Here is a 72,089-nt window from a genome sequence, read left to right as displayed (position 1 = left end):
TTGTGAACATGCAGACTTCTCCTTGTGGTGCAAATTTTCTGCATCGGGGGTCCACGCACACCTCACCCGGTGGTGCAAGTCGAACGTCAGGGTCCCACCCGCTTCGACTAGTGGAGACGTTGACTCCATGATGGGAGTCGCAGGTAACTACCCCGCAATGCGACCGAACTGCACTTTGGCTGATGGACCACCCCTCTCTGGGCATTGTGGTCCTTGTCGTGAACAATGATCACTCCCCCCCCAGGGTGCACCCGGGCCATGCCAGGCTAGGCATTCAGTCCCCCAACCGTCCGTGAGGGACCGCATCAAGGTTCCGTGACCAGGCCACTTCGCGAAGAGCATCTCACCTATCGCCCGGGAAGTCGATCTGTCGTGCTGATGTGGAGGGCCCACATTCCCGCCGAGTCAGAATGCACTTCCCCTAGGAGTAATCTAGGTCAGGACCATCGTCCCTGCACGAGCTGAGTTGTCACCAATTCTTGAGTCGAGACGACCGTCTACCCCACCCCAGCACTATCGTCACCGTGGATTGCACCGTTGGCTTCCGGACTAGGATCCCTACTTATCCCAAGCCGGGCTCCCTTCTACCGCACCGCTCAACTAGCACCTTCCTATCTGGAAAAGTATGATGGATATTATGTGGCCATCAAGCCAATCACACTACCATGTTTATTTAAGTCCATTGAATAAAATATTTACATTCATTATTATTCTGGGTGATGTTTATAATGAAGTCCATGAATACGTGCAATGACTTGGTAAATTATAATGAGATCATAATACAGTGATCACGGGTCTTTAAACATGTATTCTAAATATTCCTACTCGAGGATAGTCGAGACAGGCATCAAATTATCCAGATAGAATAGCACTAGCTGATCCTACTTATTCGATACGTATAACTGATCCTGTGGCTATTAGTGTGGCAACACTAAGGACATATAGTAGGTGCTCTTTGGAGAAATAGTTCACTAATTTGATTCGTATGAATCCCTGTATGGTATTATACCTAAACGTCAATTAGGTTGATTCAGGTCGCGGTTGTATAAGTGATCCACGGATCTGAGACACCAAGGACATCTCGTGAGTGGACAGCTACATTTTGACTATGACTTACGAGCCTCTAATCATGGGATTCAAATAAGTTATAGATAGGATGTAGTAAGAAGCTTACGGAGATGATTGAGTGGTCAAGATGGGATCATCCGCCCTCGGTATAAGAGGAGATTGACTCAAGCAAGATGATGCAGAAAAATCCCTGGCCAGGGTAGTGAGGATAATGGAGAAGGCATTCTCCAATGATCCCCGTTACGCATCAGTACTAATCGAATGATGGATGAGGGTTTAATGATAAACTATACTCTAAGTCGTTTGAGAGTCTCACGTGGATGATGGATTATACATATACGGTAACCGATGACAGTAAAGGTTCCATGAGAGAGTTGGAGAGTACTCGATATCTTCTAGAGCACGAGGTGTAGTTTGGCACCCCACGGGCTGGAAACTTAACCTAACGATTGGGTTAAATTGATCCTTATTTAACTAATCTATATGTTGATATAGTTAATTAATAAGGTTGGTCAATAAATGTTATTGGGCCATTAAAGTTATTAACTAGAATGATACATGGGCCTAGGGAGTCACACGCACAAGGTCATAAGGGCATTGGTGGATATATTTTACTTTTTGGGTTTTTGAGAAAAACCTTAAATGAAATATAAAGAGGGAATGGGGTCTTATTTGAAGCACCCATACAAGCCTGATTTGAGAGCCTCTCCCCTTCTCCACTCTTTTCTCCACTCATCCAAGGAAGATTGTCTTCATGGTGAGGAGATCTTCTAGATTTTCAATAAGAGTTAAAGAAGAAGACCTGGTGATCCAAGCACCAAGTGATCGCGTGGATACTTCTAGAGGCCGGACGCGTGAACGGCTTCAAAACGATCTCGGAGCGACAAAGTCAAGGGTGGAACGAGTTTCATTTTATAGATCGATTGATAATCGATTGACCACGCTTCCACATCCATGGAACGTGTTTTTCCATGGACAAACCAAAGCATAGAACCCAAAAAAGTGCCGCCCGTTGAAGTGCCCATTGGTGTTGATCCAGCCCTGCTAACACTAGCATTGACGCTTATCTCTCTTCAGCTTGCTTCCCAACTGTCCGCTCCAACCTGAGGGCTGTCGAACCATGCCGGTCCCTTCTCCAGCACCTTCCACTTTTTGACTCCGCTCGTGACCGCATCAAACGCTATTCAGGGCAGAGATTCATTGGCGCACATTAGCCGACGAGGTACATTGTCATCCTTCTTGCCCGTTACATTATCTTCTGCAGTATAATTTTGATTACCTCCCTCGCGCTCCATTTTGAGTGTCTTACCGGTATGGGCCGAGCCCGCCCCTCATGTGTGGGTCCCTACGGATTGATTTCATTCGTCGTCGTAGTCGCCTTCGTCCCCCTCCAACAAGGCTTGAGAGGCCATCATTCCCGTCATCTGGTGACCCTGTCAAAACGCAGAGCTCGGTACCTTCCACGAGTTGGGGCCTACAAGTACCACATGTAGGACGCACTTACATTGCATCATAGTTACATCTACTCGTTAGGGTATCTATCTGTCGAACGACAACACCGTCGACGTCCGACACCACTATCTAGGTACTGAGCCATCGTCCTCGGTACCAAACGAACGACGTCCCAGACGACGTTTGACATCAGATTGTCAGACTGCACGGGATTCCAAGGTCTATCGTTTCAGAAAGAGGCAATGTATTCACCAGTTTGTTTGGGAAAGAACTACATAAAATCCAAGGCAATTCTCTCAAACTGACAGACATACCAAAGTTACCAATAGAATCGTGGAGAGCTACTTGAGATGCTTCTCATCAGAACAACCCAAATTATGGTCTAAATTGATGCCTTGTGCTGAGTATAGCCATAACATGTCATATCATTCAGCTATATGAAAGTTTCCTTCCAAAGTGGTATATGGTAGAGATCCTCCACCTCTTCTGCAATATGGCAGTCTGTCCACACCACTAGATTCACTAGATACTCTTCTTCAAGATTGAGACCAAATCCTGTCAGTAGTAAAATTGCATTTGATTAAGGCCCAACAGAGCATGAAATCTCAAGCAGACAAGCATAGACGTGATGTCCTCTTCCAAGAAGGAGATTTGGTGTACTTGAGAATAAGACCCTATCATATGAAATCTCTTGCCCAAAGGACATGTGAAAAGCTCTCTCCAAGATATTTTGGTCCGTATAAAATTTTACAAAATTTTTTTCCACTTGCATATAAATTAGACCTTCCTAAGAATGCCAAGCTACACCCTGTTTTCATATTTCACAACTTAAAAAGGCTATTGGTGATCATCAATCTATGTTGGATATTCTTTCTAACTATATGAAACATTGGAATGGCAGGTTTATCCTAATTGTATCTTATCTTACCGATTCAATCGAGATGGTTTGTAAGTACTCGTTAAATGGAAGAACTTACCCAATTATGAAGCAACATGGGAAGACATCCACATCATTGAATTCCAATTTCCCAGTTTTCCAAATTGGAGACCAATTAGTCTTCAGCCAGGGTAGTAATGATAAGTCCTCGGTGGAGACTTATGAAAGTAAAAGAAGACGTAGAGCTTCAGACACACGTGCAAACTGATGATCCACATGTGATTTTTGAATAAGGAGCGGGAAGCACTATAATAGGTTCGGGCTCTCCATCGAAATGAAGAAATCAGTTCAAGAAGTGTGGTCATATGGGAGGAGAACCTATACCGCGGGAGCTGAGGAATCGATCCAATCTTCAGCTAGATCTAGATCTATAATCCAATTACAAAAGTGGGAAAAGGTCGATCTGGCATGCAACTACGTCATTCTTGTAGAGACTACCACACTCCACTCATGATCTGGTTTTCTGTTCTCTTCCATCATTATTTTACTGTTTGGAACTCTTCTGAACTCTTGGATCTGGAATCATAATTGTTCATCGATATCTTGGATCTGGTTTTTGTTCAGTATAAAAACTAGCCAGTACCTTAACAAAATGATTCTGTCTTTTATGGTATTTCAAAATAATTTTAATCAATTGCAGTGGTACACATGCACACCACGTGTACCTCCACAACTTTTGATTGTTCATGTTACCTTTTTCACTATTTTTCTTCTTAATTCATGAATCAATTTTTTTGCAATCCATATCCTTCCTATTTATGTATTGGTCCATAGTTCCCCTGAGAATAACAAGATCAAACCGTCGGTCAATGATTGCCACATTATGGCATCATGATTTGCGATGCCATAATTGCTTCTTCTTACAGTGATTAACCCAGCTAATCAGCACAAACCGTTCCAATTGGTCACTATTCAATGAATCAAATGGCAACATTAATAATTAATGTTTTATGGCAAGAATACATTTATAATTAATTATAAAATAATTATAATTTATAAAATAATAAATATGTATTTTGACTTATAAAATTTATCTCTCTATAAATATAAGGTCAAATGAAAAAAACCTTACTTCAAATCAGAAAATTAAATTCCTTAAGAATATGATGCCAAAAAAATGCTTAAAATATCATTAAATCTAAAAAAAATCAAAATATAAGTATAAAAATACATTTGATCATTTTAAGGTTTATAACTTGCACTTACAATGATTTTAATGCATAAACATGTGTAAGTCAATAGAGATAACCCAATAATTTAAGTACTATCAGACACCCAACAATAGACCTCTTGAAATATAGAAATCATTTATTAAAATATTAAATCTCTTAAACTTCTAACAAAAATAAGCATGAAACCGATTTCTCATTGTATGGGTTTTGTTGATATAATATGTGAATGAGATTCCTTTTAGAAATTGCCTTTTGACTTTTTGTAACCACTATGTCATATATACCTATCAAAAAATATGATACATTCATTTTATGTAAAACTTACTTATTTGCCATGTTTATCTGAAAATAATATTACCTAAAATAGTTGGCAGCCTAAGATATTGAATGAGATAAAGGGGACTCTACGAAAAATTGAAGAAGTTTGATATTTTCTTGTCGATAAAATATAAGAATCATCTTAAAATTTTAAAATGAAAGATATTTATTTTCACTAAAAATACTAAAGCGATTCAATTATACTAAGATAATTCAATGATAAAACTAAGAAATAAACAGATAACATAACTATCCAGTCTAAAACATATTGTAAAACCTTGCAGAAGGTCATCATCTCAGTATTGTGCAACCACCTATACTATATTTTAAGACATGAGTTTCTGGTGGGTTTGGACCCAATTGGATTGTCGGAGATGATATTCGTGTGATTTATTTTCCATCATTTATCATGTATTTTTTATACATTATTTCTGAAACACTATTAAGATGATTTAAAACATGGCTAACCATAAAACCTTAGTTGTTCATCCTAATTAGGATGGGTGTTTTGGGAAATTATCAGAAATTTGATTTTTTAACATTTACACTTCTAAGTGTAAGAACTTCATTCTATTATCTTCCTTGAACTATATATCCCCTGAGTTGAAGGTTAAAAATCCCTTCTAGACTACTTTAATATATTTGTACAATTGTTGCTGCATGCAAGTGATGAATGTTTAAATCCTATGTTTAGGGACTCCTAGGTCATCTTAAACCCTATCCTTATAAAAAAATTACCTTTGGATTTTACTCTTAATTATGAGTAGCATGTGATCTTTCTTTTTTTTCGACTCAAATCTCCATCCTTTTTCCTAGGTTATCATCACCGATGACATTAAAATCATCATCACTGGCCCCCACTCTAACACTTGTCGGATTATATCCACCATCATCTTTGGCATAATCAGTGGTGTCATCTCTTTCATCCAGCCCACTTCCCTTATATACACCATTATTGATCGTTACTCAGCATTGTCGAAGTGCCGACAAAGGTATTTATTTTTAATTAATTGGTATATTTTGATTATAAATTTCAATAAAATTTCTAAAATTACATTATAAACTTAGGATTAATATTTAAGACTTAACAAAAATTATTTTGACTTGTTTGCTTTTCTTAAACTGAATTTAATTACAAAAATAAATATAATATTTTAAAAAATTGAAACTAAAGGTATAATTCACTTATTTAACACTTGGCCTCTGTGGATTCAACCCTCGCCCACCTTGTGCTTGAAAGGAAAAACATAGACCAGAACCCTTAAACAACATATTTGACCCCAATTTATGGTTCATCAATAACCTATTAAATTATCTATTAGAGACCTAATCTTTTACATCTTGCAATTGACAAAGAATTGGCCGTATAACATAGTGAGAGATTGAATCATTAATGGAGAGGAGCAAAGGGGTGAATGAAGAAGAAAAATAGTGTCCCGGTCGAATCGTTAATGGAGAGGAGCAAAGGGGTGAATGAAGAAGAAGGGTGTGGCCCTGAATAATTTTGGGTGATGTAAATTTTGTTCAAGGCCTTCTCGTATAATATAATCTGTCACAATTTTTCATAAAACACTAAAATTTAAGTATATCTTCCAATGTCCAAAAGACCATTTGCATGTTAGACTCTATGCCCATGTGTTGCGTGGTAAAACTTGGGGCTAAAAACAGTGCTCGGATTACATGTGCCACCAGCCTCAATGCTTGGGCAAGAATGTTGAGTAGCCTTCACATGTGTAGCAGAAGTCTCTTTGGACAGCTTAAGATTGTTTGGAGGATAAGGTGAGAGGGTACATCTAGGCCCTTAGCATCATATCAGAACATTGTATTATAATATGCATAATTACCTCAGAAGCAATGCGGGTGATACAAAAGTAACGAGGCAAGACACAACTCGCACCTTTGGGTAGTGGTGCTCTTGTGCCTTGAGGCCTGCACCCTCATGCACTCCCCTACAGGCACCACAATGATAGGGGGGCCTTAGAGGCGGGCATCGTACACCATTGATCCATGGCCCTGGGTGCATCCATCGGTGGAGTGTACCATGGGCCTCGACATCCACTCATAGTAACCCTATGCTCAATGCCCAAGCTTGACGCTCCACGTGCGATCAACACCCATGCTGTCACCTCTACCATGTTGGTCCACATTGGCATCATTGTGCTTGACGCTTGTAGCCTTGGCCCTTGCGTGCCGCAACAGTATTCTTAGGGGTGCTCGTGCCTTACAACCACCTTGGCGTTCCTACCTTGCATTAGTGACTTTTCTGGACACGTCTCAGCCCCCTTCAGGGAGTACCAACGTCCCGTGCCCACAACTCCTGTGGCCTGTGCAGCCTGTGTGTGCGGCGTGTGGCACCCGCATGTATATCTTGCATGTGCAACCTGCCTTGATCTGTTGTGCTTGTGCATAAGCAAATAAAAGCACGAGCACCATGTGGACCTTGGCTTCAAAGATTATGGATGAGTGACACTACTTTTGGTGCATGTGGTGTCCATGTTATGAACTCGGTCCCCTATCATGAGTTTAGGGTTGTGGCTCACCCTACATAGTTAGCACGCATGCCTCTGCGTAAGAATGCCTCATACTTTGGGGCCTTATGTCAGTCTAGTCAAAGACTCTAATGAACCAATAACCCTTATTGTTCTTATAAATTAAATATCTAAATCATCATATAGATTAATTAATGAAAGATCAACCTAACACAAAGGGTAGGTTGATTTCCAGACCATGGGTTCCCAATATCTACCTCGTGCACTAGAAGATTCCAAGGAGTGTGTCGACTCAATCATGGAACCTGTTAGTAAAAAGTAATCCTGTATGTATAGTCCCTCATCGGTTTGATGCTCCTAGGATATGTAGGTTTATCTAGATAGGTTATGACTAAGTGGCTTCTCAAATTCTTTTGATAATTCATCATGTCTACGTGATGGCATATCTATCTACTTTTAGTAAGGTTGAGAAGATTTGATGTGGCAGTTTGTATTCAAGTAAGGGATAGTCCTTTACTTCTGTCCTCAGTTTGTCCTTTCCCAATATCTGATGAAAGCCTAACCTGAGTTCAAAAGCCCCCCAAGAAAATGCTTGATAATGGCATACACACATGTATCAAAGAAGAAAAGAAAATTTGGCCATGCTCTGATATCCTTGGCCCTCCTAGTCTTCTTGGATGAGATAGACTTGCACCTATTCTTCTTAAGACCACATGAATCACTTCACTTGGCCTCTCTAGGTATTGTGAGAGGTTACAAAAACCTCTAGATAGACCACACAGGTCACTTGGCTGGCCACCTTAGCCAAGTCTAGAGAGTTCTCACAACTCTCTTAACTTATGTAATTAAAATGACATAAAAATAATGATGAATAAATGATTGTGATAATAAAATGATGCTTCTACTTTATCCTAATTCTATATCCTATAAAGTCAACATTTGACTTTGACATACGTGTGAACTGCGTTCAATCATCAACTCACTTGTAAAATCACATAATCACAACCAACTATTTAATCCCTCCTTAATTTTCAAAATTCAATCACTTACCGATAGTCCAGCTAATCTCAATATATCGGTCTAATATGACTTCGTACAAATCTCGATAACACTTCTAAATTGGTCCAAAAAATTCTTCTAGATTTAGCCCACTAAGATTCTTTAAATAATCTGCCCACTAATATTTCCACACGAACCCAATAAGATGAGCACACTGAGAACTCTAAATCAATCCACAGAAACATCTCTGTCATTTTCCTCCCAGATTAAGTCACAAAACGAAATGGTTTTTAGTGCATCCACATAATTGCCTTAGTTTTTTCATCAGTCATAAACGCCTTAGCTTTATGATTGTTCTCTATCTTACCAGGTCATAAGTTCCATGGGGGCATTTTTACAGACTCTGAAGGACCCTCTCATGCCCTCATGATAATTCCATGGATTCCCATCATCAATAATAACTAATATAAAATGTCTAACATATATAATACTTCAAATTGTGTGAGAAGGAGTCAACCGATAAACTATCATTGTTTCTATCAAACCTACCCATAAAAGTACGAGGAAAAAATCCTAAATGATTTTTTTGGGAAACTTCATTGAAATTTTAATAATTTGTGTTTATGTTCAGGCACCCATTCAATCTTTATTTGTCTATAAAAAATATGTATTTGAATAATTCATAGTTGGCCCAAGAGGAAAATCCAAATTTTGTTCATAACATTTGATTAGTCAAATGGATTGACCTGATCCAAATCACTGGTATTTGATCCAAAAAACTTTTGGGGCCAAAGTATGAAGCTTTGACCCATTGAGCTTACTTTGAAAGTTAGATAGGCCAATGCATTTTTATTGATTTAAAGGGTATAAATGTGAATACAATGTACTTGGAATTTATAAATGTACATTAATCTAGATGTAATTTTATGTAGATGTAGATGGAATTTATAGATGTACATCCCTTTTCTTGAAAGCAGCTACTAGACATGGTCGTTCGGTTCGCTCTGTGAGAACCTTTGCGAATTGTGTGATCTGTTCAGTTATCCGAACAGAACAGAACAGAACAAATCGCACAGAACTTTGCACAGACCCCTGTGCAGTTTGTTTTGTGCGAATTGTGCAAATAATTTTTAATGTTTTTTTTAAAAAAAAATTGATTCTTCCCTCTCTGACTCAAACTCCCCATCTCTCAGTCTCTCACTCTCTCTTTGGCCCATGGCCGCCATCCTCGATCGCCTGTAGCCGAATACCTTAATCCCATATCTCTGTCAAACTCCCCGTCTCTTGGTCTCTCACTCTCTCTTTGGCCCATGGCCGCCATCCTCGATCGCCTGTAGCAGAATACCCTAATCCCATATCTCTGTCAAACTCCCCGTCTCTCGGTCTCTCAAACTCTCACTCTCTCTTTGGCCCATCGGCACCCGACAAACTCGCTGCTCTAGCGCGGATTCGGCTGAGGAGAATAGGAAGCAGACTCTTTTCGAAATTCGGACTGCTAAGTTTTAGGTAAGTTTTCTTTTTTATTTTTATTTCGGTTCGTGTTGATTTTGCTTGCTTTTTTCATATAACTTCCATTTCTCTACGTTGATTTCACTCTCTCTCTTTGTCCGTGTCAATTTTTGATTGCATTGATCATTGCTTGGAAACAAATATTCTTTTGACAAGGATATTCTGTCACAAAGTATTTCTGGAAGTAATTGATCTGTTCTTGATTCTATTTTAGTGTTGTTCCAAAGTAATTTTCGAAGATAATCCTCTGTCAACCTGCACATCAAACTATCCCTCTCCATCTCTACAGACGACCATCTCTGTCTCTAAGCAATCTATCCCTCTCCATCTCTATTGATGACCATCTCTCTCTCTAACTCCCCATTTCTCTCATCATACAGATAAATTTTTCACTTAATCCTCGGTCCACCTGCACATCACATCTATCCCTCTCTATCTCTACAGACGACCATCTCTCTCTCTATGCAATCTATCGCTCTCCATCTCTATAGATGACCATCTCTCTCTCTCTAAATTCCCTCTCCCTCTCAGCACTCCATATCAATTTTTCTCTTAATTATCTGTCCACCTGCACATCATACCTATCCCTCTCCATCTCTACACACGACCATCTCTCTCTCTAAGCAATCTATCCCTCTTCATCTCTATTAACAACCATCTCTCTCTCTCTCTCTCTCTCTCTCTCTCTCTCTCTCTCTCTCTCTCTCTCTCTCTCTCTCTCTCTCTCTCTCTCTCTAACTTCCCTCTCCCTCTCAGCACTCCAGATGAATTTTACTCTTAATTCTCTGTCCACCTGCACATCACACCTATCCCTCCTTGTCTCTACAGACAACCATCTTTCTCTCTCTAAGCAATCTATCCCTCTCCATCTCTACTGACGACCATCTCTCTCTCTCACTTCCCACTTTTTCTCATCACTACAGATGAATTTTTCTCTTAATTCTCTGTCCACCTGCACATCAAACTATCCCTATCCATCTCTACAGATGACCATCTCTCTTTCTCTAAGCAATCTATCCCTCTCCATCTCTACTTACAACCATCTCTCTCTCTCTAACTTCCCTCTCTCTCACATCACTCTAGATGATTTTTTTTAGAGCGAGAGAGAGTAAGAGAGAGAGAGAGAAATGTCAAGTTCGATCTGATCAATGATCCAGAATTGATGGACTCTAGATCAACAGGGTTGAATGCTGGAACGGCAGTGGGGGTTGAGGATTGGTGTCCTACTATGCCTTATTATACAGAAGACGCCTTAATGAGTGAGTTTTTTTATTAGGCTGGACAAAAGTTTGTGTGGGTCAACTCCTGATGTTTTCCACATTTCTCTATTAATGTGGACACTGATAGAGTCAAATGACTTAGACTGTCCTGAACTCTGAAACCAAAGTTCATATCAACACTGATCACGTCGCTCAAATGTTCTTTTGAAAACAATATAAATTGGTAACTTTAGGGTAATGTTTTCCCTACATGGTTGGTTTTATTTAATGATGTTGAGTGGGACTGGAACTTTACAAATTCAGAACATTATGAGGACCATTATACAACCATGGTTTGATAGTCCATGTAGAAATCATATTGAAAACTTGACAAGAGACAAAAACTGTGGATGAACAGTTGAAAATACCAAAGCTTGAGCCAACATTCCGAACCTACTATACCATCAATAAATTTAATTATGCATTCAGTAAATAACTAGGTACTGAATACTTTCTTTGACATGATTTAAAAAATAACAACACCGGCTGTCCTTTGCACACAGAATGATAGGATCATAAAGATGTATCTGGCTAGAATGGCATTCTAAAGATCAAATCATATTTTTTCCAACAGAAATATTACCCTGATGTTTTCATTGTATTCCCATGGAATGGCTGGCATACCCTTGATTAAAATTTTAAACCATGGTATTTATGTTTGATCCATGAAACATGGTTTTCCTGAATAAACAAGTTTTTGTTGTACTACATAAAAATGGATCAGTTAATATTTGGAAACTGCATTTTAAACTATGTAATGTCATCTTCCTTAAAGAAAATATGGCTGAGCCATGATATAATTTACATGTAAAAGATGCGAATGTTTTCAGAATGAAATGCATTAATCCATAGTTGAGTTTTGAAGAGATGGCCAATCACTAAACCCTTGTGACTTTGGAATGAAACATTTACTCTATTTTGATTTTTTCTCTTGAGTTAAAAAGATATGTTTAATTTCAAATTTGATTTAGTTATTTCATATCTATTGATCTTTGTGTGAAATTGTATGTTTCTGTTGATTTCTCTCATTCTTTGTCTCTCTATTGATCTATCTTTCTCGTTGTTGATTTTCATCTCTCACGCTGTCTAACTGTTGATCAGCAGGAAGCCATATCTGGAAATTGGTAATCTTTTCTGTCTTTCGATACAAAGCTCTACACGGTGTTCTCTGCCTTCTCCATAACGATAAGAGCAATTCCTACATTTACCTCGGATGTATTTTATAAGGCGTGTAGATATGTGAAAAATGGGGCATGCATCGTAGAATTTTTTTCTGTTAATTATCATATATTTCATCTTCTTTGTTTCTTTATCTAACCGGATGATGACGAATCTAAATTCCAGCATTATAGTTGTCTTCTGTTTCATATATATTAATTTACGAATCGGCTTGAACACTTCTACTTTATAAGTGCACATCAAACTTTGACGGAAATTAGTTTGGTATTGGCTAAATGAGTTAAGAAATTTACATTTGCAATTGTAATTTAGAATGCATAGAACACCTTGATCGCATGCTTCTAGTTCCTCCGAGAGCTCTGCATCGTCCGAGGGGAGTGTTGGCCACAACCAAAAGAAGAGAAAGATAAAGAACGAATGTGTCGCATGGATACACTTCACAAAGGTGGTGCCTAAGGTTTTCACATGCAATCTATGTGCGACTCATACTAGGGGTCATGTAGTGACAGTAGAGCAGAACAAGTATAGTTGCAGTATGGTCCTATGGCGACATTTGCTAAATGTGCACCGTAAAGAGTATAACGAATTGAAGGGTCAAGAAGGGAGCTCTTCTAACCCGCCATTAGTGGTGAACATCTTTGACCGACAAAGTACATACAAATTGTACTTCACTGGTCGCACGTCGGAGACGACAAAAGAAGAGCTTGTGCATTTCATCTATCAGTCAGCCTCACCCTGGAACATTGTATAAAAAAATACTTCATACGACTATTGGGATACATCGCATAGGAGGAAATATCCATCCCGTAGACAAGGGATGTGAAGGAAAAAGCTTTCAAGCTTTACATTGACTTAAAGATCGGTATTCGTGACCAATTGGAGAGTGTTGATAGAGTGGCCATCACTCTAGATTGTTGGACTTCTGTCAATCGAATCTCATTAATTGGACCCACTGTTCATTGGATAGATACAGAATGGAAAATGTGTGAATGTGTCCTCACTATACACCAGTTGGAGGGCTCGCACAGTGGGGAGTGCTTGAGCGAGATTGTGTTGGAGGGTCTGGCCGATTTTAAGTTGAACGCGAAGGTATACGCAAAGGTATGCGCAATTATGACAGACAATGCTTTGAATAACTCAACAATGATGGCGACATTAGAACGAGAGTTGCACCCAGTGAACCCCCGTTTTACTACAAAGAGACATGTCTTGTGTATTGTGCATGTGATCAACTTAGTTATGCAGGCCGGATTGAAGGCACTTGATGTCGTCGACGATGGGCCCGAGTCAAGTTTGGTTGATGAAGTAGACCTCACAAACCTTGACAATGTGTCCGATGCGGAGGAGCCAGATCCTCTCGCAATTTAGTTAGGGGTCGTTGTTCGACGCCTAAGAGAGATGTTCATCGCTGTATGAGGATCGATGAAGAAAGAGGCAAGATATTTTTCCTACTGCCGACAGTTAAATATGTCAAACACGAGGAGGATCCCGATAGATTGCCCTACAAGGTGGAGCACAACTTTCAAAGTGCTACACCGGTGCATTGAGAAGAAATATGTTATTGATATGATGATGTCAACCGTTCTTCGAAAACGTTCTTTACTAGACGCAGAATGGGACTTAGTAGAAAAATTTGTCGACTTACTCAAACCACTCCAGCACGGTACCTCTGTTGCCATTCAGAGCAAGGCACGACGTCAAATGAGGGTATAGTCATTATAAAGGAATTGAAGAGGCATCTTGAGCAAATTAAAGCGGGAGTAACAAACTCTTCCATGCTTCTTGTTGGACATGCCATATCCGCTAGGCAAAGGAACGCCTTATCTACTGTATGTTTCGCTATGCGGGCAAAGCTAGAAAAATATGTGTCCGTATTGATATGAAATGAGGCTTTCACTATCGCCTCTCTACTTGACCCATCTATGAAGCTTCCCCTAATTGATCCACAGGCTAAGAACGATGTTCTATCTATCGTCTGCAATATCATGGAGTCACATTCACTACCCAGAAACGTTGGGAGTCGACCCACCGAACCATCTGCTCTATCAACAAAGAGTGATTTCATACAAATAGAGCTCGAAGAACTTCTAGATCCTTATGAGCTACCACAAAAAAGTTGACCTGATTGAAGAGCTCAATGTATATGTGATGGTCCCACCAGCATTCAGTACGGAGGTGTTGCATTAGTGGAAGATGACGGGTATCATATAATTTGCATTTTTTATATTCCAAATCTCTTACTTTGCTTATTGAATATTTGATTACTTTTGCCCCCCCATAACAGGTTAGCTTTCTTACCCCGCGTTGGCGCTGGTAGCGAAGGAATTCCTAGTAGTTAAGCGATGAGTGCCGTGTGTGAGCATCTATTCTCAGAAGGTCGCCGTGTAATCAACTACAGGCGATCGAGGCTCACGACAGAGAGCATTGAATTCCTAATGATGTTGAAGTCATGGTACAGCAACAATGACTTGAGAGCAGATGAGGACGAAGACGGTGATGAGGATGATGGGCATTTGACATTCGTGTGAACGCACCCACCAGTTAGACTTAGTCGTTGCTCCTTGACTAGTGTATTGAACTATTAGTCTATTTAAAATTAGAGAACTCTATTATTTCTCCTTGCCTTGGTGAACACAAATCATGATGATGTGATGGAAAATTATTTCATTTTTCATCACGCAGATTTGTGGTCCAACACACAATATCAGCGACAAAGATGGAAGAAGCCTGCGAGCTAAATGCTTGACTCCTCTAGAATTCTTGTTGAAAACTAAACCTCGATCCAATGTAGAGAGCACTCTATAATTGCTTTGCCTTGGATGATTTTTCACCCAACTTTCTCGCATATTTGGATCTATATTTTTGGAATTTACGTGAGCCGTGACCCTCGTATCTATTTTCCATTTTTTGTAATGCTTTTCTCAATAGCACGGAGTCAATTTCGTTGAGATCACGGCGTCCATCTTCATATCTTGGTAGAGTGAGAAGGCTTTCCTCTTGATAGCCTTCACTGATGGGACTGATATTTCTTCTTACATAATATGACGAAGAAGTCATATGAAGTATTTCTTCCTAACGATAGCCCATGGCGAGCCAAACAGGCATATGGACCACACCTGCTCTTCTTTGGTCTTCTCCGCGGTATGATCGATGTAATACTATTTCTTGATATCACCACCAGCAAACATGTCTATCACTGACCTCTCGTTTGTGGTTCGACTTGTCTTTGCTTTCAAAGACTGGGATGTTCTGCGAAGAAGAAGAATAATAAAATAAAAAGAAAGAAGAAAAAATGATGTAACACGACAATCAAGAACGATCTGATTGTGTTACACAATGAACCATCTATCGCAAAACACACAAATGCAGATGCATAATGATGCTTAATTTTAAGATTTAACAAGTAGGTCAATCGCCGAATGACATGAGGTGCAGCTCACTTGGATGACACATGACGGGTTTGACACAATCAAGCTCCCAAGGACCCGCGTAATCGGCTCAAAGGGTTGACGTGGCGGGGGAAGATCTTCATTCACTAAGGTCCACACAGTCAACGTGAATGAGCGGATCCGAGACCGTCAAAAGGAATTCTCTTACACAAATAAGGTGGCTACTTCTAGGTTCACGTTTGAATTCACTCAAAGGTGATGAACAATCTAGAGATCGGCACTGAAAGAGATAATCAACTCTATAATGAAATAAGAGGGGAGTATGACCTGTGAAACGTGCTCCGGTGAGTTGTCATTGACGTAGATGATTGGCAACTCCCAAATCAGTAATAAAGTTTCGTTGTCTCAGCTGGATTGTGATTGGATGTATCTTGGAATGGTGGATGCACAAGAGCAACGAGAGGCCAATCACTTCGCTATTGACCAAGGGGGAAGGTGAAACTCTGGCTGTCAAAGGGGTTCGGGTACACCCCTTCCCCACTAGTTGAGTCGTCAGATGGATGATGACCGTTGATCTCTCTCAGCAACTCTTCTTGGCAAAAGAGCGATCGACTCCCGTTCCGTTGACCAGTGTTGATACGTCAGTCAGAACTCTCTGTTTACAAAAGTCGTTGCTCGGGAAGGGGAAGGATCGATCTTCGGTAGAGGAAGAGAAAAAAAAAACAGAAGATTCGTCGAATGGGAATCTTCTAAGAAAGCTTACAATCAAGTCTGATGGTCAACAAAACCTAATCCCAGGATTCCCGAAGTCCCCACGAATGGTGATAGTGAATCACCGCGATAATTCCTCAGTTCACGACAAAATATGAATTTAGAAGAACCAAACAGCATAGCATTTCCATCTCCGTAGAAGAAGAGAATCGACAGAAACATCACGGGATCCAACATCACAAGGGTCTTTCTTCTTCCTTTCTTCTTCAATGTCCAACAGAACAGTGAGAAAAGAACACATCAACAGCACTATTCCACTTCGGCAATATCAAAGAAATCTCAAAGTCTCCAACTTCTTCAATCAGCCAAGGATCTCTTTACACAGGAATCTTCCTCAAGCAAATCGATGATCTGTTACGGAGAATAAATTACTGGCACTTGGATTAGAGAAGCCAGTGATAATGGCCAAAGCTTCAGAGATTTCATTTTCTTCCTAATCAGATCTCAGTGATACATCAGACGAACAAGAAGATCTTCAACAAAAGAAAAAGAAGGTAACACTCCCTCCAAAGAACCGTAACGGCCAAGATAAACATCAGATCTGGAATTTTCAACGATGACTTCCTCCTCTCCACGTCCCCTCTTCCCCTTCTTATAACGGGGAAGTGGAAGTTGGTGGGGGCGGGGGGCTTATTAAGGGGGAGCCTATTAGGCTTCCCTTAAGAGGACTCTTTAGGAGAGGAGAAACCCATCAAGGTTTTCTTCCCCTAAAGAGGACACTTAATCAGAATTTAAATAAATGAAAACATACAAGAGGCCGGTACTCACGCAGGAGGGGCCTCCCGACAGTCCAGCAACGATGAAAACAGAAAAACAGGAAATTTACACCCAGACATTTGACACGTAGCGAGATGGCAATGCTGCTTCTCAAACCTGATAGTGGAACTGCAGATTCTTCAAGTCGGATCGGGTTCCGTGATGGGGCTGGCAACGGGTCAGGGCGCAGTCGACTGGATGGTCCTCCATCAAAAAAACCTAAAAGAAAGAAGAAGACGACAAAGAAGTAACAGAAGGAGAGGGAAAAAAGATGAAGAAGAAAAGGGAAAAGAGAAAAAACAGAACAAAGAAGAAGAATCCAAAGAAGAACAAGAAGAAAAAAGAGGAATAAATAGAAGAAGAAGAAGATGAGAAGAACAAGAAGACAAGAAAAAAGAAGAAGAAAAGAAAAAATGCAGGAGAAGGAAAAGAAAAGAAGAAGAAGAAGAAGAAGAAGAAGGAAAGAATAAAGAAGGAGAAGAAGAAGAATAAAAATAAAGAAGAGGAAAAGAAGAAGAAGACGAAGAAGTAGCAAAAGAAGAGGAAAAAAGATGAAGAAGAAAAGAGAAAAAAACAAAAACAGAATAAAGAAGAAGAATCCAAAGAAGAACATGAAGAAAAAAAGAAGAAGAAAAGAGGAATAAATAGAAGAAGATGATGACAAGAAGAAGAAGACAAGAAAAAGGAAGAAGTAAAGAAAAAGTAAGAAAAAAAAATGCAGGAGAAGGAGAAGAAAACAACAAGAAGAAGAAAAGGAAAAAGAATGAAAAAAAGAATGAAAGAAGAAGAAGAATGAAGATAAAGAAGAAGACTAAAAGAAGAAGAAAACAAAAATAAGAAGAAAGAAAAAAGAAGAGAAACAGAAAAAAGAAGATGAAGACTAACAAGAAACGGAAGAAGAAGAAGAAGAAGAGAATAAGAAGAAGAAGAGAATAAGAAGAAGAAGACAGAATAATAAAAACAGAAAACAGAAGAAGTAGCCGAAGAAGAAAAAGAATAAAAAAAAGAGGAACAAATATAAGAAGTAGAATAAGATGAGAAGAAGAAGAATAAAAGAAAAAAGAAGAAAAACAGATAAAAGAAGAAGAAAAAGAAAGGATGAAGAAGACAAGAGAAAAGAAGAAAAACAGAACAAAGAAGAAAAATCCAAAGAAGAACAAGAAGAAAAAAAGAGGACCAAAAGAAGATAAAATTAGAAGAAGAAGAAGAAGAAGAATCCAAAGAAGAACAAGAAGAAAAAAGAGGACCAAAAGAAGATAAAATTAGAAGAAGAAGAAGAAGAGGAGGAAGAAGAATAGAAGAGGAATAAGAACAAGGAAAAGAAGAAAAACAAGATCGTGCACAAATTATGACAACAACACATTCTGATTTGATTACATACTTGATCAAAATATGAACCTGATCATTCATTGGAATCCATTGTTGATCTAAATGAATGATCATGATCAAATGCTGACATCAATATGTTCTTGATAAAGTTGGATATTTTACAAGAATAAAGTTATGAATTTAGAATTTATCGCTGATTGAAATAGGAATTCAAACAAGATCAGATCTTAACGAGATCAGAAGTTATCAATCAAACGAAGATGGAAGGGAAGAACGTAAGAAAATAAAGATCGCTAAGTACTTTTGCCTTCAATCAATCACACTTGGCAGCGTCATCTTCAGACGAGAGTCCACACAAATGCACAACATGGCTTCTTCTATGAAGGGAGGGAACGACAGAGAGGAAGACAGGATCAGAGGAAAGCTTAACGAGAGATCACAATAATGGAGAGGATCACAGAATGCGCAGCATCGAGACCGAAGAGTGCAGGGGTGCAACCGGGGGGCCTCAAAAACTTAGCACATTCGCACAAAACCGCACCGCACAAACCTGTGTGCGATGTGCAGTGAGTTGTGCAAAATTTGCATCGCACCACACAATCGTACATTCGACCATTCGGTCTCACAAACGAACCTTCCCTATTCCTAGTATCGGTTAAGCTACTTTTTAATTGTCTCAAGAACTAATCAAGATCTGTCTAATCTATCAGAAGTGGAAGCTAAATATGTTACAAGTTATGATGAAGAATATGCATGAGGTGCAGGCGTAAAATTCACTATTAGCATAACCAAGTTTCATGGGTTTAGGGGTTTCATTTTGACTAGAACAAGGGGTAGGTCTATACTAATTTTAAAATCCAAGATTCTGGGTCTGCACTCTGAGACACTTTGCGTTCTTCATTTGGAACTCATGAATTTCATCGAAGGTTGTTGTTAAAACATGTTGGGAGTCAAGCTACATGTTCTAGAAGATATAGAGTTGTGATCAAACTCTCTCATGGAACCTTTACCGTCTTCATTTACTTTATATGTATCATCATTCATCCATCATTAAAATCTCTCATGAGAGTCTCTTAAATGACTTAGAATGTAGTTAACCACCAAATCCTGGTCCATTAGTACAGTTAGAACATATGCATAAGAGAAATAATTAGAGAGCATATTCTCCTACATGTCTGCTATCCTAGAAAAGGATTCAATGCATCTTCTTCTACTAGTTGATCTCCTCTTATACAGAGGGTGAACAATTCCATTTTGACCACTCAACGACTTCATTTTTTTTCCTATATCCGAGGTAATTTTAATTTGAATCTAGTGATCAGGGACTTGTTGGGTTCGGTGCCTTGGTTCGTCCATGGAAAACATGTTTCCATGGATGTGGAAGCGTGTTGATTGACTTAAAATTGATCTTTAAAATGAAACATTGAATGTATCTTTTGAGGAACTATTTCCATCCTTGACTTTACCGCTCTGAGATCGTTCTGAAGTTGTTCACTCATCCGGCCTCTAGAAGTATCCTCCCAAGCACTCGATTATTGGATGTCCACCTCTTCTTCTTCTTCAACTCTTCGTGGAGACTCTCTCCTTGGTTGAGTAGTGATGTAGAGAATCAAGAAAGGGAGGGCTCTCAAATCAGGTTTACATTGGTGCTTAAAATGAGACCCCCTTTCCCTCTTTATATTTCACTTAAGGTTTTTTTCAAAAACCCTACATAGTAAAATATATCCACCAATGCCCTTATGACCTTGTGTGTGTGACCCTCTAGGCCCATGTATCAATCTAGTTAATAACTTTAGTGGCCCAGTAATATCTAACCCAATCGATAGGTTACGTTTCTAGCCTATGGGGTGCCAAGCTACACCTCTTGCTCTAGAAGATACTAAGTAGTCTCCAACTCTCTCATGGAACCTTTACCGTCATCGATTACCGTTTATGTATACATCATCCGCATGAGACTATCGAACAACTTAGGGTATGGTTTATCATCAAACCCTAATCCGACATTCGACTAGAATTGATGCGTAACAGGGATCATTAGAGAACGCCTTCTCCAATATCCTTACTACCCTGGTCAGCGATTTTTCTACATCGTCTTCCTTGAGTCAATCTCCTCTTATAGCGAGGGCGGATGATCCTGCCTTGACCACTCAATCATCTCCATAAGCTTCTTACTACATCCGATCTATAACTTATTTGAATCCCATAATTAGAGCTCGTAAGTCATAGTCAAAATGTAGTTGTCCACTCACGAGATGTCCTTGGTGTCTCAGGTCAGTGGATCACTTATACAACCGTGACTTGAATCAACCTGATTGACGTTTAGGTATAATACCATTCAGGGATTCATACGGATCAATTTAGTGAACTATTTCTCCAAAGATCACCCACTATCTATCCTTAGTGTCGCTACACTAATAGCCATTTGATCAACTATACTTATCGTATAAGTAGGATCAGCTAGTGTTATTCTATCCGGATAATTTCATGTTTGTCTCGACTATCCATCGAATAGGAATATCTAGAATACATGTTTAAAGACTAGTGATCATTGTGTTATGATCTCATCATAATTCACTAAATCATTGCATGTATTTATGGACTTCTTTATAAACATCACAGGAAATAATAATGAACATAAATATTATATTCAATGAACTTAAATAAACATGGTATTGTGATTGGCTTGACAGCCACATAATGTCCATCAGGACTCAAATATCTAGTCAAAACATTATTGTCCATCCAGAATATGTATTTGGTATCTTCGACCTAAGGACCACCTATAAGACAATGACATGAATTAACTTGATTTACATTTAGGTATAGCACCAATTTAAGTATTCACATGAATAAAATTGAGAAAGTATTTCTTTAAAAACCAAGCACCATCTGTCCTTAATGTTTACACACTCATGGCCACATGATCAGCCATACTTATCATATAAGTGTTGGGTTCTACAGGCCTAGATCTAGATGAAGATGAAGTTTTCATCAATTGAAGACACATAACAGAATTGAACGACATCAGAAAAAACATTGAATCGAAGAACCAGTGCACGGATCACATCTGTGACTTATTGAATCTCAGAGCAAGATGAGTCGATCTGCTCAACTATGTAGCCTCGAAACATATCAATGAGGTCCTCGACATGTCAGATCTCATCCTTCTCGTTGATGAGCCCCGCTCAATATCCGTTGCTATTGTTACATTGTCCTGATCACAGTGGGAGTGGAAAGGAGGTATGGGGAGAGAACAGAAGAAAAGGAAAGGCCCATAAACAATTCTTGCCAAGGTGAATTCTGTTCACGTCCTTTCCCTATTTCTATGAAGTAGGTATTTTTCACAAAAACCTTCAAAATCGAAGCATATATTTCGACATCCAAAAGACCTTTTACGTATAGCCCTCTAGGCCCATGTATTAGTCTAGTTAAAAAATCTAGTGGCCCAATAACCTTTATTGGCCTTCCAAGTAAATTAAATATATCATCATATAGATTAATTTGTGAGATCTATTTAACCCAATCAATAGGTCAATTCTCTAACACATGGGGTGCTAAGCTACACCTCATACCCTAGAAGACACAAAGGAGTCTGTATCGACTCACTCTTGGGATCTGTTCGTCATCAGTTATCGTGTACATATAGTCCCTCATCCACTTGATGATCCTTGGACGACTTAGGATACGGTCACTTGTCAAACCTAATCGCTCATCCAAGTTAGTACTGATGCACTTGGAAATCATCGAAGAACTCTTCTCTGATATTTCACTATCTTAGCTAAGGACTTCATCACATCGTCTTCCTTGAGCTGTCACCTCTTATAATGATGGTGTACAATCCCATCTTGACCGATCAATTGTCTTCGTAAAGTTTGATAACATGAATGTTTAGTATGTTAATTTCATCATATTTACATGTCTATTTGCATAGGATCACGCATATTTGCATTTTATTAAGTATAAAAGGATGCAATATATTTTTAGAATTACTTTTTTGAATTGTTGTCATTTTTTGGGATTTTTCTAATAATATATTCTAAAATAATATAAATTTTAAGACAAAATATGATTTTTCTGGAATTTTTTACATTAAACTTAGAAAGATATGATTTTTCTAAGTCAAAAAATTTATTTATACACATTTTTGGTGATTTTATTTTATTTTATATGAAATTTTAAGGTGTTTTTAGCAATTTGCGCTGCCATGTGTTGCCGTAGAATTCATCAGACGGCGCTGAATCGTAGCGCTCTATGATGATTGGCATCAGCCAATCATTAACCAAGCAATCATCGCTTCACGATTTACGAAGCAATGAGCGTACTAATAACTAACATGTGTTGTTTGATTTTGGTGCAATGTGACGTGGCGCGCTCAAGTCCACGCATTTAAAACAAAATAAAAAAAGAAGAAGAAAGAAGAAAGAGGGTGATGTGGCGCACGCTGATGCGCCGCCACATCAGCCTCGAGAAAGAGCTGTTTTAGGTTTATTTTTTCTTGTGTTTTTTGTTTGTCCTTTTTTCAGGTACGTGTGGCGAGGATTACAAAAAGCGCCTGCACAGAATATGAAAAGCATGGAATATTAAGTGCTTTGACTTCTTGACGGGCATGGAAAATGAGGACACTGACAAGGAGAGAAGGAAATCAAGGGCTAGGATTGGCTCAACTTCAAACGGCCATAACTTTTGATCTACAACTCCGATTGAGCTGAAATTTTTATCGTTGCTTCATCTTCCCCTCCTCTTTCTATCCATATCATTGAAAATATAATTAGAGGTCTGAATCATTGTGAAATTCATTTTGAACTTGCTTCCTACTTGTGTGGGCAGATTGAAAGATAGATAGTTTTGACATCCATCAAGTGTGTTCTTGTTGTCTTGGGTGTGTGGGGAGAAACATTGGATAAGAGGGGGAGCTTACCTGTACTCGTAAGTCAATATGATCTTGGCAGAACGTAAGGATCTAATGTAAGTGTCATTGCCTTACGTTGTTTTCTTTTCTCGATAACATCGTTCGTTTAATTAGTGTTTTTTTATCATATCTTCACTCACATTATACTCATTTATATTCTCTTATCTCCTCTCTCTAGCCTCTCAATCGTACCACTCTACATCCAACTACTACCCTTGTTCATACCATCGACCATGCTTGTGTTTGTCACATTCACTTACTATTTTCTTTAAGTTAAATTAACATATAACTTACATATTTTTACTCGATATCACTAGCTCATATCCTCTACTCTTGTCTTCATCTATTCTCTTGTTGATCATCATTATCAATAGAAATTAATTCCTCAATCATCGTTCCTTGTGGAGATGATCCGTACTCATCACTAATTATTCTAAATTAGGTTAAATGTATTTTTAAATTGAATAATCTCAATTACCGACGATTAAATTAAAACCCCTAAAATTGAGATTATCAAACTTTTTGATGTACCCGAACTAAGACTGTTTAGAATCCTGTTGTTAGAGACTCGTTGGCCATAATCAAAGTACAACCGTCTGTCCACCTGACATCTTTGGTATCTCAGGTCTAAAGACCACTTACACAATTGTGATGTGAATCAACCTGATTTACAGTTTGGTATAATACCATTCAGGGATTCGTACGGATCAATTCAGTGAACTCTTTCCACCAAAAAACACCCTCTATCTATCCTTAGTGTCTCCACACTAATGGCTACAGGACTAGCCATACTCATCCGGATACTTCGATGTCCTTCTTGCATATTCTTCGAATAGGAATGTTTAGAACACATGCTTAAAGACTAGTGATCTCAATATTACGATCTCATCATAATTCACAAAGTCCGATCATGTATTTGTGGACTTCATTATAAGCATCACAAAGTGAACTATAATGAATATGTTATATTAATGAACATGAACGAGATGTGGAATATGAGATTGGCTTGCCGGCCACATATATTTTCATCAATTTCCTGTTGGGCAAGTATGCTTACGCACTCCGCACAGTTAGTGCACAGGCCTCCATGAAAGAATTTGTATGCTTTGGAGCCTTAGAATATTACATAAAATATCAATGGCTTATATTCATTTATAAAAATACCAACAGCTAATGAGATGTATTCTAACCATACGAGGGTTCAGATATGCATATATTATAAATTATATAAACATTTGAAACTTCACTAATCAAAATGCGATCTCATTTTTTACCAAATTTATAAAAATGCATTATAATCATTGTATAACCTGATTCTTAATAATTAGTGCATAAAATATTGAAATAAAACCAATATCTTAAATGTAAAATCCACATTTGATTTACATTTTTTTCCTTCACCACTTGAATAACGAATCACTATAGAACCATTCAGTTTCCACTATCAAGCATAATTAGCTGTAGTATATTAAATGCCCCTATTAAATTAAAATGCATCATCTAAAACTATAATTATAATATTTATTACATATTTAATACAACATAATTTATTTTTCATGAGTCATATGAATGACAAAACTTTTGAATCAAGAGAAACTTATTATCAGGACATGAAACCTGTAACTCTAAATAAATATCGTTGTACTTATCAATTGTATCTAGATATCAGATACATTATTTTAATTGATTTTATACTATTATATGCCCAAATTTATAAAAATTAAATTCTCTCTTATTAAATGTGTCTTCGAATTTAATTCAATAATTTGTACAATCGAAAAACTGTTATCTTCTCATTGCAGTCTATATTTTAGCAATAAAACACTACATAAAGTATCCTTCTTTAAGTATTATAATTTGGTTGTCCATCAAAAATTGGCCTTCATGTAAGCCGTCCTTTAAAAACTCCCTCACTCACACCATGGGCTTACAAAAATCATTTTTTCCAACTTAGGAAGTAAGTATTATGATTGTATTTTTAACTGAGATTCAAAATTATCTAAGCACTCTGAAAGTGATTTATGAAAAAAGTATTTTCCTAACTAAAAATTTTCCAAAAATACAGGTAAGCATGAATAATAATAATGATTAAACATGAATATTTTTCTCCCAATTTCTCTAAGGTTATATCCACAAAAGGTAGAGTAAAAGTATCTGCACTAATTTTTCCCATTTATATTCTTCTCCTCCAATCAAAAGTTAACCTATTCTATCACTGATCTCATTTTATTATTTATTACTCTGAGCATTGGCTTATATGTCAGTTGTAACTAAATCTGACATACAATTCTAACTTATCCATTTTTTACAACATCCATAATGTCAAGATTTACTCTTCCTTCGAGGTTGACCACCCACTCTAGGCCTAGACACTAGATATATATGTCCCATTCACTTCATCCCTAATATACTATATATTTATGGTAATCATTTTAAACCACAAATAATGTGTCTTCTTGTTCCTTGTTTTAATATGAATCTATAATATGACCGTGTGTGTCTAAATTTGATTTAAGAATCGATAAGGTGGCATGGAATATGATTAAACGATAGCTCTACCGAATAAATAATTCTTGTCATGTATTTAATAATTGTGTTTATCTCTATCATAAGATTATTCCCACTCTCCGTAGTATTTTATTCCATATTTTTTGGATGTGCCAAATTTTGTTTACTCTACCTAAGGGTTACCCCAGATATTATTCCTAAAGTTTCATATGTTCACTCTTTTTGTACAGTATAATATTAATTTATATTGATTTTTCTCCAAGACATATAAAAAGGCAGGAAATATATATTCTCCCTAGTTGTATTTAGAAGTAATACTTCGTATTCACATTAATAGTTAGGTTAAAACCATAAAATAGTAATGGAATCTGCACTCTTTTATCAATATTACAAAAAATCAATAATGTGTTTGGGTTTTTCAACAGGTAAATCATATAATAAGAAATTTCAGATTATGCATAATCATAAATATGAAATACAATGCATACATAGGCATAGGGAATAGTACGATATCTCCTGAATATATAATATCATAATGAAACTTAAAGCATTATTGATTTAAAACATTAGAGACATTGTAGATCATGTAAGTTTTATGTAAATAGTACATGGGAGAGAGGGGGATAGATTTTATGGTGTTAGGTCTCTTCTAGGGATGAATACTTATTTTTAAATAATCATGTAAATAAACTTAATAAATACAAATAGTATCGTGAACATTTACTATTAATACCATTTAAAAACTAAAAATAATTTATTTTACACTCATAATAATAAAAATATAATTCCCATCATATTTACTATTTTGAAAATAAAATTGATTAAACACCATTTGAATTGTTAAATCAATGGATCAAAATATAAAAATACTATGATACTTCTAATTTTTTGCAATATTTGTTTCATTTTTTAACCCATTGACCGTATTGTAGAAAAAGGAAGATACTTGGCATAATGTATCCCTTTTTGTGAACAAGTAATTAACCCAGTTAATGATTTCCACTGATTATATGGAAATACAATAATGCTTCACCATGGTTTGACATAGGTTAGAATTAATTTTCCTCTTTATTAGTTTTTACCATAGTTATTTTTAAGCAAATGTAGTATAAGTTATTTTCTATCAAAAAAAAATTTATTGGCATTCAAATTTGACTTAAGCTTGGGTCTTCCCTAATATAGAAAAGCATATATTATGAACCAATAATTAGGTCGTATCATCACAAAATTATTTTTTGAAAATATTTCTAGTTACCCCTTGTTATTATAGTATGATTTCATCTCTATAAACAAATTAATCTGGGGGGGAATATAAGTTTAGAAATTTTGGCTTAAAATATTTGGGTTTTTAAAATTTATTTAAAATAATCAAGTATAAATCATTTTAATAACGTGAATTGATTATGAATATTATTTTTTCATTAGTAAATTTTTTTTTGTAAAGATAGAATGTCTCGTTTTAGGTAAATGATAATTTTTTGAATCTCACTCACCTTACTTCATTTAACATCATTTCAATACTTCTAGTGGCAATAATATTCTTAGAAAGGATAAACTTTATCCATATAATAATCTATGAGGAGAATTTAAATTTCATTACTAATACTAATACATGATTTGATTGTTATCCATCAAGCCAATAAATAACTTCCAATTTTGAAGGAATAAATTAACAAACTAAAATTGGGGGTCTAAATGGGAAATTCAAAATTATCATGGAAGCATATCTTGGATGAGCCATTAATGGAAGCTTCCCAAGGGAGCCCCATTTCAGCGCACATTACGGCATATGTTTCAAGAGTCCTTGGAGTCTTCCACACTAGATTCATTTGGGATTTCGTTTAGCTTAATTTATTGTATGCTAGTCTGATATAATTCATCTTTCGTCATTACCTCCATCAAGCACATGACATCTATATTCTGACATCAAGCCCTTGTTATTAGTAATATTCCACTTGATCTCTAGGAATTCGCGTGGTTTCAGTCCAAAGACTCATATATTAGCACATAATTTATATTTAGGTTGGTTTTATCATGAAATGCTTGGAATTTTATTATTTTTTATAAAGTCATATACCTTTAGATGTTATGGACATGAGAATGCATGTTAATAAAGCATGTATGCATGAACATTTGCGTTATCATGTACCCTGACTCACACTTACTGGTCTGTGATCTCTTTCTGACTCAGTGTATGATATCATCTTTTTATAAGAGGGATGCATTTTGGGGTATGGGGGATCAAGGTCTAGGTAATGGATTCTATATTTTTATTTCCAATAAATGGATACTTCAAATTATATTTAGCGGTTCTGTCTGAAATTCATGAATGCGAAGGAAATATCTACCTTAAAATAATTTAAATTCCTCAAGTTTATGTTCTAATTTAAACTGAAAATTATTTCTAAAAACAATTTTATAAAACTAATATTTCATGTTTATTAATGATGCGTTTATGTTTTGACAGTAATGTAAAGTGGTTAGAAAGAAAGTAATTTGGCACAAGGAAGAAAAACACAAGGTGGGTAAAGCCACTAGACTTAAATCTGGGAACTCTTGAGAAAATTGGAAAATAAATCCTTGGGAAATATTATGTAAAGATGAAATCGTAAAAGCCATTTCGATAACTTAAGATATCATCAGGATTGTGAAGATAACGCACCTGACGAAAACCGGACGCAGATGACAAGGAAAGGTACTCTAAATTAGGGAGGTTGTGATCAATATCGCAAGGAATTCGACATCTATATGTTTCAAAAAATTTATCTCCACGAGAAAGATTTGACAATTAGGGGGTAAAATTATCCCCCACGCCACATTTATAAATTTAAGATTTTCAAGGGTAAGACAAATAATACTGTTTGCCTTTACTCATAACACCATGTTCAATGGAAGATAGTATGATGTTAAGGTGATGAGCAGTTTAAATTACTCCTCAAAACAATTGTACCACCCATCAGTCTTGGAGGTTTAAGCAATCTAAACCACACCCAGTTGGGACAATTTTTTGCTCTCAACCAAGCGAAAATCCCTACAAGAAATGAATTAATAAATTATTATGCACTGAGAGATAGAGGGTTATAACCTTACTTTCAATAAATGGTTACAGTAAAGGAAATATGTTCTCTCTCAGCTGGGATTCATGCAGGACTCAAGAGAGATAAATCCTCTTACGAGACGACAAGAACGGTCCAGGAATAGCGTTCCATTTTTTAATTTATAGAGTTTGATAGAGAGAGAGAGAGGAAAGAGAAAGATGGCGATTGCGATGGCGAAAGACGGAGGTGGATAGAAAGTCACTATCTTCGAATCTCCAATGCTCATAGTCACTATCTTCGAATCTCCCAAGTTATCTCAGCTTGCAGCCCACTAGTGCACTGGGATTTGATCGGATCGATTGATCAGTTAGGCGATCGGATACAGTCTTTGATCTTGCCGATCTGCGGTGGCGTGGTCCGTGATGGGATCGATCAGGTCAGCAAGCCCTTTCACTCTAATCCACCAATGGATGGACCAGATTGAAAAGTTTAATCTGAGCCATGATCCATGATCCATGATTGACTGACTGCGGAGATGGGATCAGCCCACGAGCACGATCAAGATCCAACCCACTTGATCCACAGACCAACTCGATCAGACTGACCCTCTCATCATTGGATTGTTTGATGTCAATGATGAATGGCGATCCTATCCGATTGCAGTTCCCTGCTGCCCAAAGAGTGGTAATATCTGAAACACTGCTGACCATCGTTTGGGACATGTACAAAAGAAGCAGAAAAAGGTGAAAAGAATGGAAAGATTATAAAAAAAAAAAATCCACACTAAGGGGTGATGTTACAGTCGCGGAGATAAGGGTGATCGTAGTCGATGAACCTGGACCAGAGGCCACGGAACTTGGGGATGGCGATCTCTAGCCAGGGCTTTAGATTTCCGTTGTAGTGGACCACGGCGGCGCGCTCGATGTCTTTCGGGCTCACGCCCGGGTTATAGCCCAGGCCCAGCACGTGCCACGACCGGTCCAGCGCCAGGGTCCGCTTCCAGAACGTGATCAGCCCCGGCGGCAGCGTCCCCAGCTTCCACAGTGTCCTCTCGCTATTCTGCTCATAATCCAACCCAAAAAATTCAACGGTTTTAAGCAAATCAAGCAATTTTTTTACAACGAGCAATTAAAACCGGCGCTAGATTTTAATGGGCAATAAAAGCTGAGCCACACTAGGTTGGCTCATTAATTACTTAATTTTGGTCAAATATTATAAAAAGGGGGACTCCGGTTGTAACTCATACATAGACTACCGTGAAACACGTCAGAGACTCTTTTAGAAACGCAAGCCAAAGAAATGCTACTTGTTAAGTGTAATTAAAGCAGATAGAGTCCGATGGTTGACTGAATAATTGTCTGATTTGGGTCAAAGTAAATAAAATGGGGAAATAGTCCGAACTTATAGATAGACTACAGTGAGACATGTGCTAACTCATATATAGTCCTAAAGCATCTATTTCTAGCCGGACAAGAGCTAATTTTGAATGTGTAATTAACGCCGACACAGATGAGGTTGACAAAATTAATACCTTGATTTGGTTCAAACATTATAAAAGGGGACTCGGTTGAAAGACTTACATCGATTATATGAAACATGACGGAGAGTTGGTTCTTTTAAAAACTCAGTTTAAGCCAAAGAGCATGATTTCATGCGAAAGGACAACCAGTTTTTAGTGGGCAATTAAAGCGGATCCAGAACAGGTTGGCTGCATAATTACCTGATTTGGTCCAAACATTAAAAAAAAGGAAGCCCGACTGTAACTCATGTATAGGCCATATTGAAACCCTTTATCAGAGATTTTAAATAAAAATGCACAAAAAGTTTAAGGAGAAGGGTGAAATTTCTCACCAGGTGTTGCCAGTGGTGGTAGATCTCTGTGACCTTCTGCTTCTTCCACTCAACCAGGTCAAAGATGTTCATGCCATAGGCCCAGCCGCAGGCACGGGGATCAAAGTTCTTGGCAATGAGGGGGTGAGAAAAGTTGAGGTACCGGTCAAAACGATGGAAGCTCTCGCCACAGGTCTCCACAGCGCCGTTGACCTTTCCGTCGAGCTTGATCTTCCACAGCGGGCCAAGGTCCTTCTGGACCACCACGTCATCGTCAAGGAAGAGCACCTTGTTCAGCTTGGGAAACACCTCCGGGAGATAGAACCGGAGGTGGTTCAGAATCGAGAGATACTTGGGGTTTCTGTACTTGAGGTTGGGGTCGGCGTTGGCCCTGTGTGTCTTGAAGTAGTAGTCAATCATGGACTGAGACTGCAGCTGCTTCAGGGCCGGGCTATAGCTCGCATTCAGCCAGGTGAATTCGTCAATGCTACGTACTTCCATTGTTCCCGCCCCTGGGGGGTTCTTCAGAAACCACATCCTCATCGCGGCGTAATTCAGCTTGTCAGTGACAACATGGACGACGTGTTTCCAAGGTTCCTGCAATTTCGGAAATCCCAATATAAGCGATTAGATGAAATCTGGGATAAAGGCATTATTCATATGGGTATGGGCTTAAATGTGTGTGTAGAAATCAGGTTGAGTAGCAAGCTCTGTGATGGGTACATTTGCAACTTAGCAGACCACTTGGGGCCTATGTATGATGCACCCATCTGCCATAGGAAAAGTCTATCAATGACAGCTAAAAGGTTCAGAAGATCCACTCTTTCCAACTAATTTGATGGATTCTATTATGCTTCGGCATTGGTGTTATCTATCAATGACAGCTCTTAAGAAAAGTTTTTTCAAGGGCAAACCTTGGCATTGGTGACGGTGGAGTTGACAACGACAGCCGTGGCGAGAACGTTGTCAGAGAAGATCGCGTAGTGATAGAGGTTTGGGTCTTCCAGTTTTTCCTGGTGGGGGAACTGCTGCTCTGTTGGGTTTAGAGAGTAATATTCGTTGGAGAGTCTCAATGGGAGGCAGTGGAGGCCCTTGGGAAGGGTTTTCGCCGCAAGCTGTGTCAAGAAAAGAGCCTGTTTCTTGTTGATCCGGAGCTGTTCTTCAGTTGAGTGGAGGGTCGCCCTGAGCTTCTTCACTACGGCAGCGCAATTGTCTTGAATCTGTTGGCCCCTTCCCAGGGTCTGCTCCATGGATCTCATCTTCTCATCGATGCTAAATAAGCGAGAAATAAATAAAAATAAGTCATAGAAAAAGAACCCATGACCCCTCAAGCAGAAATAAATCAACGATTGAATAGCGCTTTATGATAAAGAAGCTTACTTTCTAGGTAGATCCGAGTCTACTGTAGCTTCTCCCAGGGCCCGCTGGACTTCTCTGATTCGCACTCTGAGTTCTCTAATGTAGTGAGGGCTGCTCCTCGATTGGCCAAGATTGAGAAAAACCTTCGCTCTGATCAGCTGATCTCTCAACCGGTGGACCTTGACGTCACTTTTCCTACTGCCAGCATCAGTGGATTCACGAAAATCGGAGTGGGTCGACGCTTGATCTTGAGAATTCGCACTCTGGATCAAGATTTAACAGATAATTTCTCAGATCATCAATCAAAATTCGATCAGAAACTTTCCTCAATATGGTAGGTTGCGGCGAACCTGTTCCTTGGAGGTCGGATCTGTAATCTGCTTGAGTTCGACATCTCTTTCTTCCCCAGAGATAGAATCTTCAGTGACCTGCTGAATGACAGTGGTCTTTCGTTCTTCTGCCTCAGATAAAACTCGACTCCGGTGTTCGCCGACTCCCACCGGCAGGTCATCTGCACGAAGAACACTAACCTTTGAGTCAATTTCTTCACGAATACGATTAATTCCAGGGAAATTAAGATCAAGCGTCTAACCACTCTTTCCTGATACTGGCGTATCTTCCGATGAATTAATCACGGGCTCCTCTTCAAAGGAGTCGCCGTCGAGCGGTTGAACGATTGCGATACCGCCTTGCTCTTTTTCGACTTTTGGCGATTCCTGCACTTTGACAGCCAATTAGATCTAAAGCACAAGCGTATCCAAGAAATGCATGATGTTATTAAAAAAACGTGATGAACAGAAATCAAAAGGAGCATGGACTGACTTGTGATACGGCATTCAGTTTCCCCACTTTCACCGCGGCGCTCTACAAAACGAGAAAGTAATCAATAACAGGAAAGGGAGCTAAACGAAGAAACGGCAGATCCCCGTCAAAGAAAACTCACCAGACCAGACAATTCCTCCTTCAATTTCTCATAAGCTGAAAGAATCAAGTCAAACGAATATAAAGATTTCCAAAAAATTGAAAACGAGGAAGAACATTCGCATTTCTGTTTTAGACAGCAGTCGTACCAACGGAGTTCGGGTCGGCGCTGAGCATGTCCGTATATACAACAATAGATCCCAAGACAACGAGCGCCAGAAAAATCAAAAACAGCGGCTCACTCTTCATTTTACCCATTCGCAGAACGCCGCAATGCGCCAACGATCTCACTTCCGGTGCCACATTTAAGAAGAATTAGGGTTATCAAGCAAATCGAAACTGAAAAACGAAATCGAACCCCTTCTTCTCCGATCGAAGAAGCCGAGCCCTCGAAGAAGAAGCTCGGATCTTGCCGACCTCTCTATCTCTAATACTCTATCTGTTGATTTTATTCAATTTCGCCTACAGCTGTTCTTTCCTCCGAATTCCTGTGGGCCCCACTTAATGGGCCATTATTGGGCTAGCCCGTGACAGGTCATCGGGACCACCGGAGGAAGTTGGGCTCATTAATCGGACGGTCAGGATTATGCAAGGGCTTTTAAGAGGGGGGTATGGGGATCCCGCTCAAAGAACTAGGGCTCATCTCTCGTCGCTTTGCTCCGTGAAATCTAGCGTGGAAGAAGATGAAGCTCGTCAGGTGAGTGATACGGGCCGTCATTTTTCAAAAATTTTCTCTTTTACGTTTTGCGTTATGTTGGTTACTTCCCGATGTTTGATCTGTCGTGCCTGTGTTTGATTTTACTTTTTTTTTTCAGGTTTTTGATGAAGCTTAATAACGAAACTGTCTCCATCGAGCTGAAGAACGGCACTGTAGTGCACGGAACTATCACAGGTCACATTCCTTTTTGGGGTTGATGCCATTTTCCGTTAGTTATGACCTAAGTTTTCGAGGACGGCAATATCAAAGAAAAATTTAACCGTCGGCTAATGTTGCGTTTCTCTCCGCAGTTACATTGTTGTTTTGTGGCTTAGTTTTATCTGTGGTAGCAGAGTGAATGAAAAATTTCAAGGAAGATATTGTTTGTGCTTTCTTGAATATTTATATCATTGAGCTAATAATTTTGGTCTCTGTGATTTGCGCTTCTGGGGTTCAAAAAATATTTGCAAAATTGTATTTTCTATTGCATTTAACGCTTTGATTCGTTTTCGCGCTATAACGCTCGTTGATGAGTTTCGTCATGGTTAGTATTTTACCAGAAACTTTTTTAATAATGATCTCCCTTCCTCTCACATTTGTGTCGCTCATCCATTTTAATCGTAAAAATTGGACCATGATGCCATGGATTTGATTTGTGGGTAATGTCTTCCGAATACTCTTAAGCAATTTGCGTATTGTCTTTGTGGCGATAAGATTAAAAATTGTCAAAATTGTAGAAATTGGAACGTGCTGCCATGGATTTGATTCCTGGGAAATGTCTTCTGAATATTCCCTTTTGCAATTTGCGCATTATCTTTGTGGCGATGAGATTAAAATCTCCATCTAAAGAAACGTCCTACTTCCTCGTCTATTTTGTGCAAACTGTGATAAATTAAAGACATGGGCAGAGTAATGGCTTAAGTAGCATGCATTCACTAGTCCAGAAAATAATTTATAATCATGATTTAACCCCTAGATCGTCAATATAAATACTTGTTTTCTCTCTAAAGATAATTATTTTGTGTTGTTAGGAGTGGATGTAAGCATGAACACGCACTTAAAGACGGTGAAGTTGACGCTCAAGGGAAAGAACCCAGTGTCCCTTGACCACCTTAGCGTGAGAGGCAACAATATCCGCTACTACATCCTACCAGACAGCCTTAATCTTGAAACATTATTAGTTGAGGAAACGCCAAGGGTGAAGCCCAAGAAGCCCACTGCGGGTACAAAAGTTTTTACCCCAATTTTTTCCATTTTGGGTCATCTGTCTCTCTTCCCATATCAACCACATCATTTGAACATTTGCACTATTTATGTGTCTATCCATCTATTTATCCATCTTTCTATCTATCGTCCCTTATCATTTGAACATTGAACTATCTATCTATTTATCCTCCCTCATCAGCCACATCATTTGAACATTTGAACCATCTGTCTATCTATCTTCCCTGATCAACCGCATCATTTTTGAACATTTGAACCATCCATTTGTCTGTCTAATCTATCTATCTTCCCTTATCAGACCGCATCATTTGAACATTTGATGTATCTATTTGTCTATCTGTCTATGTCAATCTGTTTATCTGTCTATCTATCTTCCCTTATCAACTGCGTCGATTAAACTTTTTTCTTTCTCTCTCTAGGTAGACCCACGGGACGCGGCAGGGGTCGCGGCCGCGGGCGTGGTCGTGGACGGGGCCGTTGACCAGATGGGTCTCTTGTGTGAGAACTGTTTGACCATCCTCTCCCATCAACGGTGTATCTTTACGTGGGTTTTCTGCCTGGATGGCCAACGGCTAGTTACTAGTCAGACTTAATTCACCTTCATTTTAATTTTCTGAATTACTTGTCTAGAGATCGGTGCAGATTAGGGAAGGTCTCGCGGTTCTGGGGCGGATCTGATTCTTGCACGGGTCCAGACCCCTCGCATTGGCTTGTATTTATTATGTTAAGATATTATATTTTTTATTTTTAAGTTATTTGGATAGTCTATTTATTTAGTATAACTACTAGGAATTATTTTTTAAAAGTTAATATATATTTAACAATAAGAAAATTTTGGGTTTTTTAGTAACTAATTCATGAGTTTTATGAATCGAATAAACTATCGAGCTTGCTTCTTATTTACAAATGGTGTAGATAACTGAAGGAGAAAGAAGAGGAAGAAAAATATGACCAACGTGGGGAGTTTTGAATTATTGAGATTTATTAGTTATTTACATTATATTAAACTTGCGGTTATAACATAATTTGAGTTCGATGAATCCACAAAACAGTGAAAACTTGACTCTGATATTAAAAAATGTACTGTTGCATTTAATAAATATTTTCTGATAAAAGGAGGAAGAATCACCAAAAAGGAGTCCATTAAAAAACTCAATCGAATCGATCATTCCACTAATCTGAAAATTTAGTCAATTATTATAACAGTACGCTAAGAAAAAGAATCACTGTGGACTATTGACTCAGAACAGCTGCAATGCAGAATTGTGGATGAGGTTTCATCAAAGGAAAGGGACCAACGGTAGGTTGCAGGTCTCATGTCAGCCAGGTCTTTTCCAGGTGGTTTTATTCTATAAAAAGAAAAATGCCCCAGAATCGCAAAACCATTTCACCCAAGAGCCTATGTGCAGTTCAAAAATTCAAACCGGACCGCACAACAACAGCTTACCACGTGATGGGACTATTCCTACAGCCAATGATGGCGTGAAATTCATCCATCACTAGACATGGTAGTTCTGTTCTGTTCGTTTTAAACGATCAAAAAATTCGCACAAAAGAACTGCACAGGGCCTTATTCTTTGTTCTGTTTTTCTCAAAACCGAACAAAATTCGCATATTCGCACAATGCTAGAACAAAATTCGCACAAAGCGAACAAAAGAACCGCATACGGGTCTGTGCAATGTTCTGTTCAAATTTGTTTTTGCTCTATTCGGAAAACCGAACAGAACAAACAATTCACACAAATTCTCATGTCTATCCATCACAGACCCCATCTGGGGATAGTTTGATACTCTCCAGCCGTCAGCATCATCAATTATCATCATCCGTCCGTCAACCATAGAACTGTTACTCAATTTGAATGGCGGGCTGGGGCCGCACATTTTTACAGGAGAAAAACGAAGCTTGAAGTTACCCCCCTCTCTATACAAAAGACTGCCAATTTTGAGAGGACAACACAAGGCTCTCACTTGAGGCCGCTCAGCACGGAGTGGATGACGTGAAGCATGAGCCGGATGCTGTTGGAGTCAGCGGCGGTGGTGGTGGGCAGAGATCTCTGGTGAAGCAGGATCTGATACACTTGGTCAAAGATGGGTCTGACGTGGAGCTTTATCATTGGGTCATTCGGGTCAACGGCGACTGCGACCTGGGTCATCCAGGCCAGCTTCTGAGTCGTGTCCTTGCCCAAGTCACAGGCCAGCTGCTGGAGAAGAGATAAGAGAACGCCTTGGCTGAGAGGGAGAGGGCTCACTGAACACAGCATTGTAAGGTCGACCTGAAGAAGAGTTCATCAAACCACCAGAAACTTAGAAAATTTGGGGATGAGACTGTGTTAGAGCTCGAAGTTGAACTACAACTCCATGTCAAGAATTTTAAAGAAGGTGAAAGAGACCTGGGAGCAAAGCCAAGAGACGATGGAGACATCGCTCCTTTGAAGGGCAGCGGTGAAAGCTTCGTCAAACTTGCGCTCAGAGATTAGTCTGGCCAGCTCCTTGGTCGGGTCGACAGGGACCTCGGCCTGTGAGCACGGAAAAATTAGAGAGCTTTTTTATCTAATTTTGGAAAAACCCTGATTAGGGTTTTCGTGGTTACCACTAAATCCCGAAGGGTTCCGTTGGCTTGTTGGCCGGCCCTGGATTCTAATGGCTTAGGGTTTGCAGCAGCAGCAAGGGACAACAGCTTGCGCTGGCCGTCAGCGACTTCGCTGCTCAGTGTCTGAGTCACCGCAAGCGCAGAGTTAATCGCATCCTGCAAATCAATGGTTTGAGTAAGCTTTTGATCAAATGGCGATTTGATGAGCAATCGTCCTTACCCGCAGAGAAAGAGCCAGCGGCGTATGAGCAGATTCCAGTTGCTGCTGGACAGCCGTGGTGTGCTCGGCCATTCCTTTGTGAAATCCAGCATCTATTTGGTCGAACATTCCTTTACACGCCAGCTCAAAGGAAGGAATTATTGAGCCTTCAAGGCAGGATCTAATTCCATCCTGAATATAAGAAACAGCAAGAAATCAGTTACGGCAACTGGGCATCAAAAGCAGCAAGAAATCTGAACCTGGAGATATTGTTTGGCAGAAGTTTGGAATTGGGCTTGAATTTGTCGAGCAACTGTAACCTCTAGTTTCGAATTAACTGATTTCTCTAATTGATTCACGGCCTTGTCCCCAACCCCTTTCTGCAAACGAGATTCAAGTATTTTCAGTAAATCTACGTTTAGGGAGTATAAGTTTGCGTAAATAATCAAACCTGGAATGAGTCAACGATTGCAGAAGAAATGGCTTTCTCCAGGGCCGGGGTTATGACCCGGGAGAGAGAGGGTCCTAAAGAGGAGTTTTCCTTCTTTATCGCTTTTTCTATGATGGCAGGCAAGTCTTTGTTTAAAACGTTTGAGACAAGGTTTGTCATTTGTTGCATCCTTTCTTTTTCCAGCTTTTCGCGTTTGGCGGTCTCCTCTTGAAATCGAGCCCATAATACGTCGTTGTTGGCTTTGATGGCCTTCTCTATGCAACGACCCAAGGCCACCTCGACTCTTTTACCTTCTTTCGTCACAGGAAGTGATACTGCAGCATTCATCTGGTTCTGCATGTCCTTTTGTATTGTCATAACCTACATGGGAACAACGGTCAAGATCAAAAGCAACACAATTAACCACAAGTTTCATGAAGAAGAAAAATACAGATCGCATATAAACTCTAAAACCAAAGAACTGTGAAACCCAAAACCCTAAACCACCAAATCCTAAAACCAAGAAACCATAAATCCGAACACCCAAAACTCTAAAACCAAAAACGCCTTGGCCCCAGACCCAGAGACCCAACATTTTTAAAATGACAGTTGAACTAAAATAAGATTGTTATGAGGAGATCAGCCACCTTATTTAGCATTGCCTGCATAGAAGCCAGTGCATTTGAAAGGCCAGAATCAGCAAAGTTCGAATGGGCCTCCGTTTCGTTTATTGAACCAGTATCAAGTGGACTAACAGTTGTTGCATGCGACACAGATACTTCAAACTGCTTCGCCTTCTGCTTTTTCCTTTTAGAAATGGAAGAGGACTTCTCAACCATCACAGCTACAGCCGATTCACTAACCACAGCTGAAGCAACACATTCAGAAACAGTTTCAGAGTCATCTCCTGCCAAATCTTTCGATACATCCTTAACAAGGAAATAGTCTTGCTCCACGGACTCGGAAGAAACATTAACTTCGGGGGCCCCTTCTCCCAAGTTTTGTGAACTGGATTCTATTGACAGAGTGGAATCCACCACGACAGTATGCGTTCCTCTTTGGGACTCTGGCTCTTCCTGAAACGCTTTCACCTCAACCTCTTCAGTTTCTGTGACAGGACTCGGACCCACCACAGGGATCTTGATCTCTGCTCCGGTTAAGTCAGGAGCAATACTACACTCAGTAGAAGAAACCGCTCTAGAAAGAATTTCTGACGGAGTGACCAGGTGAGTAAACGTCGGAAGATTGGGAATCAAGTCAGTATCACTTTGCTCAGGTTTACTTTCTTCCAAAGAAAGGTCTGCCAGATTCAGAACACCGCCTTCTAAACCTCCATCAGATTCTGCTGCTTGACAGATTTCAGCTTCCAAATCAGAGATTGGAGGAGCACTAGGCCTGTTTTCTGATTTCAAATCGGCGCTTTCAAAAAAAGTAGAGTCGCCAGGCGAAATTTGACTTACAGAAGATTCCTCATTTACTTCAGGATTTGATGTAATAATATCTGGTGCAGCAAAGGCACCAGAAAGATCACTTTCTATTTCCAACTTTACATTCTCCTGCGGTGGTGGTAAACAAAGAGATAAATCCAATGCGTATTGCTGAATAGCTTGCGTCTGAACACAGTAAACTTGGATCATCTGCATGATATCTGCATAACTGTCGCTTGTAGCTGTAATACTCAAAATTGGCATTTTGACGCTGAATTCAGAGATGTAATCCATCCGGGTTGTCAAAGGATTCTCTCCGTAATTGACATGGATAGCATAGATAACATTTTTCTTGGCATTTGCCAGCAATATTAAGTTTGCTTGAGGCAGAACAACGACTTGATTAAAGAATGCATTCTGAACATCGCTTTCTGATGAACTGATCAATTCCAGAGTCTGCATACACTGCCAAGATTCGCAGTCACTTGGCAGTAGCCAACCCTCCTGGTTGGCCGATGCCCAGAGCTTAACTTCCCGATTCAGAGAACCCTAAAAAATCCAATAAAACAACGTCATTACCGAATCAATCAAAAGACAAGTTGGAGATGTCCAAGGGCGAAAAACAAAGAAAAAATGCTTTATCATAAATCATGAAGCAGAGAAAGATAGGCTATCTTTACAAATTCATTTCTATTCAGATAACTAATCACAAATCGATTGCTTAAGAATTGTATCCTTCATAGTTGTTGAGAAAAAAATTGGCTATCATGATCAGAAAAACTGAGCGCACAAGTTAAATAAAATTTGCAAAATAACGGCTGGAATCAGTAGGAGGAGACAAAAGTTCATACAGCTGTAATGAGCAAAATGTGGTCTGGTCGATGCGGAGCAGTAAGAAACGATACACAATTCACCGGTTGACCATCGTGAGGTCTCAGCGTCACTAATGGAGTGGATTTTCGGTCGTCCCAAATTTTTACCTGGGAAACAAGAATTAAAGCAGGATGTGAAAACGTTTAAAACACATTGTCAAACTTTATTTTAAGGACTAATCCTTATTTGTCCCAAACTTATATAGCACTGGAACATCATAACTAAATACTTCTATTTGGCAAGTTAATAGTACAACTTCGAACAGAATTGAGAACCGGACGTATATGAACCACTTGAGCAAGTTGTCTGTCATCTGACATAAAATCCCTCCAGAACGACAGGGATAATCCAGTGAGAAATATGCATCATCAGATAATTATCTTACACTCTAAAAATTTACAGCATAATAAAGTGAGAAAATATAATACACAGAAAATCAAGAGTGAATAAACTTGCAAGCATCATAATTTGGAACCTAACAAAAATAAATTTCCGTCGGTTATTCAACTGACAACTGGAGAAAAAAAACTTGAACATGAGAACATAGATGAGTCCAAAACAAACTGAGAATGAAAGAGATTCACATCTAAAGATCATGATCCATGGAGAAATATGCCAAGACCCCGGTCAGGTACCTCATCAAACCGATATTAAGCTGGCACGGGAAAGGCGAGTGGGGTGGGCGGATAAAGAAATAGATGGATGAGTCCAAAACAGAACGCAAACAGCCGTAAGTGAGTGAACACTGGGAGGTTGACGCTCCACACTGAAGAGTCCAGAGACTCTCCTCAGTTCTTTCTTCCTTCCCCTTCTATTCACCGGAACTACTTTACAATTGTGAGCCAATCTGACTGAGCCCCAAGATAGGGGGTCCAACAGAATGACTGTATTTTCCAACAGCCTTCATGTTAAGACTTTTAATTCACATTACAGATGCCTTAAGGAGGAAACAATCAATTATCATTAACCAAATCATTGGGATAAAATTTTCAGCTTTTAGTAACAAATAAGCCATTATCAAGAAGTTATCAAGTTCTCGGCTCTAGAATAGCGATTTCTCAATTTATGGCTATCGAAAGATCCTCAAAAGAAAAAATAATGTGCAGAATAGTATATAATTTCGCCCGGCAGTCTCGTTTATAAATAACAAACAAAACAGCTGACTAAGTTACACGTACATGGTGAAGGGATGAGCAAATCCCATCGTTACAGAGCACTCATTTCTAAAATCTACACCCAGAATTCTAAGGAAGCAAAAAACTGGACAGAATTTAGATCCTTTAATTTATGCCAAGCCAACATGGAAGTTATTACTCGCCGAACAAAATCTCTAATCGTTTCAAATTCCAATGAAGGGAAGTCTGAATTGCGCACACAATAATGTCAATCTGATGGTCGTGCCAAGAATCAAAGGAAGTTTTTAGAACGAGAATAAAACAGCTACATCTTCCAACATAGGGATGGGAAATTCCTTGTTCCGCAATGGACGAACGCTGTTCGATGACGAACGAACAGGGAAAAATCCTAGTTTGTGTTCGTGTTCATGTTCATGTTTGTGTTTGTGTTCGTGTTCGGTTCGTTCGAGTTTTGTTAGTGAGATACTAATACTCATGGGCTAATGGGCCCTATTCTATAAGCCCATTAGCCCTCTTATCATTCTCTATCCTAGGGTACATATATACCCACACATGTACTCACTTGAGACTATGTCATTATCTTCCTTCTTCCTCACTTGACATGGTATCAGAGCTCCAGAGCTCTTCCATCTAGGGTTTGACATCACCCTCTCGCTGGTTAGCGAACCCGGAGCGTGACCGACGGATCAGCAACAGCGCGAGCTGTAGCCAGCCCGCAGCCGCTTCCGGAGAAACAGCAGCAGCCGCACGCGCAGCCACAGCCTTGCGCACAGCCGCAGCCGCAGCCGCCACTGCGCGCACAGCCGCAGCCGCAGCCGCAGCCGCAGCCGCAGCCGCAGCCGCAGCCGCAGCCGCAGCCGCAGCTGCAGCCGCAGCCACGCCAACCGCAGCCGCAGCCGCCGCGCCGCGCAGCCGCAGCCGCAGCCGCAGCCGCGCGCCCAGCCGCAGCCGCACGCCCAGCCACAGCCGCAGCCGCGCGCCCAACCGCAGCCGCAGCCGCGCGCCCAGCCGCAGCAGCAGCCACAGCCGCGCACACAGCCGCAGCCACAGCTGCAGCCGCAGCCGCAGCTACAGCCGGAGCCGCAGCCACAGCCGCAGCCGCAGCTACAGCCGCAGCCGCAGCCGCAGCCGCAATCGCCGCCGCAGCCGCAGCCGCAGCCGCAGAAGCAGCCACAGTTGCCGCCGTCGTTCCAATGTCGGAGGAACTCTACTCCACGGGCCAGACTCGTCAACCGGCCGTCACAGCCGAGGGATTCACCGATGCAGATTTCCAGAGAGAACTGTTAGTGAGATAGTCAGCCTTATGGGCTAATGGGCCCTATTCTATAAGCCCATTAGCCCTCTTATCATTCTCTCCCTCCTAGGGTATATGTATACCCAGCCATGTACTCTATTGAGTTATGTCATTATCTTCTTCCTTCCTCTCTTGACATGGTATCAGAGCTCCAGAGCTCTTCCATCTAGGGTTTGACATCACCCTCTCGCTGTCTAGCGAACCCGGAGTGTGACCGACGGATCAGCCACAGCGCGAGCTGTAGCCAGCCCGCGGAGCTTCCGGAGAACCAGCCGCAGCCGCAGCCCTAGCCAGAACCGCAGACGAGTGCCAGCCACAGCCGCGCGCAGTCGCAGCCGCAACCGCGCACAGCCGCAGCCGCGCACAGCCGCAGCCGCGCACAGCCGCAGCCGCGCACAGCCGCAGCCGCGCACAGCCGCAGCCGCGCACAGCCGCAGCCGCGCACAGCCGCAGCCGCGCACAGCCGCAGCCGCGCACAGCAGCAGCCGCGCACAGCCGCAGCCGCAGCCGCGCGCCACCCACCGCCGCGCAGCCGCAGCCGCAGCCGCGCGCCAGCCACAGCCGCGCACAGCCGCAGCCGCAGCCGCGCGCCAGCCGAAGTCGCGCGCAGCCGCAGCCAGCTGCCTCAGCCGCCGCCGAAGCAGCAGCAGAAGCCGCCGCAGCCGCCGAAGCAGCCGCCGCCGCCGCAACCGCAGCACGGGCCGCAACCTCAGTCACAACAGCCGTCTCCGTAGAGACCACGGCTCTGATGTCGGAGGAACTTTACTCCACGGGCCAGACGCGTCAACCGGCCGTCCCAGATGATGGCTTCACCGATGCAGACTTTCAACGAGAACCCTTGTCACACAAGGTTACTCATTCTCTGCCGGCGGTTCCCGACACGACGTGTCTCCAGGGCCCGAATTTGTTACAGCGGTGTCACTTTGTCGAGACTACTCTCAAGGCTCGCCAACTGTTCAAGCATTGCACACAAGCCCCGCTTCCATCGACCCATCCACACTATGCGGCGTGGGAAGCCGAGGAACACTTCGTCCTTGGATGGCTCTACACGACCTCCCTGGCACCCTCGTTCCGTGAAAGGTTCCCTCGCTGCGCCACCGTGAAGGGTTTTTAGGACCAGGCCAACAAATTTTGCGGCCGCGAAGGGGACAACTGGCGCCTCTTTATGCTCGTTGCTAAAGCCAGCAACTTTCGCCAAGGCGCACTGTCCATCTCGGACTATGCGCTGGAACACAAGAAGCTGTGGGACGAGGTGGACTACTACTTGCCGACGGATGATCCGACGTGCAAGTCATTCCAGACCACTCTTCGCCTACGCCTCTTGGGGTTTCTTTGTGGCCTAAACAAGGAGTATGACGACACTCGGCGCCGTGCCCTCCATCGCAAGGAAGGCCTTCCTTCCATTAATGACTTGGTGCAGGAACTCCAGGAAGAGGAGAGTCATTTTCATGTCATTGGCACTCTCTCCTCGGAGGCAGCTCGTGACTCAACTGCCCTCCTCGCGCAGCCTCCCTCGCCCGCTCCTGCTCCCCCCGCGGAGGCGGCCCCCTCCGGGCTGATTTGCTCTTACTGCAACAAGCCTGGACATCTCCGCAAGTGGTGCAAGAAGCGTCAGTACGACAACCGGAAAAAGGAGGCTACCGAAGGGAAAGCTATGGTTGCCTCCTCCTCTACCTCTTCTACCAGCCCGGCGACTATTGAGCAGCTCCAAGCCGACTTGGCCCGTCTCCGTGACCAAGTGGCTACTATGCAGACTCAGACTCAGTCGAAAGCACATTTTGGTGGATTTGGTGCGTTCTCTCTCCCTCAGTCTGAACAGTGGTACGGCTTCTTACTCGCCTCTCGTATCGGATACGAGCTGGGTTCTTGATTCGGGGGCAACCGAACACATGACCCCGTTCAATGACCGGTTTGTATCCTACGAAAGGCATAGTGGAGACCATACAGTCCTTACAGCTGGTGGTGGACGGTTGCGTGTTGCTGGTATTGGGGCAGTGTTTGTAGATGGCCTCGGAGTGGTCAGCAATGTTCTTCATGTCCCCGCCCTGCGAGCTATACTTATGTCTCCTCAGCGTTTGGTTGACAGTTTGTACTGTTCTTTTTACCTCCAGCATAACGGGATGTTTCTATCTGACAAGGTGGATCGGACTACACCGATTAGGCGGGAGAACGGGTTGCTGTTGTTGGACGATGGGGGGCGCTCTCAGTGCTTCCTGCTTAACCGCCAACTCCGACCGGCGGATGTGCAGCGTATGGGACGTCTCCAGTTGGCTCACCAACGGCTGGGTCACCCGCCATTTTCAGTTTTACAGCGTCTCTTTCCTTCGATGTGTACTGGATTGGACCTTCAGACTATCGTGTGTGATGCCTGTCAACTGGCGAAGCACCATCGTTCATCTTTCTCTCCGTCCACCTCGCACTCCTCCGCTCCATTATTTCGCATCCATAGTGATGTTTGGGGACCCGCCCCGCAGGCTAGCCTAAAGGGCCACCGCTACTTTCAGATCTTTGTTGACGAGGCCACCCGCTATACATGGGTCTACTTGTTGACCGCAAAGTCTGAGGTCGCCCCGACAGTCCCTCACTTCTGCACCATGGTTCATACTCAGTTTGGCCGGGGTATCCAGCGCTTCCGCTCCGATAACGCCCGGGACTTCGTCAACACTGAGTTGGCCACGTACTTTGCCGACCATGGGATTCTACACGAGTCCTCCTGTGTGGCTACCCCTGAACAGAACGGTATGGCAGAACGTCGGATCGGGTATGTCACGTCGACCGCCCGTACCCTTCTGGTGAACTATTCTGTTCCGTGGGCGTATTGGGGTGAGACGGTCTTAACGAGTACCCATCTCGTAAACCGTCTCCCCTCCCAGCCCCTCGGGTTTGTCAGCCCACTGGATCGTCTCTTGTTAAAATGGCATGGAGATGATTGGATGAGAGGAGGGAAGGAGTTCCTGCCAGGAGCGGCCCAGATCTGGAATAACCGCTTCAAGAAAAGGCCAAAAGAATATTACATTCAGGCGTGTTAGGCTGGGCCTTTTTTAAAGGCGTACAGCTGTCTCCCACGTGGAGTTATTAAAGAACCTCCCACGTGGGAGGTTTAGTGGATCCTCCCACGTGATCACTTATTACCAGATCACACGTGGAAGTGTCTGATAGTCTCCCCCGAGAAAAGAAAGGGAGAGAGAGGGCAGAGAGAAATAGAGAGGCTCCTTGGTGGGCCACTTATAACCCGTGGCCCACCTACAGTGGAGAGAGATTGCGGTTCCAGTTCAACATCTCTCCATGGCGTTCCCCCATCTCTCACTGCGGACTGGACTCCTCCCTCGCATCTTCGGGTGCACGGCGTACGTCCACGATACGGCTCCCTCTCGCACGAAGCTCGATGCTAGAGCTCTTTGGTGCGTCTTCGTCGGGTACGCTTCTCTCCAGAAAGGTTACCGTTGCTACCACCCTCCGTCTCGGAGATTTTTCATCTCGGCAAACGTCACCTTTGCCGAGCATGAGTCTTACTTCGGTGATTCTACCTCGCCACGCCTTCCGCTGGTTGAGGCGTCTTCGACTCCTTCCTTGGAACCCTTTCCATTTGTGGGACCCATTCCTCCACCGTCGCCGTCCCCAGCCACCTTCTCTCCCTTGCCTCCTACCGTCTCACCTCCCGGTGCACCGTATCCTCCCCCTAGTGCACCTCCTAACCCCGGGAAGTCCATCTCTCACCCCGGGGAGCTACCTCCTACTCTTGGTGCACCGTATCCTTCTCCTAGTGCACCACCTTCCCCCGGGGAGCCTCCCCCTACCCCCGGGGAGCTATCTTCTTCTCCCTCCTTTGCTTCCGCTCCTCCGTCGGACGATGTGTCACCCTCGTCTACTGATGATGATGCTCAGTTGGGATGGCCTATCGCCCTTCGGAAAGGGGTTCGTCAGTGCGCTCGCACACCTCTCTACCCCTTATCTCACTATCTCTCTTTTGATCGGCTAAGCCCTTCCTACCGGTCTTTTCTTTCTCACATCGAGTCACATCCCCTCCCTCGTCGCCTATCCGATGCTCTTGCTTCTCCTCATTGGAAAGCGGCGATGGATGAGGAGATGCAGTCCTTGCTCAAGAACCACACTTGGGAAGTTGTCCCACTTCCTCCTGGCAAGAGGGCGGTGGATTGCAAGTGGATTCATGCCAAGAAGCATCATGCTGATGGTACTCTCGAGCGCCTCAAGTCTCGACTTGTGGCTCGGGGGTTTACTCAGTCGTATGGCGTGGACTACTTTGAGACCTTCTCTCCCGTGGCGAAGATGGAAACACTCCGTCTCCTCTTGGCGCTTGCGGCTCATTCCGACTGGCCGATACGACAGTTCGATGTGAAGAATGCTTTTCTCCACGGTGACTTGACGGAGGAGGTGTACATGCAGCCACCTCCCGAGTATATCCTTGGCCCCCCGGGCACCGTTTGCCGGCTGCGGAAGTCTCTCTATGGACTGAAACAGTCGCCGCGGATGTGGTTCGGTCGGTTCTCTTTGGTCATGAAGATCGAGGGCTACACTTAGAGCAATGGGGATGCCTCCCTATTCTTCCGTCACAGTTCCGTGGGTGTCTCCATCTTGGCCGTGTACGTCGACGACATCCTCATCACGCGGTCCGATTCTGCCGAGGCCGGCCGCCTCAGCTCTGCGTTGGCCAAGGAGTTCGAAATCAAGGCCCTCAGGCTTCTTCGCTACTTCCTCGGCCTTGAGGTGGCTTATTCCCCCCGGGGGATCTTTGTGTCACAGCAGAAGTATGCCATCGACCTACTGGCCTTGACAGGCATGACCGAGTGTGCGCCGATGAGTACTGCCATCGACCCTAACGTCAAATTGGGTAAGGGGGAGGACTCAGCACCGGTGAACGCATATCAGTACCAGCAGGTGGTGGGGAAACTCCTCTACTTGACTCACACTCGGCCCGACATCAGTTTCGCCGTCAACCTCCTCAGTCAGTTCATGCACTCTCCGCGAGAGATCCATCGTCAGGCTGCCAACCGGGTACTCGCGTACCTAAAAGGCTGTCCCGGGAAGGCTTGCTCTTCCCTCGGAGTATGGAGCAAACCGTGAAGGTGTACACTGATGCGGATTTTGCCGGCTCGGTTGTGGACTGTCGTTCCACCACGGGGTACTGCACCTTTGTCTTCGGCAGTCTTGTCAGTTGGAAGAGCAGCAAGAAGGACAAAGTGTCCCGTTCCAGTGCTGAAGCCGAATACCGAGCACTTGCCGATGGGGCCTCTGAAGGCCAGTGGATATACGGGATCCTCCATGATCTTCGTGTGGAGTATTCAGGCCCGATCCACTTCTACTGCGACAACAAGTCGGCCATCGCCTTGGCAAAGAACCCTGGTCAACAGGGCCGGATCAAGCACATGGAGCTCCACCGCTACTTCTTCAAGGAGCGCGTGGACGAGGGCCCCTTTGACCTGGAATTTGTTCCATCCGCTGATCAAGCCGCTGACGTCCTCACCAAGGGACTCTCTCGCCCTCTCCTGCAACGTGCAGTGTCCAAGCTCGGCATGGATGACATCCACACTTCGCTTGCAGGGGGGTGTTAGTGAGATACTAATACTCATGGGCTAATGGGCCCTATTCTATAAGCCCATTAGCCCTCTTATCATTCTCTCTCCTAGGGTATATATATACTCACACATGTACTCACTTGAGACTATGTCATTATCTTCCTTCTTCCTCACTTGACAGGTTTGCTTGCGAACGCTATGCATTTTGAAAAACGGTCAAAATAACTGTATTATCAGAGAGATAGAGAGAGGGAGTGAGGGGGGGCGGAGGGGAGAGGGGGGCAGGGAGAGAGAGAGAGAGAGGGAGGGAGGGCGCAGGAGAGGAGGGGGATCACGGGAGAGGGGGCGGGGGTAGAGAGAGAGGGCCACGGCCGAGAGGGAGGCGAGAAGAGAGAGAGAGGGGGGCCACGGGAGAGGGGCGAAAAGAGAGAGAGAAGGGCCACGGGAGAAGGGGCACGGGAGAAGGGGCGAGAAGAGAGAGCGGGGGCACGGGAGAGGGGGACCGGGAGGGAGGGGAGAGGTGGGTGGCGAGAGGGGAGGGGTAGGGAAGATGGGAGAGTGGGGCGGGGAGAGAGAGAGAGAGAGATCGACACTCCACCTTTCTCTGATATAGTAAAAAATTTACAATTATTATTATTATGATAAAAATAATAGTGTTATTATATTGTAAAAAATATTTCCTCGGGAATGCCACCCGTTCGTGAACAGTTCGTCTGTTCGCAAACCGTTCGCATACCAGTTTGGATTGAATTTTTCAAGTTTGTGTTTGTGTTCATTTGTGTTCGTCCGCACGTCCGCACGAATGAACGAAAATTTTTCCCATCCCTATTCCAACATTTTCAGACACCAGAAAACCTTAAATCACAGAGACTTCAAGTCACTAGCATCCGAATAAGATGTGAATAGCAATCCGATCCAAGTAAAAGTTTTAAGTTAAAGGTTCAAATTCAGAAGGATAATAAAACGGATATGAAGAATACAACACACGACACTTATTCTATTCACAAGTTTTCCTTAGTTTGAAAGCGGATGCACAAGCACAAAGCAAAAAAACACCTTAACTTTACAATGGAGCAAATAAAATATCAAAATGAGTCTTATGAAAGTACATACCGTGCCATCCTTTGAAGCTGACACCAATCGTGTCATCATCCATTGACACATAGACAAATCTGTTATTTCCTGATCATGCCTACCAATAAGTTGGACTCCATCGATTAGTTTATCAACATGACATTTCAGAGGCTCTTCCTCTCCGGAGACTGTTTCAGCTTTGCCAACTTTAGTCATATCAATCTTCAACAAACGGTTACCAACTCCAACAACAAGGATTTCCTAAATACCAAAATTTGACATGTCAGTACGTCACTCATTTATGAAGCAAAGATGTATCATTATATTGAAATTAAAAATTAAGGGCAATCTTACAACGGGACCATCCCGAAGAGTTCAAGTAATCACCTGTTTGTGACAATGCCAACAGACTAAGGGATGAAATGTCACGTCGTCTGAGACAATTTGAATGGCAACGAGAACCTTTCCAGCTATCTCAGGTTTATCCTGTTTATCCGGACCCTCACTAATTTTCCATACAAATATCTTTCCATCCACGCTTGCACTGTCGAGGGACAATAAAAATGAGTGACTGGGCACCAAGAATGAGAAATTTTTAAAACTTAAAATGAACATCAAACCTGGCTAATAAATGGACATCCTCAGCGAAGAAAGCCATATCCGTTACCCTCTGCTCATGCAGAAAAGAAATAATAAACAAGGCCGAAAACTTATAAAAACCAGTTGAATCATGAAATGTGAAGATTCCACATACAATAAAAATTCGAAATTCCAACCTGGGCATGTCCGCGAAGCAAAGATCTCAAAGCAGTATTAATGTTAAGTACACGGATGCTCCCTTGCCTGAGCCCATAACATATATACGATCTATTGACAGCAATCTGACGGCCAAACACAAGACCCGGGTCGGATGTGTACTTTGTAATGGGCGTAACCTCAAGCTGCGGAGGGGAAGACGACCCCTTGACATCAACATCATACACAAAACGATCACCCGGAGAAATAAACCGTCCATGGGGGAGCTTATTGATCTTTCCAGGGCTTGTCTGCGGTAACCCAGTTGAAATCATCGGCGGAGCAGAGGGAACGGTAGGCAGACCATGGAAATTCACCGGAGAAGACGAAGTCTGAGAAGAAGGGTTAGGAGGCATAGAGACAGCGGTCTCGAGGGGGGCCTGAGCGGGCGTGCCCAGGAGAGCCATGAGGCGAGCCCCAGAGTTGGGGGGCGGGCATTGACTAGGGTTCGCCATTGGAGCGCCGAACGGCATAGCGGGCCGGCTTTGTTGAGCGTAGACGTTGGCCAGAGGGTCTTGGCCGTAGTGATGGAAGGGATGAGGGCTGTGCTGATGGAATGCCGCCGTCTGAGGAGGGTAAGAGAAGGGCCCCGGCGGAGGTCCAGGATACGCCATGGGAAGGGGGAATGGCGGGTTGCTCGACACCGCAGTGGAATTTGGGGGCGGCTTGAAGAGCTTGTGCACGTCGAAGGGGGCAGAGGGCTGGTTAGGGTTTCCCGCTGAGGCCATGGCGAGGGTTTTTCTGGAGAAGAAGAGATGGGTTTGGAGATCGGAGGAAGAAGAAGGTGGGTTCAGCGGCGGGGCTTCAATCCTGGGAGATGGCCGGAGCAGCTGCGAGGATTATCTGCGATGGATGGATCTTGGGAGAGAAGGAGAGGTTCAGAGGGAAAGAGAAGCCGCTCGAAGTTTGGGAGAGGGAAGAAGACGCCTGTTGAAATATAATAGTGTGGTGACGACTGACCACGACCTCTCCTTGGGTTGGGCCTTACTGAAGCCCAATAGGGCCCAATAATAATAGTGACTGTTTTTAATTTAGGACAGTTGATTTTAGAGATGGTTTAAACAGATTAATACAATGATAGTTTGAGGTAATTTATGGGGTTAGCACTTATGCTTGCATCTAGTTTCCGGATGTGCATGCAATAAATGTAACAGTGATGATTGAGAGGTCTGAATTTGAAGCACTGAGATTATTCTTCCGAGTGGATGGCAATTTTATATTTCTATCATTTTTTAAAATTTTCAGATGGTACGTTGGTTGAGTTTGAAGTCTAGGAAAAGTCTATATTTGCATTGAATAAGGAAGTGCATGCATTCAAATGGTTTAATCGATTTTTCAGTAGGGATAGTATGGAAAGAATTCTGACTTATGATGATTCCTATGTGTGATGATCTTTATTGCTATCAAAAATAAAAAATTAAGTATAATAGGATGTAATTGTAAAAAAATAAACGGAAGTTCATTGAATCATCGCTGAATGATACTTTGTTGCAATCCTGAACGATGGGCATCCCTTTCAGATTTGATTTGACCTTAAATAAGAATCATGAATTCGTATATAAATAGAATATGAGAGTTCACTTTATGAGATAAGGCACCAAGTACTCAAGAAAATGAGATTTTTTTGGTAAAACTGATCCCATCTCATAGTTGATGTTTAGAGCCCAGCATATCATTACTCAATTCAAAAATATGAAGAAGAAAATGAACCACTCTATCATACTCTTTACTCAATGGAAACTATTTTTATTGCACAATAGATGAATACTCACTTTGGAGCACGGGATATTATAACTTTGCTTCAACTTACCGCTTATGGAACCTTAAAGAAAATTAGGTTATCACAAGAATGTTGAATGAAAATAATGATGTGATATTATGGTATTCCACTAACTTAATGAAATATTGAATCAATTTTTTAAAAACAAATATTTAGGTTTAGTACTCGATGCCTTTTGTTAACTATGTCGACATGGAAAATATGTGATCGAAGACTTATATTTAAATAGTTATGATACAAAGACAATAATTGTTGTGATGCCAAAACAATGGTGTCGTTAGTAGTTAGAATCCAGATGTTTTTAACCATTTTTTACATCTCCCATTAGCTCAGATATATGCATGGTATTGTGCAAGCATAAATGATGCATCCATGTCCTTTCACATTTCATATTGCTCATTAAAAACTCGAAATAAATTATATTATTCAACAAACACTATCATGAGAGGTATACTTAACATTATTTTTATTCAAGGGGTTCCTTCGGCGATTGTGTCCAGGCAACACACTCCCATTATGACTGGGAGAGTTTCATGCACTGATCCGTGTTGAGGTCTATCATATTATGTTATGAGGATATGTTTCTCATGCCAATGACAATTCTTACTTGTTAGAACATTCGATATTAATAAATCAATTTATTTAATTTTTCCAATTTGATGTGATACAATGAAATTACTTAGTGTAACAATACATTATTCAATAAACTAAAAAACCAATAATTTGAGATGACACATTTCTTTTGTACTGCATCAGGGGATCCCGAGGGATACTTATCAAATTAATAAGAATAAGAAAGGGATTTATGCATCAGAAACATATATTTAACAGGATGATTATTTTAAAATTTTATAGAACCACATGTTACCTATACTAATTTAGGAAATAAGGTAATTCACCTTTATACTTTTAGTACAGAATAACATAAAATTTCCATTGCATCAAATTTTTATGTTTTAACTCCCCTTAATTCCGTAGAATTCTGTGTTATATTGGAACAAATGTGTGGAGAGTTTTTAGAGTTCATTTCAGTGTGTCTTTGTAAAGTCCAAGAATGTTGAAATTTATAGATTTTCCACAAAATACAAAATTTTGTTTTATCGATCAGCTCAAAAATCAACTTAAAAGTGATTAATCAATGTAATGAAAACTGGGATAGTACTAAACACAAATTATAATATGCTTTTACTGATCATAGGCTCCGTATCTGTTCATAAATTATTTGGATTGACCTAAATTTATTCATTGTTTCTTTATTAAAATCTGGTTATTGTTATTTCCCTACCCAAGTCCTAACCTGCTTATTATAAGAAACCCGCCCACTTGATTTCCTTAAATTTAAGTTGTTATGTTCCCATATTTCTCGGAGTTTGAATAATGAAATGACTTGGTGGATTTAAGGCCCAGTATGGGGTCGAAATAGACAAAAGGAGAATGAACCTTTCATCTAATTTTATTTGGTATCTTTCTCCTTTTACCCATCTGAATCCTTTCATACGCTAAAATCCACATTCCTACTTTTACCCAGATCTGGAAATTTTCTCCACATATAAGTATTAGGAACGTGAACCTGACCATATCGAAGCATCTTGATCATCCATTTTCCCATTTAATCCCATTTTTATCAATTTTAAAACTCACCTTTTTTAATCGTTTTGGCATTTTCTAACACAATGAAAGTTTTTTTTAACATGATTTTGGAAAGCATATCTACCCTTGTTATTTTTGGTGGCGACGACGTCAACGCACCACCTTCAGACGCGCCACCACCGTCATCCGAGATGTCCCGCATCATGACTCGTCGCCAACATCAACTGCAGAACCACCCTGATAATGACCAAGTCAACGCACCGCCATCAGTCGCGTCTCCACGTACACACGACATGTCACGCATCATGACACGTCGTCAACGCCAGATCCAGAACTTCCCTTTGACGTGACACGATAACACATCATCTATTTTATCTTATCTCTCGTATTTTCTCTTTCCTCCAAGGCCTATATGTAGGCCAATGTTGCACAATACACTTCGTGAATCTATTTTCAAGAATTGAAGTTTTATTCTTCTTGGAAGATTTGTCCTAACTCTCCCCCCCTCTCAAGTCACCTATGCCGCTGCTCGTCGTTGCCACCGCCGCCCCTCTTCGCGCAGACCACCGCCTGCGCAGGCCGCCCATCCGCGCAGGTAAGGCGCCATGCGGATCGCCGCCCACGCAGGCCGGCCTCCTACGCAGACAAGTTGTCGGTGCAAGACGCTAGTCCGCGCAGGCAAGCCGCCCACGCAGGACGCCAGTTCACGCAGGCAAGCCACCCGCGCGAACCGCCGCCCACGCAGGCAGCCGCCCGCGCAGGCCTGCCTGCACGCTGACCGCTTCCCACTAGGGCCGCCGCCCGTGCAGACCCGCCCAAGCCAGCTGGTCACCCGTGCGCAGGCCGCCACCCGCGCTCAGGCCACCGCTTGCACAAGCCTGCCCGCGCCGACTGCCGCCCACGCCGGCCGACTGCCCTGTGCCCCGGTCGCCCGTGCCCCCCGGCCGCCCACGCCCCCCGGTCGTCCGCGCCCGCTGCGCCCTAGCCGCCCGCGCGCACTCACAGCGCCCCCGGCCGCCCTTGCAGCCACTTGATGCTGCGAATACCGTTTAGGTTTCGGGGCGCTGCCCCGAACCCTGCAAGGGGGCGACTCCCCCTTTGACCCCCCCCCAACTGACTGCGCAGTTGGATCCGCGACACCCTGTCGAAGCGCACGTCAATCGCCAGCGCCAACGACGCGTCAAGAATCTCTCACAACATCGTCATGCACTAATCTAGTGCTGAGGTACTTCTACACTCTTTGGCATCCCGTGTTCTTCATCCAGTGTTCCTCGAGAGTTCATCCACTGGCGTCAGGTTTACTTTGAATTTTGAATTTTCAAGCGACTAGTTGAATAAGTTTTTGTATCTTCAAGCAGACGATCGTTCAAATTTATTGATTTTGGTGCTTGGCATCACCGCCGTGGTTGAAGACAGTACTCCCGCCCTTGACGAGGAAAGGGGGCTGCACCATCACTATTTCATTGGATTTAATTCTTCAGAATCGATCGTATGATGTGTGGTTTGGTTTTATCCTACCCATTCCTTAGTCAACCAATATCCTACACCCATTGTCATCCCGTCCTGTCTCCTCTAGTCATCCTGCATCAAATTTGGCCTTAGAATGTTTTCAAAAGTCTCATCCACCCACATCATTTATATCCAAATGCTGAACATATTTGATATCGAATAAACCTTTTGGTTTTTGTTCGATAAGGAAATCCCAAAACATGATATGGCCAAATTGTTTAGTCACTAATGGAGAAACACAATACTGTCTGAATTAGGCAAAACTCTTTACCATTCATATTTAAATTATGATCATCAACAATCATATGAAATATATTAATTAAACTATTTCAAATCATATTTTAAAGTCATCCTTAATAAAGTTGATTGATATCATAAATGAAGGGTCATCAAAATTAGACCTCTAAATGTAGAGGGTCGTAAAAAATAACAGTGCCCTTGAAAAGAATACTCAGAACATCAGAAAAAACAACCCTAATGAGACAAAACAGGATATTAAAAACCTGAAAATCCTTATCTATGATATTGTAAAAATTTTGGGACATGCCAAATCTGTTAGAATATCTTATTGGTTAATAATATTCCAAAAATACAAAATAAATTCCATGAGAAATAATATATTAAAATATTTTCACCTTCCGGAATAAGTGTTGTATCCTGACACCCATGTATTGTGGCTCAACCCATCAATTGGGTTGAATTTATATAAGCTTAGCTACAAGGAAATAAAATAGATATAGTTAAGTTGATCAAATTAGCCAACAAGTTGTTATTGGGACAATAGAGTCATTAACTGATATCTTCATTTCTCTCACCACTTTTAAAGGGCATGTTTCAAAATCATATGTTTGACCATCTTGTAGTCATGCCACTAAATATCTTTCCCATTGTTAGTTTAAGTGTCTAAGGGATGACCTAAGGAGGGGGGAGGGTGAATTAGGTACTATAGAGTTTACTCATTCTAATCAAGTTAACTAAATGAAATATGTTCTATCTATCTAGAGAATGAGGGAGATAATAGGACAGACCCAATTCATTTTTCTATACAGCCTAGGCTAGCCCCTTATTTTGTCGGGGGTATCCTGCAAGAGGTGATGATAACCCCTAACCAAGTTTATCTGAAAACACTTGGAAATATGGCTTAACAATGATACAAATAATTTTTTTTTGGTGAAGCTATCTTCCTTTACCCCTAAATATTATCATGGAGTGACAATGCTTGAACTCCTTTCACTTGGCTCCCAAAGTATTCTCTTCTTTATCCCCCAAAGCCTTCATCTAGTTGACCCCCAAAGTCTCCAAATGATTATCTTAATACCAAGGTTGCTAACAACTCAATTTCAAGAGAACTATATTTTTTCTTTGTAACATTAAAACGTGAGTCAAATGGTATAAATGTTACAACGAATTTTTTTCATAAAAATTAAAATAAAATGATTAGCATAAAATTCAAAATGATGTGCTTCAAACAAAGGGTGCTAACAGTATGAGTTCTACAACATGATCCTTTTATTATTTGTAAATTTTTCAAACCTACACCAAAAAATAAAATTCTAAATCATATGGATCTGCAATGAGGTCAGAAAAAAACTTGGTGCGGAAATATTTATAAGAAATAGCATGTAAATTTGTGCAGAAGGCCAGATCTTATGCTTGCTCTTTGTATCATTTTTTTTAACCATGAGAGAGATATATACATATATATTTTTATTATTAGGGATTGATCTGACTCTATGGATTTCTAGAGAGAATAAGAAAATTATTTAATTTTCATATACGTAATACTCAAATTCCTTTAATATGAAATAAAAAGTAAGACATACTAACTACTTCAAGTTTGATGTGGCCGAATTATAAGTTTAACATTCACTTCATAAGCCATAAAAGGTTCATCCAACAATTGCATTTCTCCATGAATTTAACATAAACGTTTCCAAAAGTTATTTTAGACATCTGAAATCATCTTCTTCAAAATATTATAAATAGTTAATTGTATTCATCTATATTTTTAAGCTCTTATAAAATAACTCCTTACTTCAGGTTAAATATCAAAGTAGGTTGATAAGTACATGTTGGTCATCATATTGCACTTTTCAAATGGGTCTGATTCACCTAAATATTTGACCAGAGACTAAGGACCTGGTTATAGACATGGCATAGAAATATCGAGGCCTAACTAGATGCTTTGGTCTATTGACCAGATGGTCAAGCATCACATGTCTTTATACTCATGAAGTTAAACATCCAATTCAGGTTTGAGTTGCATAGTTTGAACCATACAAGTCTATTATGTTCATATGCATAACTCCTGATATGAATAAATATGTCATAACTAATTTAGATCATTGAATGAGCGTTGACTAAGCCTTAATCTTCATCCATTTTTTGCATGCTCAGGCCATTTGACACTGCCATGGCTATAGCCTTTATTCCAGGTTCACTCTGTTTTACTCATATTCATCTTGATCATAAAGTATATATATGTTGTGTTCTGGCTACTACACTTCATAACCTAAGTATATTACATAAAAAACCTTTAAAATAATCTATAACTCTTGATGTATCATCTTTATTTTCTCTAACACACTACCCCATGACTCGCAGTCCATGTGGATTTGACCCCTCTGACCCTACTTATTGAGTGAGGATATTATAAGTGTGTTATGTGAAATAGATATCACCAAAGACTGAATAACCACTAAATCTTATTTTATACATGTTTTCATAGCTCCAGTCTCTTCCTCTAGGGCTGGTCATGACCTGTGCATCTCCTTTTCTCATATATGAATCCACGATTCTTCATCAAACATATACCCTTTATGTGAAATAAAAAATGCAAGATGATATGATTCTCATATCACTTAACTTTAAGCAAGTCAACTTCAACCTTAACAATTAAAAAAAATCAAGTTGAGGGCCTAGGATAAATTCTCATGTAATGCATAGTCATTAAATCTTTCATGTTAAATTCACACAAACTAGCATAAAATTAAGTGCTTAATTTAAAACTAGAGAGCATATATAAGATTCTCAACTTTTATTATCAATTCACACCTAGAAAATGTCCATCAACCATTACTTTAAATACATAATCTCTCATTACACAACATCCCTCAAATGACTAACACAATGGCCAACCAGTAAACCTTAGTTGGTCATCCTAATGAGAACCTAGTGAGGTTAAAAATCACAATAAAAATTATTAGTATTTATTTTACACTCCTTCTCTGAGGACTTTATCATAATATTTCCTATATTTTGATTCCTCTTTGTGACATGCAATCCAAACATGACCAAAATTTTTTGTTATATGTAATAAATATGTTTAAGTGTTGAGAATTTGAGCCCCATGACAAGAGATTTAGAATGTAAATAAAAAGAGATACGTTGTCCACAAGACGTCTTTAGTATCTTGGGTCTAAGGATCGCCTACAACACTAAGAAATTAGTCACCCTGGTTTACAATTAAGTACATCATTATCAAGGGGTTCATATAGTTTAGTGTTAAACCCTTTGGGTAAAATAAACCATTTTAAGGCTCCGACTTATGTAAAAATATTTATTGAAGTTTCCTTAGTACATGTTAAGGGTAGAATCCACGAGGAGCATGTAATGAGAGGCTAAATTGCGGTCAAAATATATCTTACAATTTCTTTGTAATTTTTTTTTATAGAAATGGAATTCGTTAAATGAAGGAAAACTATTCAAAACTGTTCTCAAATTTTAAATAAATATTTCCTATATATTTATTATGCTATATTTAAGAATTTTTTTTGAATTTTTTAGAGTTAGAAATAATTTAAATACAACTAATTACCTTTGGCCGCCACTCCAATAGAGAAATTTGCAGACGACTATGCTTGTCGGCGCTCCGCGGGTAATATAATTGGGCCACAATGGGTAGTGGACAAAAAATGTTGTAATTTTTGCCGAATGAGGAATTTTTTAGAGTAGTTTGATGTGTTGGTTTTTTTTGCATCTAGGCTAACCATATTTATTGACGCAGCCTTAGTGCACGAACAATCTAGGAACATGACTTGAGTCCATAAGCCTTGCTCTTCTTAAAGGAGCCAAGTACTGAATCCACAAAACTAGCTTCTCCAACTGTTGAGTCCTCAAGGGTTGGTTCTTGAGTTCACAAGCACTAAAACACTGTCTAGAAAAGAGAACACTCAGAGGGGAGAAACAAGATTTTCAATGAAACAATAGACTTCAATAATTATTCTTCAAGGGTACATGGGGGCCCTATATAGGCTACAACAAGTGCAGGGTCGTCCATAATGACTGTACCCATGAAAGGACAACTAAAAACATTGAGAAAAACAACTCTCATAAGCTAAAACACAGGATAAGCAGCATGACAAACTTGTAGAAGCTGTCAAGTGATATTTGTATGGCTCAAGAAGATCCTGATGGGACAAAACAGAAGATTTACAGCCCAAATAAGTTTTAGCAGAGATATTCTGTAGATCTTGGCACAAGAATAATCTGTCAGAGGATTTGGTCAAATATGAATCTGTTGGTGAGTCCTATGAGAGAAAATCTGTCGGAGGATCTTTTCAGAGAAAATCTATTAGAGGATCCTGTTAGAGAAAATCTTTCAGAGAAAATCTGTCAAAGGATTTGAGGGGCTCTAGGTACTTTTTTGCATATCCTGTTAGCTCTAGAAAAACCTCCTTCTTGGGTCGCCAGTTGCTAATGGGCCTCAAAAATGGGCTTCTAGGCTATATCATTTATAAAAAGGTGAGAAATTTTAATCAAATATACCAAATATTACAAATACGTTGTTGTAAATTCCCCCAAGGAACTATGTGGTATTTTTTCTCTAAGAATATTGATCAAACTTAGTCTCTCTCTCTCTGACACAAATGTAGAGAAAGAATAGAATAAAGAAATATGATGTACTAGACTGCGGACACCGAGGTGGGAGTAGTAATCCAAGATGGGATACAAAGATAGGGGAGAAGACTTTAAATAGAAGTGCCCTAACTCTCCCAACCATTAGATTTAATTCCATGGATTTGGAGGCTAGGATTAATCATAGGTATCCAGCCTGGATCTACATTCCTTTTTTCCCACATTTCAAAGTAGATATCTCAAATTCATGTTGTGGGTTAATTTCACAACTCTTGCCTTCAACTGACCCTACTCTTAAAAAGGGCTTTAATGGGCTTCAAGAATGGACTTCTAGTGTATTGTAAATATTTTCATGAACTTGGAAATGGTTGAATTTCTATTTTCTTTCTAGCTTCATCCAAAATTCACCATTTTATTCACCTAAGTACTGTATTTCAAATAAAACTCCAAAAAATGTGAGATATCCACTCGAGTCTAAGGAGTTGAGTGGGGTTGGTCTTAACAATCAATAGAATACATAAAAGTGGATTTTAGGAAAAAAATCAGAAATACTCCATGAATACTCCATGAATACAAACATAGGCCTACAAGGTCACGAGCATGTTTTGTGAACCCATTAACAAATGGTGGATCAGGGTACAGAATGCACACAATCCCCTAAGAGATTAAATTTATACCACAATTTGTTCAGAAAAAGTTCAGTTTTGTAATATATTTCTGCTTCAAACTAAAATCACCCTAATTGTATCACCTTTTTCATAAGATCTATGTATATTACACTTTTATATGTTGTAACACACATCTCATTGAGTTTATAGTAAGACCCCGAAATGAATTTTAGGATTTGTGGATAAAAAAAAAACTGAATGTATCAAGTAAATAATATGTTACTTTTGAGGAGACCTGGATTTAAGTATTCCTTTGATGGGGGTGATGCTGAATTAATTATTTCTAGCTTAAGACCTCACATTCATTGTATTATCTCTTCAATTCTTTTTGTTTACCCACTTGTTCACCCCTCCCATGGATTGGTTCACTTCTACGCAAAAAAATCATTCTCCATGTTTTAATAGTGGAAGTGGAATTACCCTTGATTTGTCAAAGGGGACTTTCTTCGTTCATTACCTTTATATCATCACTAGCATGTTGAGCACTAAGACCTCAAGCCAGCATTATGAGCGAGAACCAAAGTATGTCATTAAGGAAATGCTTCCAAGTGCACTAGACATTCATTGACATCATGTACATCTTGGATTTTATGTTCCATTTAAATGATTAACCCATGAATTTATTCAGTCATTTTTTAAAATTTTTTATGTTAATTATTTCAACTGCAACGGAACTAGAAAATATCTTAACTGGGTTGTGTGATAGCATGTATCTTACATGTGCATTACATTGCAAACCACCTTATTTTATGCACAACCAATGACATTTTGATGCAAGTTATTATGATACTCATCAATTTTCATCTATATCATTTCATTATCCTTAAGAAAAATTGAATTCTTTTTATCATTCAAATTTTTAACAGAAAATTTGAATACTTTTTAAGTTTAATGTTTTTTATCATCAAACTTGGGTAGGAATAAGGCCCCAGGACCCGATGGATTTTTAGCAGAATTCTACACTACATGCTGGGATATTGTAGGCACTGACTTGGTGCTTGCTATTAAGGACGTGTTTATGCGCAAATCTTCCCTTGAAGTTGGAAATCCACTTTTCTGGCGCTCATTCCAAAAGTGGACACTCCAACTTCATTTAGAGACTTTTGCCCCATCAGTCTTTGTAATATATGCTATAAAGTTGTATCCAAGATCATTACAATTAGACTAGGGAAACTTCTTGATAGACTTATCTTGCATGAACAGTGTGGTTTTGTCAAGGGTCGATAGATCCATGACAGTATCATGCTAGTTCACGAGCTAGCGCAGTCATTAAATGCTCATATTTCGGGCTCAAATGTCATCATCAAATTGGATATGGATAAGGCCTTTGATTGAGTCGAATAGAATTTCCCTACCCAAGTGTTACGTCACTTTGGGTTCACCAATGCGTTCATCGATCTTGTCGATGCCTGCATTAGAGAGAACATTTCTCTCTCCTGATGGATGGAAATTCCACTGGCTTCTTCACGGCCACGAGAGGTCTACGACAAGGTGATCCTATCTCACCCACCCTTTTTATATTGATGGAGGAGGTCTTCAGCCGATCGCTCACACGTGCAATTGACCACGGCCTCATCCAACCGTATTTTACGAAAAGGGGTTGCCCGATCCTCTTGCACTCTCTATTTGTAGATGATGGCATCCTTTTCCTCAATGGATCTAAAAAATCCATTAAGGAATTTATGAGTATACTCACAACATACGAGCAAGCTTCGGGCCAACTCATCAATGCCTCGAAGAGTAGCTTTAATGTTGGTCTTTCCACTACTATAAAGCGCTCTCAGATACTCCATCACTACACCCGCTACTCAAGAGGACGCCTTCCTTTTGACTATCTTGCATGCCCTATCTTTCTAGGACCCGCTAGGCTTCATTAATTTGATGCACTACTGGTTAAACTGAGAAAGAAACTATAGGGATGGAAACTTTGTTTTCTATCCCCTAGAGGACGTATCCAACTTATTTGACACATCCTCATGAGTATTCCGCTGCATACCTTTGCGGTCCACTCACTATCTCTCACAGTCCTTCACTTAGTGGAACGACTATGAGCACGTTTCCTATGGTCTAGTCACCTTGAGGGAGAGTGTCGCCATCATTGGGTCTCTTGTAGGCCGACGACCGAGGGGGGTCTAGTATGGCGTATGGCGTATGCGCACCGCACACTCCCTATTGGGAAGTTTTGTTTCTGCCAAGTATGGCAACTGGGCCCGTCGAGAGATGAATATTTGGGGCCCTCGACGATGGCAGACTTGGCAGAAACGCTGGCTTGAGATAGCCTAGGTCACACATTGGCAGGTTCGCCGAGGTGCAATTAGCGCCTGGTTTGACACTTGGCATGGTGACGAACCCTTAGTTCGCCATCCACACTTTGTACCACATCGACTGAGACTAACACTAGCCCAAATGCTCATGGACAACACGGGACACCTACGGGAGCAGCATGGCCTCCCTTCAGACACTCTCCCATATACAGAGTACCCCTATAGGGACCACTCTCGACCGTGCAATTTGGACGCTCACACTCGATGGAACCTTCTCTTGTAGATCTTCTTGGGAGCATTTTCGTGAGAAATCCCCCCATCAACACTGGGGTTGCCGCATATGGCATCTGACGATCCTCACACGGTTCTCCTTTTTCCTCTGGAGACTCTTTCATCGTGGCCTTCCAACTGATGATCAGGTGATCCGTATAGGTCACTCGCTCAATTTGCGTTGTCACAACTGCCCCGCTTCACCACAGGCTGAGATTATGGAACATATGTTCTTCCATAGTGAGACAGCCCTAGACTGTTGGCGTCACATCACACACCCTTGGCGTCCACTCCTTCCCATCCCACTGACCCTGTTTGAGAGTTTTGGCAAGATGTTTCTATCGCCGACACACTCTAAACGGAGCCCCATCCTACACATCATCATAGCTTACTTACTATGGGAGATATGGAAAGGGCGAAGTTCTTCTCGTTATGCAGGAACTCCCATGTGCGCTGCAGATATCATGCACCGAGTCAAGCTCTGGATACGACGCACCCCCCATCTCATCTCGCCTCGCGACCGCATCTCAGCCCTCACGTGTGGCTTCCTTCGCTATTAGGGCAATTTGGTGACCCTTGCCCTTGTCCGCATTCAGCTACAGGTCGTCCGTTGGCTTCCACCGCCACTCGGCATCCTCAAACTGAATGCAGATGGTGCGGCCAAAGGGAACCCGGGGACATCAGGGGGAGGCGGTATCCTCCATGATCATACAGTGAGTATTCTCTTCGTTTTTTCCTCTTTCTATGGCATAGAAACTAATACAGTAGCCGAAACTATGGCGATACGTGATGATTTACTCCTCTGCGATGAACGAAACCTTCACCACGTCGTCGTAGAATCGGGCTCACAGGTGTTGGTTGACATGCTTCGTGCATGTACATGCTCCCAGTGGCGCCTACATCGCGTATGACAGGACATCATGCGGTGCCGCCCTCACACAACTAGTATACGTCACCAGCTGCGAGAAGGCAATCAGACAGCAGATGCCCTGGCCAACCATGCGGTACACACACAACACCCCTCTTCTCTTTTTATTTCTTGGTAGGCCCTTCCTCCCTCAGCTCGGGGATGCTATCGCGTGGAATGCCTCTGCTTTCCAACTCTCCGTACGCATCGCATACTACCGAAGGAGGGCCCGCGAGAGTGGCGAATAGCGTGGAACACTCGAGGTGGGCGCGCCCAACCTTTCGCCTGATCGGACGACTCTCACAACGGGGGTGGACTGTGCACACTTCCACCATCATAGTTGCTCCGCGGCCGCCGCACTCTCCGCCCCCACTTTCACTCGAAGGGAGCACAGACGGGTGAGGTCGGTACGCGCGAACTTCTCTGAGCTCCTGCTAGGTATCATTTATGTATCTTTTCCTTTCATGCACATTCGAGTGGACGAGTGGGATACGAGTGTAATTGAGATATTTATGCTCGCTCCACGCCTATAAACAATGATAAACACTCCACTTTATCTATAAAATCCCCCTAGGCGGCATCCAAGGCACGGTTGGATCAGACTACGAGCACAACCACAAGGTTGGCCGTACCCGGCACTGTGTTTTTTGCTAAAAAAAAGGAGTGAATTTTGTTTAGAATATAGATTTAAAATTCCATATATACTCCTAGTGGTCAACAACATAGTCAGCTAAGAATGCTATGCAAGGTTATGGTCTGTGACGTGTGGGGCTTATGTGCATATTGGTGAAAATATATGTGGCCAAAAAGCCACTCACACATTCCATGTCTCTCCGAATGTTCATATAAACACTATATTTGTATAATACATATTTGAAGTCCATGAATACTTGCAATGACTAAGTAAATTATGATGACATCCTCATATGACAATTGATATTATTGAAATATATATTGTAAATATTCTTATTCAAAGGATACTCAAGATGGACATCAAAACACCCAAATATAATAGCAGTTTCTAGTTCGACTTATATGATGAGTAGGCCCGATCCAATATCCACTGATGGTTAAATGTAATACTATTCAGGGTTTCATATGGATCAATGTAGAGAAATCTTTCCCTAAAGAGAAACCTGTAATTGTTACTAATGTATTCACATTCTAGTAGATCCATGCCATTGTTGTGCAAGTGGTCATTATTCCTTAGACACCTTGCGGATGGATTTTTGTATTTTGACTACGACCTACCAGTTCATGAGATTCATGAGATTCTAAACCATCCTAACTTAATATAACAAGAAGTTTATGAAGACAATTGAGAAGTTATCCAGCAACATCGTTAGAGGAGAAAAAGAGGATATCCAGAACTCTAAAAATTGCATGGATACAATTAGAGGCCAGCCATAGAAGTCGTTAGAAGATGCTCACTCAAGAAGCCAATAAATCAAGGATTTGATCCCTACAAAGGTGATGGCTTTTGTTTTTTATGTTTTCGGTTTTTGTATCTACCTTTGATCCTATATGAGACACAATATAAAGGTACATTCAAGTGATGGTTTTGGCTGAGCAAAAGTAAACCTCATGCACACAACATTACAACTAACATAGAATTTTGGGATGACGAGGTACCATAAATACAATAAATAGCCTTAAAGAGTTCTCATCAGCTTCCATAATATTAGAGGACCATTGTTAATTCAAGTTTTCAAGCATTGAATGCTTATTGAATAATATGTTATTCCCATAGGATTTATTCGAATAGTTTATTAATCTTTTAAATTCAGCCACCATTAAAATACTTTATTAAAGATAATATTTTTAATCCTGAAAACTTTAGAATGAAAAAACATTATCTCTCATTGTTGCTCTTTTGGAAAAAAATAGGATCTCATATTTTTCTCTAAATGAAAATATGTTGCAAAACATATATTGAAATGAGAGGAGGTCAAAATGTGCAAGCTACTGGAGGTGAAGCTTAGTGAGAATGGAGTTGAATAAGTGCTAAGAACGGGTCCGCTTTGGACTTGGAGAAGGAAACCAGGAAAATACTAATCCCGACCTGAAGCCCTCATTAGGCTTCCTCTTGGTTTATATTTCTATTATTGATAATAACATTTTTTAACACCATTTTAAGAATCAACAGTGGATAATGGGTGGGTATACTTGCTATCTAGGCCCTGTATTTTTATGGCTTTTTTGGATTTGAGAAACAAGTCTTTGAGGAAGTTTTTGATCCCGTATCATTCTTGAGGTTCCAGATCATGCTAAAAAACATATCAAATAACTTAATTAAATATGCTTCTTCCACATCAAAGTTTGAAAAAATACAATTTCTGTTAATTTGTGTCTACTCTGAATGCTCGTTGTCATCTCTTTCTTTGATGCTGAGTTGGCTTAGATTTGACTGGGCGAAAATATTTCTTTACTTAACCCTACACTTAAACCTTATCTCATTTTTGTTCACATGTTTGTCCTTCACAAGCGTAAATGCAGTTCTTTCAAAAATTAATATGTGGGACAAAAAATGAGATCAAGGAGTAAAAGAGATATAACTATGCATTACATCCTACTCCTATATCCTTGCATTTTTCTGATAATAAAATAAATTGAAAATAAAAAAAAATATTATCTTACTTTCAGGTAAATAATGAATGTAATATATTGGCCTTTTCCAAACCCTTATCATAATAGCGGCTGGAGAAACTCAAGGAGAACTTGAGTTCTAACATGGTATAGTATCTCGAACCCTTCCACTAATCCATTCCAGACGTCTTGGAGATCATAATAAATGGAAGGAGACTCTTGATCATCAGATATCTCTCTAGTTATTTCTTATAATTAGTTATTTTTACCTGTTTGGGCACATGTGGTGTGCGAACATCAATGCCTGGAGGAGATAGAAGTCAAAACATGAGACAAATTCTTCATCTAAAATCATCTTCTTAGATTCAAATTCAGAGAAAAGGAATTTTTCATGACCTTATTGGTATACTTGAAAAGTTGAAATTCAATTGAAAGAATCTCTACAATGGGTTCAAAATAAAAAGGACATTATTAGAACGTGTTTATTAGACATGTGATAATGAGTTGCTTGATAAATCTCACCCCATTTTCGGTTATGGGGAAGCATAGGAGGTATGGTCCATTCATATCTTTTCATCACCATGGCATAAAGAATATATGAAACTTTACTATTAATAGAGTTGTTTAAGGAATTTTGGGAACATAACGAACTAAACTATGATAAGGAAAAAAATGCATGATTTTTTTTCTGGAAAAGTAGTCAAGGCAGTTCAGCTCATTTAGGTCCTTCATGTAATATTATTTTTCCTTGAAGGGCTGTGGAGATAAATTAACTTCTATTACCCATTAATAAATACACATTATGAAGAGAAACAGTATTCAGATCCTTAATAAATATTAAGGATGTTAGTGTATGATCCTTTGTGGTCCTCTTACCTGAGAATGAGAATTTGAGGACTCTTGCGTTTCACCATGAGAAATTTCATGTGGTGGATTAATGTATTCAGATCATTATAGAGTAGGAGAGCAGATTAAACATTCAGCTTGAATAAATAAATTTAAATGTAACATTGGGTGTACATAAAATAGAATTTTGGGTCTTTTAGAACATGATGAGCAAAAAAATAATGAGGGTTCATCATCCTTACCATTCATGTGTGCCAAGGCGACTATTATAATGACAAGTCATCATCCATAAATGTGTATGGATGATGATGTTGATAACTTTTCATCCTCATTGTCATCCTTGTAATGGACATATTATAGGCTAATAGTGATAATGATGGGAGGAAGAATGTAATTTTATAGAATGTGATTCTCTCTATGTGTGTTTTTTCAAATATGTGATTCTATCTATATCCACTCTCTCTTGAATTATTTCTCAAACTCATGGCTCTCTCTCTTTTATGACGTCATATTCTATCATTTTGGGAGTCAGAGTATGACATTTTCTGAATGTTTCAACATGATATTCGTAAAGATATGAATTTTCTAAGTCACACTATATATATTTGTAATTATTTGGCTTTATATTTATTTTTATATGAATTAATAAGGAATTTTTGGTTTTGAAATTTTCTGTGCCCTGTGTTGCCGTTTGATTAATCAAACGATGACCAATAGATGATTACGTCAACAACCAATCATTAAATCACGATTATAATTGGTATCAGCCAATCATTAAAATGAAACTGTTACGGCATCATGATTAACAATGCCATAAGGGCATCAATTACTAACGTTAGTCCTCTACTTGTTTTACTGCAGATGATGAAGTGACCGAACAAAAAAAGGGCTATTTTTTTCAAAAAATGTGATGCACATACTAAGGCTATCAAAATTTAAAAATTGTTATTTCTAAAATTATTTTCTCCTTTTAATGGTCAACAGAGGGGATGAGACCAATGTGTCACGATACATGTAACACACATGTGTCCCATTAGTAGGTTTTTAAAAGAAACACGTAGACATGGCACACATGGCAAAATCTTATTCCCCTTATTACATGAATATTATTATATATTATAATATTACACTATTATATTATTTTTTGTCTTTTTTGGATAGGGACACGTGGCGCAGTGGAGTCTTCCATCGAGGATGATGCAAAAAATCTGAGCTAATCATTGCATTTAATGCTGAAGTAAAGGCAAAACCGTAAAGGTGATGTGGCGGTGCTGACAAGGATGAGGAGAGGGAAATAAATGAAATGAATTACTGACAAGGAATCATTCAACTTCAAGGTTTGATATCTGATGACCTAGAAGGCCAATCGAGCTGAAGTTTTAAAGGTAACTTTGCTTTTCTCTCATGTACCCATCCGTATTGTTGGATATATAAATTGAGCCCTCAATCTTTGTTAAAAAAATATCTTTAAACTCACTTCCTCCTAGAGAGGCACATTGAAAGAGAGTGAGCTTTAAAAGGCTCATCAAGGGTGTACTTGATGCCTTAAGTGCTCAGAGAAGGTCAGTGGAGAAGTGGGGAGGTCAATATGTATAAAAAGATGCCTTGATCCCATCATAACAATGCATATAACGTTAGTCACTGGCCTTACATTGACTCATCTTCAGCACATTCACTTAGTTAGAACTATGTCCATTTCAACTTTTCCACCCCCGTCTACTATCATCCATCATCATCACACACTTCACATCATCTCTACCAAGTCCCTTCTTATATTTTCATATAATACATAAAATCTTAAAACATCTAGTGATCACATTCTTATACATATCACCCTGACTTGTCCATAGCTCACATTTTCTCGTACCTCTCTCCATCTACGCTCTGTTCACTTTTATAGAAATCTGTTTACATCTTTCCTCTTATTTGTTTTCATGTAATTTTTATTAACTAGTCATTAATGCCTACTCATATCATAGTCTTCATCTCTTCCTACCTCTTATTTTATAAGTATCCTTTCTCTTTATATTTGACCACCATTTAATGAGTTTTAAATTTATAATTTCCTTACCCTAGAGCTGATCTGTACTTATCACTGATCTAGAATTATTAGGAGCACTGATGAAAATTTTTATTGATTAAACTCAAATCAACAATGATGCAATTTTTACCCTAAATTTAAGATTATCATGAATCAAGATTGGTATGAACTTTTCATATTTTTGGATTTCAAACTGTATTTTATTCATCAATCAGATCTATTGATATAAAAGTAGTTCGACAGAAACAAGCAGATAGGTAAAAAGCGCTATAGTGAGATATATAGAGATATTGAGAGAGACATGTTGGAACAAATAGAAGGATAGATATAGAGAGCAAGTTGGAGGGAGATATATAGATGGAGAAGAAGGGAGATATTTTAGTATATCTATAGATCGTAAAAACAAGATCTAGAGATAAATGGGGATACATTTGTGTGTGTGTGTGTGGGTGTGTGTGCATAGGTGTGGGTGTGTGTGTGTGTGTGTGTGTGTGGGTGTGTGTGTATGGGTGTGGGTGTGTGTGTGTGTGTGTGTGTGTGTGTGGGTGTGTGTGTGTGTGGGTGTGTGTGTATGGGTGTGTGTGTATGGGTGTGTGTGTGTGTGTGTGTGTGTGTGTGGGTGTGTGTGTGGGTGTGTGTGTGTGGGTGTGTGTGTGCGCGCGCGCGCGCGTGCGTGCGTGTGTGTGCGCGTGCGTGAAGATAAAAAATGAAGAGGTAGAGATATAGGGAGAGAGGATGGGTCAAATAGAGAGATATAAAGATATATATTGAGAGATGTGGAGGACTACATAACCATAGATAAATAGATTTAATGATACATAGAGTGAGATGTGGGGAGAAAGATAGAGAAATTACTTTGCTTTTTATAATTTGCTAAAAATATTTATAATGTCCAGAAAATTTGTATGGTTTCTTTAAATTTTTATTTAAATAAAATTTTAATTTTAATTTTTTATCTTATTTTATCTTCTATTTTTCATACAAACTCTCCATCGCATCATCAACATTCAGTTTTCACTCAATGCCATTGTCATCATCATCTACACTCAAAATCATGACTGCCACAAAAATTTTGATGTTAATAACAAAGACGATGGATGAAGAATATGAAGAGGATGAAATTCATCATTCTTCTCAAACCCAATCACAGAAACCAGGGAAAGCGCATAATGAAAATTATAAAGATGATATGTGGCGTTCTATATGAAGAAATATGAGGCACATCAAGGAGACTTTCTAGAAATTTGCATGGATGACCAAATCATCAGGTGAAAGTATATCCCGAAGCTCCCAGAATGTAGGAGTAGGCACATTGGAAGATTTGAAAAAAAAATCACTGGGAACCATCAAATTGTTGAGAAAATGAATATAGAGAAAATGAATGAAGATATAGATAACCTGAAATGAATGCTTCGATCTACGTTGTTGGCCATCCCAGGCGATAAACAAAGTTTACTCGGGTCATTTATGTCTAAAAATCTGAAGAGATTTACTTGGGTCCCAGATTATGGCACTATACACCATATGAATCTATAATTTTTTCAAACTGAAAATTTAATGTCTAATGGAAGGTTATCATAACAGATGGATAAATATTCCCATTTTATGATGTTGGAAACTTGAAGATAATAGAGTTGGCGGTAAAAAACATTTATGAGTACCTAAATTGGGAGTAAAAATATTATCACCACAAAAGCTATTCTAAGATATTCCATGTATTTCTTTGATTACCACAAAAGCTATTCAATAATGACCACAACTTCTGTGATTAAGTATTTTTCTTCAGGGATTAGATAATTAAAGAAGAATAAGGGCAGATATACCTTGAAGATGGAGGATCATTTGTCTGTCAACACAACATGAGGTTTAGAATGATGAGGAAAATTACCATAAGATTAAACAAACATTACTCAGTCATTTGTTTTGGACATCCTCCATATGAACTTTTTAAAAATCTTGTTTCCCTCTATTTATGATGCAAATGAAAGAAGAAAGATTCCTCTATTGTATCCATCGTAATCCGCGAGGCCCCATAACATGTAATTCATGCATCTTAACAGCATAACTTTATCATCAGAAATATTCAAAGATATTATATAATCATTTATTAACTTAATTAATTTAGTAAAATACAAATTTAATCTAAGCACATTTTTTAGCTTAAAAGGAAGGGTCATTATGTGGTAAAAAATTATATCAATAGATTTTCCAGCACAATCATTTCTCACTAACTGTAGAAATATAATTACCAAAAAAATGTTGTCAGAACACTCTTCATTAGGTAGTTGAAGAGAGATAGGGGGATG

General features: G+C 40.5%; 3 protein-coding genes across 4 annotated transcripts; 1 reads left to right on the top strand and 2 right to left on the bottom strand.

Moving 5' to 3' along the window:
- Positions 1–29,764: 29,764 nt before the first annotated feature.
- GAUT4 (galacturonosyltransferase 4) lies at positions 29,765–33,618 on the bottom strand. Of its 2 annotated transcripts, none has more exons than XM_078587098.1 (9): positions 33,342–33,618; positions 33,215–33,249; positions 33,094–33,135; positions 32,864–32,987; positions 32,622–32,782; positions 32,293–32,534; positions 31,827–32,184; positions 30,934–31,509; positions 29,765–30,141 (listed from the first exon to the last, which is right to left on the bottom strand). In XM_078587098.1, the coding sequence occupies exons 1-9, from the start codon at positions 33,448–33,450 to the stop codon at positions 29,866–29,868; spliced, it is 1,923 nt and encodes a 640-aa protein (XP_078443224.1). In that variant the 5' UTR covers positions 33,451–33,618; the 3' UTR covers positions 29,765–29,865. The 2 variants fall into 2 exon arrangements, with proteins under 2 accessions (XP_078443224.1, XP_078443225.1); XM_078587099.1 differs by having other exon boundaries at positions 32,622–32,785; positions 32,876–32,987.
- Positions 33,619–33,757: 139 nt separating this feature from the next.
- On the top strand, positions 33,758–35,731 carry LOC144712784 (small nuclear ribonucleoprotein SmD1b-like). The gene is made up of 4 exons (XM_078587100.1): positions 33,758–33,889; positions 34,008–34,084; positions 34,921–35,112; positions 35,533–35,731. Exons 1-4 carry the CDS (start codon positions 33,876–33,878, stop codon positions 35,592–35,594), a joined length of 345 nt encoding a protein of 114 aa, XP_078443226.1. The 5' UTR covers positions 33,758–33,875; the 3' UTR covers positions 35,595–35,731.
- Positions 35,732–36,763: 1,032 nt separating this feature from the next.
- Positions 36,764–51,383, bottom strand: LOC144712782 (enhancer of mRNA-decapping protein 4-like). The gene is made up of 12 exons (XM_078587097.1): positions 50,447–51,383; positions 50,291–50,340; positions 50,058–50,214; positions 49,710–49,931; positions 40,611–40,739; positions 38,980–40,308; positions 38,354–38,713; positions 38,163–38,282; positions 37,924–38,094; positions 37,704–37,859; positions 37,504–37,629; positions 36,764–37,386 (listed from the first exon to the last, which is right to left on the bottom strand). Exons 1-12 carry the CDS (start codon positions 51,191–51,193, stop codon positions 37,078–37,080), a joined length of 3,876 nt encoding a protein of 1,291 aa, XP_078443223.1. The 5' UTR covers positions 51,194–51,383; the 3' UTR covers positions 36,764–37,077.
- Between the last annotated feature and the right edge of the window lie 20,706 nt (positions 51,384–72,089).

This window comes from Wolffia australiana, chromosome 15, assembly GCF_029677425.1.
Source record: "Wolffia australiana isolate 7733 chromosome 15, ASM2967742v1".
In the NCBI taxonomy this organism is placed as follows: domain Eukaryota; kingdom Viridiplantae; phylum Streptophyta; class Magnoliopsida; order Alismatales; family Araceae; genus Wolffia; species Wolffia australiana.
The sequence above is the reverse complement of the archived record's forward strand: the minus strand, read 5'-3'. Positions and strand labels throughout refer to the sequence as shown.

Bases quoted from the DNA above. Each gene is read 5' to 3' on its own strand.
- GAUT4 (XM_078587098.1), bottom strand. From the start codon at position 33,450: ATGGGTAAAATGAAGAGTGAGCCGCTGTTTTTGATTTTTCTGGCGCTC. The intron at 33,136-33,214 runs GTGAGTTTTCTT...CTCGTTTTGTAG, and splicing joins AGGAGGAATTGTCTGGTCTG to AGCGCCGCGGTGAAAGTGGG. The intron at 31,510-31,826 runs GTTTGCCCTTGA...CCGAAATTGCAG, and splicing joins CCACCGTCACCAATGCCAAG to GAACCTTGGAAACACGTCGT.
- LOC144712784 (XM_078587100.1), top strand. The intron at 34,085-34,920 runs GTCACATTCCTT...TTGTGTTGTTAG, and splicing joins AGTGCACGGAACTATCACAG to GAGTGGATGTAAGCATGAAC. The intron at 35,113-35,532 runs GTACAAAAGTTT...TTCTCTCTCTAG, and splicing joins GCCCAAGAAGCCCACTGCGG to GTAGACCCACGGGACGCGGC.
- LOC144712782 (XM_078587097.1), bottom strand. From the start codon at position 51,193: ATGGCCTCAGCGGGAAACCCTAACCAGCCCTCTGCCCCCTTCGACGTG. The intron at 49,932-50,057 runs GTGATTACTTGA...TTTGGTATTTAG, and splicing joins GTTGGCATTGTCACAAACAG to GAAATCCTTGTTGTTGGAGT. The intron at 37,630-37,703 runs GTAACCACGAAA...CCGTGCTCACAG, and splicing joins GAACCCTTCGGGATTTAGTG to GCCGAGGTCCCTGTCGACCC.